This window comes from Apteryx mantelli, chromosome 10, assembly GCF_036417845.1.
Source record: "Apteryx mantelli isolate bAptMan1 chromosome 10, bAptMan1.hap1, whole genome shotgun sequence".
Lineage (NCBI taxonomy): Eukaryota > Metazoa > Chordata > Aves > Apterygiformes > Apterygidae > Apteryx > Apteryx mantelli.
Genome location: NC_089987.1, coordinates 23,496,162 through 23,560,468, shown reverse-complemented (window position 1 = coordinate 23,560,468; position 64,307 = coordinate 23,496,162). Strand labels below are relative to the sequence as shown.

General features: G+C 54.1%; 3 protein-coding genes across 3 annotated transcripts; 1 reads left to right on the top strand and 2 right to left on the bottom strand.

Annotated features, from left to right (window-relative positions):
- Positions 1-12,958: 12,958 nt before the first annotated feature.
- CNGB1 (cyclic nucleotide gated channel subunit beta 1) lies at positions 12,959-46,312 on the bottom strand. Its single transcript, XM_067302840.1, has 32 exons — positions 46,208-46,312; positions 45,835-45,886; positions 45,588-45,651; positions 45,307-45,436; positions 45,008-45,050; positions 44,611-44,692; positions 44,170-44,254; positions 42,477-42,519; positions 41,742-41,895; positions 41,572-41,647; positions 41,006-41,039; positions 36,980-37,154; positions 35,417-35,485; positions 33,438-33,567; positions 31,748-31,991; positions 30,216-30,360; positions 25,099-25,206; positions 23,885-24,042; positions 22,968-23,141; positions 21,996-22,204; positions 20,653-20,703; positions 20,113-20,199; positions 19,656-19,720; positions 18,962-19,084; positions 18,541-18,682; positions 18,047-18,206; positions 17,134-17,231; positions 16,964-17,047; positions 16,238-16,356; positions 15,445-15,591; positions 14,543-14,738; positions 12,959-13,162 (listed from the first exon to the last, which is right to left on the bottom strand). Exons 1-32 carry the CDS (start codon positions 46,310-46,312, stop codon positions 12,959-12,961), a joined length of 3,756 nt encoding a protein of 1,251 aa, XP_067158941.1.
- A 2,908-nt stretch (positions 46,313-49,220) lies between these two features.
- SPMIP8 (sperm microtubule inner protein 8) lies at positions 49,221-51,510 on the top strand. Its single transcript, XM_067302839.1, has 4 exons — positions 49,221-49,431; positions 49,895-49,956; positions 50,731-50,896; positions 51,410-51,510. Exons 1-4 carry the CDS (start codon positions 49,221-49,223, stop codon positions 51,508-51,510), a joined length of 540 nt encoding a protein of 179 aa, XP_067158940.1.
- Positions 51,511-55,043: 3,533 nt separating this feature from the next.
- Positions 55,044-63,476, bottom strand: ZNF319 (zinc finger protein 319). The gene has a single exon (XM_067302734.1). The coding sequence runs from the start codon at positions 63,096-63,098 to the stop codon at positions 61,431-61,433; it is 1,668 nt and encodes a 555-aa protein (XP_067158835.1). The 5' UTR covers positions 63,099-63,476; the 3' UTR covers positions 55,044-61,430.
- Between the last annotated feature and the right edge of the window lie 831 nt (positions 63,477-64,307).

Genomic DNA, 64,307 nt, shown 5'->3' with positions numbered 1-64,307 from the left:
CATCAGCACGAAGGTGACCCGGGCTCACGCAAAAGCGTTAAATTGCGCCTTCGCCTTCCTCCCCGCCGAGCAGAGCTCCGCTCCAAAACGCTGCCGCAGCCCTGCTGCGCTCGTGTGGGGCCGGAGAGCAGGCTGCCAGCGCAGCAGGCAATTTCCCCTGCTTTGCCCCAAAACATGACCTGGAACTGAGTACAGAAGAGCTTAGCAAGAAAAGGTGCAGAGAGAGGCAAAGCGGCTGCTAGTACGCGGGGGGAAAGGGAGCGTGGGGCAGAGTCCAGCACTGCGCAGCCGCTGGGCAAAACGCTTATCTCCACCGTGGTGAAAAATGAGAAGAACGTGGACAAAGCACCCACGCGTGCACGGGGACTCCGCCGCTCGGTAACGAAGCGCTTGGGTTGGGAATTAGCTTGTCAGGAGCAAAAAAATAAATAAATTCCAGCTTCTCTTTTGTCCCTCCCGTCCCTTGTCTCCTTCGCAAGCCGATCAGATGCCCGGTGCTGCCCGCTCACGTATGACCTGGTGGTTTGCCGAGAGCCCCGGGCTCTGGAGATGGGCCTGAGACCCAGATCTCCCAGGGAAAACTATTTCTATCCGGTGGATGTGAAGAAAGCAGCAAAACATGGCCTTGAGACCTCTCAAAAGGCTCTTGTATGTAAGTGAATAGAAAGGCTTTTGTATTCGCGAAGAAAAGGTTCCATTTTAGATATTTATATGCATTTCCAGTGCATGATTTCTATCTATCTGTCTCTATTGCACATCTAATTACGATGCTAATCTCCGATTTGGGAGACGCACGTTACTCATGCTTTGTTAATGGTAATTAACTGGCAATACCGGATATTCCCCACAACAAAATGTGAATCGGCATCTGCGGCTGCAGCAGGCACCCACGTGCTGACAGCTCGCTTCCATATGCCCACGGCTGGCACCGTGCTGCCTACCCGCTGACGCAAAATTGAGGGTTACCACCAAAGCGGGCACCCGAACCTGCCGCGCCAGCGGGCACGTGCCAGCGCCGGCATCCCTCCCCCAGCGAAGGCCTTCGCAGCGACGCGTGGGAACGGGGAGGCCGGGCTTTCGCGGCGAGCCCCCGCGCCGCGGGGCGGGTGCTCGGCTTGGGTGGATGCGGGCATGCGCTTTTTGGGCAGAGCTGGCGCCCATGCCGGCCGGCAGATGGGAAGGGGGGGGGCAGAGCAGGGTGGCGTTTGCCTGCAGGAGCCCCTTGCCGAGGCGGGTGGTGGGGAGCACCCCGTGGCGGCGGCGCGTCTCCGCCTGGCGAGGTATGCGGAGATGCCCGGCTGGACGGTCCCGCCGAAAAATGCCCATTTTAGAACAAAAATCTGGTATTGTCGGAAAGAAAAAAAGCCCTGTCAGTCAGTGGAGAGTAATGAATGTGCTGCCTACATGCGCCAGAGAATTAAGCTAATGCCTCCTTTCACCTCCCACACGGCCGTACTATAAATCACAGATTTTCACAGACTTCTCTTGGATGCTTTAGGGAGCAGGATTCAGCCTTGTTCATTCAGCTCCGGCTCCAGCCCAGCGCTTCCCCCCCGGCTCAGACTGGCTCTAAGAGCAAAACGAGCCCCGGAGCTGCCTTGGGTCCACTCCATCGCCAGCCGCCTCCGCACCCTGCGACCCGGCGCCTCCCTTTTCGCTCCATCGTGGCTTTTCTTCACCTTGCCGGCGCGCTGCCCTCTGGGTGGACGCGTAGGCACACGCGCGTATATACGTATCCGTGTAGGCCCTGAGCAGCAAAGCGCGAAACGTATATCCGCAGGGCGTGATGCAGTCCGAAATCTGCCGGTCCCCCTGCAGTCCCGCGCGGCTCTTAATTTCTTTGCCGGTCCAAGGACAAGAGAATGTGATAGCAATCGGGCGTGCGGCTATTAGGAGGCTCTGGGGGAAGCATGAAAGCAATCTCTCCTGTGTCTCCGCAAGGAGGCAGGGAAAGTCGGGAAAAACCCCTCCTTCAGCGCCGCGGAGGGCAGGCGAAGGAGGGGGAAGCCCCGGCGAGCGGCGGCCGACGGCCCCTCCGCGTTGCGGGGCCGCTGCGGCGAGCGCTGCCTGCCGCCGCTGCCTTTCCCGCGTCGCCTTTTGCGGGACCCTTTCCTTCGGCACCATCAGCTCGACCCGCGCCTCGTCCCAAAGCCCTACGTGGAAACACAGGCTGGGCCAAAGCATAATAAATCTGCTGCCCGCAGACGGGGAGCAACTCCGTGCATCTTACGCAGCGTGCACAGCTCCGGCACGGCTCCCCAGTACGAAGAGACGGGCGACGATTAGTCGCGTAGGATTTGCCTTAACGTCCTCTCATCCGCGCGGTTCATTCGGCTGCATTCGTGATAGCGTGGGCACGTGACGGGTTTCCTTATGGATTCCGATAGCAGCCGCAATGCCGCATTGCTGCTGCCTTAATTTATGAGCTCTCCGGGTAAAATCACGCTCACGCAAATTGCTCTAAGCAGCAGGTAATTTCCTGTCTTTTGAGCGCGCCAGGTTTTTCACGGCGTTGCAATTAGGCAAGGTGCATAAGTTGTATCATTTACGGCAAATAAGTCTAAATTAACAAGGCGGCCGTGCAAATTCCTCGGTTCGGCAAAACCGCTCGGGGACTAAGCGGGGCGCGGAGTTAGATGCACGGGGCGGATTTGTACGCCGGCCGCCGTGCGCGGGGTTTTCGTTCTTGCCTGCTAGACACGCGCTGGGCCTCGGTGCCTCTGGCAGCCCCCTCCTTGCTCGCTCCCCGAGCACGGATGCTTTTTCTCCCCCGTCCATGACCATTTTGCAAATGAAAAAGGAGACGCCGAGGAGCTCGGTGCATCGCCCTAAACACCAGCACAGGAGGATGAAGCTTCCGCAAACGGATCCGGCCACCGATGGGGACACCGAGATGGGCTTCCCACCCCTTGACCCGAGCCCAGCCTGGCCACCCAGCAAGGCTCTGCTCCTCCATCTGTTCGACCTCCAGGGGAGGCGGAAACCCCGGCAAAAATTTAACCCCCCCTCCCCTCCCTAGGAGCCACGTGCTAGCGGCCGTCACCAGGCCAGGAGCCGCAGACAGGCACCTACCTGGTGCCCCAGGGGTATTTGGACACTCCTTGGAGAAAATTCCCACCAGGAGAATGAGACGCAATGAGAATTTATCCCGAGGGAGCAATTAATTGCAACCCAGCTCGTTATTATAATTTGGCTCCTCCTGGAGAGGCCCGAGCGCAGGGATTTCTCACCGTGGCGGGAGGCAGGGTTTGCCAAAGCCCGCGGAAAACGAGGAGCAGAGGGATAACCCCCCCCCCCCCGCCGCCACCGCGTTGCCGCCTCATTATTTCGTGCAAAAGCTATCTGAGCTCTTTAGCGAGTTTTAATTAAGTCGTCGCAAGCTCCGGAGAAATTTGCGCTCGTCTGAAAGTTCGCACACGGAATTAATTAAGCCCAGCGGCTCCCACGCCGCCGTAGGGCCGTTTCGAAGGCGGCGCGGGAACCCGGCCCCGGGGGGCGAGGGGGGGTCGGAGCTTGCGGCCAGCCGCCTGCGCGCACGTCGGCCTCGGGACGGCGGCGATTCGGGCTCGCCGCCGCCCCTCCGAATTGCCCGCGGGCGACGCTAACGGCAGCCGGCGCGTTTGGGTACGTGCCCAGCTCATTAAATACACGGGTCGCGCTTGCAGCTGGCGTAAATTTGTGCAGGGACCCGGGAGCCCGATGCATCGGGATAAATCAGTCGGAGCCGTAGCGGCGAAGGGGAACTATCGCTGCGGCCCCCAAATCAACGCGCCTGCCGAAAATATCGTGGCGGGGCGGGGGGGAATCCGCAAACCGGGCTCAGCTGCTTTCCGTCCCCCCCGGCAGGCTCAGAGCGGCACGAATTGGAAGAGACGAATATTTCGAGGAAGCAGGATGGGCCCTCATGGATTTAAATAGCCTTCCCGCTCCCCGGCTTTGCCTGCTCGGCATTGCTCTGTCTGCAAAAGCTGGCAGCGAGTTCCTCCCAGCGCCCGCCGCCACCGGCTCCTCACCTCGAGCTTTTCGCGGGCCCCCGGGGCGATTTAGCGACCGTCGCCTGTTCCTGCTCCTTCTCCTCCGCGCGGCAGCGGCAGCGTTCGGCAGCTTTTGAACCGCAGAGCTCCCCAGCCGCACGGAAACGTTATCCTCCCATGCATTATTGACGCCTGCTATGGATAATGGATGCGGCAGCGCCTGCGGCCTGTGCCAGCGGCATTCGGGACTGTGTTCTCGCTTCTTCTGAGGTGCAGGTGAGACGTGGAAGGAAACCGTCCGCGATTTATAGGACCGAAGGCCGTGCGCCTTATCTTAAGCGTGATCTCGTGGCAGAAAATGTGCAGCGGGAGATGCAAACCGCTCCTGGCCCAGCACGCGACACGGCCAGGGCTTGGCGCGAGCACCGAGCTCTCCAACGCCAGGCAGAAACCCAAAGCTACGGCCCCACGTCTGGCCCAAAGCTACGGCCCCACGTCCAGCCCAAAGCTACATCCCTATGTCCTACCCAAAGCTACGTCCCCACGTCCCACCCAAAGCTACAGCCCCACGTCCAATCAAAAGCTGCGTCCCCACGTCCAACCCAAAGCTACATCCCCATGTCCAGCCCAAAGCTACGGCCCCACGTCCAACCCAAAGCTACATCCCCATGTCCAGCCCAAAGCTACGGCCCCATGTCCAACCCAAAGCTACGGCCCCATGTCCAGCCCAAAGCTACGGCCCCATGTCCAACCCAAAGCTACATCCCCATGTCCAGCCCAAAGCTACGGCCCCACGTCCAACCCAAAGCTACATCCCCATGTCCAACCCAAAGCTACGGCCCCATGTCCAGCCCAAAGCTACGGCCCCATGTCCAGCCCAAAGCTGCGGCCCCACATCCAGCCCAAAGCTACGTCCCCACATCCAGCCCAAAGCTACAGCCCCATGTCCAACCCAAAGCTATGCCCCACGTTCTGCCCTGGGATGAAGACGAGGATGCCGTCCCTGCCCGCAAGCCGGGGACCCTCGGGTATCGCGAGAGCGCTCCCGAAGCTGAGAAACACATGAAGAGTCGCAGGAGGAATCCACAAACCTGTGTGCACACTTACAGGCAAGAGTATTTTTGCTCTTGAACCAGGAGGAAGACTAACACCCAGATAGGCATGCAACTGCTACCAAAATTCATACAATTTAAAAATAAAAGCCCAGGTTCTCCCTCCTGCACTGGTACTTTGAAGACCACTTTCTGGTGCTGCAGTCTACAGGATTTTCAAATTGCAAATAGAGCGCAGGGTTCTTGCCTCGAACGGGTTTTACACCCAAAGGAGGTCATCTCCTTCTTGGTTACGTTGGGGGAAGTTCAGAGGAGAATCAAATGAAACACCGAATTCACCGCGTTAGCCTCCAAACTGAGGCTTAAAGAAACTGGAGCAACACGAAGGTGTGCAATGATATTTTACAAAAAAAATAACATTTATAGTGTATGCCCAATGAATATTAAACCACCACACATTTGATGGCTCTGCTGCCTGCTAGGGGCACCGCCCCAGCATCGCGTGGGAAGATTTAATTCGTATTTACAGGCAGGAACGGACCCACGCTCATACTTCTTTGCGTGCGTCTCCGAGATCAGTGTGAGAGCAGCAGGATGAGAAAGGTGAATTCAAGTCCTCTGCACCGGGCATTTCCCTTAAGCAATCGCTCAAAACTGGCAGAGCAGGGAAGTGCTAAGGAAAATCCTCCTCTCCCGGCTGCTGTGGCATCACTGGTCTGCTCCCTTAGGCCGGCTGCTTTAGTGGAAGAGAGCAGGCAACAGGTTGGGCTACAATTTGCAAATACTGCAATGCAGCCTCCAACGCAAACCTTCCCTTACGCTGCAAACTGGAACGGAATAGCTGTCGTATTGCTGGGCTTTTTTTTTTTTTCCATGCAAATCTTCCCTTGTTTGAAGATTTAGACCAGGATCCCATAAAGGTGTTTGGTGAAAAACGAAAAAGGAAATCTTAAAAGAGCTACGCGAGCGGTGGTGGCAGGGCGCTCACCACCGGGGCCAGCGTTGGGAGCAGAGCGGATGCGAGAGCAGGAGCCTCCAGGATTAAAAGTGTTTAATTTAGGTATCTCCTTCCAGTGCTTTGATCCTGAAGCAATGCCACCGGAGCAAATGAACCTCGGGGGAAACCGGCACGTTAGAATTAACCGACGGCAAAATACGGAGTGCAAATGGCGTGCAAATATCACCGCATTTTTTGCAAAACCTGCTGAGATCCAAAGGGCGCTTTCAGGTTCGCTCCGGACGCGAGCGTTGCCGGAGCCGTGCCGCGCCGCTCGCTCACCCCCCAGGCCCGCAGCACCGTCCGCACGCCGCCAACTCTCACCTGCGTGTCGGGCCGGGCCGGCTCGGCACCCGGGCAGCTCCGCACGCCGCCGCCAGCCGCCTCCGCCGCCCCCGGCTCGGCCCGTTCCTCCCTCCGCTTCTCGCTGCCGCGGAGCCAGCCGTGCACCGCGAGCCCTAGCAGGGCGCTCAGTGTGTACATGGCCGCGCGGCGGCGGCCGCAGGGCTCGCCGAGGCAGAAGGGCGGCCGAAGCCGGGACACAGCCCGACCGGTGGGTTTTCCCCGCGCTTCGGCCGAGCCGAACTCCCGGGCGGCTCCGACCCACCCACTCCCGGAGACAGAGCAAGCGCCGTCCCCTCCGCTCCCATCTGTCGGTGCATTAAGAAAAGGAAAGCAGCTTAAAGTCCATCCCCGCCGGCACGCCGCCGGTCCCTGGCAAACTGCTGACACCGGCTCTTCCTCGGCATCGACGGGCAGGTGGGGCTGCCACCCGCCTCGGATAACCGGATCGAGGGGAGATTGGCGTTTTTAGGGTCGCTGGCTCTCACTATCGGCTCTAGTCGAAAGACGGGTTTTAATTGCAAAGGAGGAGCATATTAGCTGCTTTATTCCCCTTTTGCCGGTTGAAAAAATCAGTGCCCTTCGCTGCAAACAGGCTCCGCCGTGGTGCCCGCCGGGCCGCGGGAACGCAGGAACGCGGGAACGCGCCGGGGAGCGGGCAGGGGCTCAGCGGGCAGCGCTGGGGAAACGCTTCGGCAGCGCCGCTGCGGGTTTCGGCAGCGGCCGGACGCTCTCCCATTTCGGGAGGCAGGAAACCCGCAAAGCTCCATTTCCCTCCGGCTCATCTCCAGATTTGGGCCCGAAAGGGGCTTTGCAGAAACCGGCCCGGAAGAGCGAAACCGGGGAGCTCTGCAAAGCAAACAGCGATCGGCTGAGAAGCCGCCGGTTACCGCGCCGTGGGGCGTTTGCCAAGACACACAGATCGTATCGGGCTCGTTTACAAAAGAAAAACCGACGTAATTAACGTGCAGGAAAACACTTTAATAAAAGGCGTATTAAGTGCAAAAGGCGATAGCGCCAAGAGGTCAAGCCTTTTTCAAACGCCGGCAAAACAGGAAACGGGTGTATCTGTCAGGCAAATCTAAATTCTTGAGGCGCATAGGACTAATTATACATTGGAGCATGTTTTTGCCACCTTTTTTCGTGGGCTTTCAGGTTGCTAGCGAGGCAGATATAAAATCCAGAGGTTGCCCAGTGGCGGGGTAGCGACATTACACGCAGCTGCCCTAAGCGCCTTAACGTCAGGAGCGCCAAACTCAACCGAGGGAGACTTACGCGACCTTCGCGTCTGTGTCTTCTTCTGCTTGAGGCTCAATAACGATTTTACCACGGGGGTTTCGCGCAGCCGAACGCACGCAGTAACCATGGCAGCCAACACATTTTTTTTCTTTCACGTGATGCTGGTATTTTTGCAGGACAAAAGAACCTCTTATCTGGACTGAGTCACTTGTCCGGCTGGTCTTCGTGCCTCGGGTTGTTGGGAAAAAGGAGCGCTCTGAAGAGCGACGGCCCGCGAGGATGCTTGGCAAATTCGGGGCTGCTCCACGGGGCGACCCGCCGGCCGGAGCGCGGGAGCCGGCGGGTGCAAGAGGATGCAGGCGCGGGTGCCGCGGTGCTGGTCCTGCTGCAGGGAGGCCAGAACGGTCCCCGCTGCTTCTGAACAGCCAGAGGTGTAAAAGAGTCTGTGCACGGCGTGCACACGCTTTAAAAGTCCACTTTATCCCGCTTTTTTCATTTTTTTTTATATTGTCCCCCATTTACCCTTCCAGTTTAACCCAGAAACCTGTTTTTACAGTTTAACTCTTGGACCTCCAGCTCTCCAAGTTCTTCACATGCGTGAAGCGACTTCTAAAAGCAGAGCAAATGTGCAAAGTAAAGCAGGTGGCTTGGCTTCAGATGCCTCAAAACTGACTCACTGCATTTTGTTCAAATTGCCCCCAAAACATGCACCCTCGGGCAGGGACCAAACTTGGAAAGTTTCAGCCCGAAACGGGAACAAGTCAACGAGGAACGGGTAGGAAAAGAGAAAGTGGCATCCAACGTGAGCCAGAACAGCCGCCGTTAACTAGTGCTGGCACCTATAGCCGTGCATTTCTATACTTCTCCATATGACCCCGTCCCAAACGGTGATCTGGCCTTCTCTCAGTGCATTAATTCCGGTGGGAATATTACTACTCCACTTAAAATGAAGCTTTATATCACTAGGTCAAGGCCAGTGAAAACAAGGACTCGTATTAGCTCCATTTTACAGCAAGGTAAAGACGGATTCAGGGGAATTTAATTGCAACCACAACTCTAAGCAGATGTACACGACAGGAAAAAAAACATAGGGAGAGAAAGTGGTTTGCAGACTGTTTGCAGAATTAGGAGCGTGTCCTGCTGCTTGAGATCTCCAGGTTTCGAGATTAAAGTGCTTAATTTTATTTCAAGCTTTATAATTAAACGCCATTTACCTGGGCTTTCCATTCATCTTGCAATTTCTTTGCAGACCCGAGACTAATCCGCAAACCTGCTTATTCCTTTTTACTTTCATTATAACCTTATCGGCGATTAACCTGCAGCTGCTCTTAATCTTTTTAAAAGATTGCTGTGACCATAGACGCGGAGAGGATACCTGCCCTGTTTCTGTCCGTAGGACAACAACTTTCTACGCAGTTAAGTATTTTTGCTGGGTTATATTGTTCCTTTTGTAACTTGATCTTTCTGTCCGTGATATATTTGTTCTCAGACTTTGTACAGACCATTAAATCAGCCTCAGTTTTCTGAAAGATATAACAGCACAGGCCCCAAAGAAAATCTTGCATCTGCCCTATGAATACACAAAACCACCAGCAAAGATACCACTAGTGATTTGGGACAAAAATTAGCACGTTAATAAAGATCTGACAGCAGCATGCTCTACTTTTTCATTCAACTAAGTTACGCATTCCACTTACTACTCAAAAGTAGCAAAGGGTAAAATATTGCTGCAAGAATATCTAATTTCTGTGAATATGGACATCTGAGAAATCAGTTATAAATAAAGGGAACTATAAATCAGTAAACAGGACGGCACTGAAGAATTTGCAGTGTTATGGGTGGTGCCAGATTGGCAATAAGCAACCCACATAAACTATATAAATAATATTCGAGGAACAGAGACACCTAATCAGATCGATCCAGCACTCGAATGACATTGAAATAGAGGAGCAAAAGCTAATAAAGCAATAAAATTATATGGAGCGTTACAAAAGCATTCAGGAATGTTACAAGGGCAGTGGAAACAACGGACTTGTGATAAGCGTATGCTGTAAAAATATTTAATAGAACCCGATAGAAAGGAAACCCATCGCAACTGCAGCAAAACTGGAATGTAGCACAGTGTGGTAAATAAATGGATTTGCAAAAATCAGCAGAAACCCAATTTTATGACAAACCCCAAAACAACAGAGACCCTAAACGGGCCTAGAGCTGCCCATTTGCTCAGCTTACGTAGCGGAGCTGGGATTTCCAAATAGTCCCACACGATGAATGGATCCGGGCTCACGTCTCCAAACCTGCCCCTAAGCCCAGCCCTACCTTGACCTTAATTATTACCCGGGGAACAACCTCGAAAGGACTAAAGCCATAAGCAGATCACAAAGGAGGATAACTTCAAATCTTCATGAGTTTCCAGAATTACCTGTTATGTTTCCATTATCATCTTGAAAAACTGAGATCTTCATGCGGATGTATTTATCAGTTTAAAAAAAAAAAAAGCTTTTTTTCCCTCCTTATGGAGATAAAAAATAATGTATAAAAATCTCAGCTGCTAGAATCGTGTGACCTATGATGCCATCAAAAGTTTACTGGAAAATTTGTGATCCAGTGCAGCTTGACTTTTTTCCCCTGTCTTTGTCTCCGTTTGATTCGGGGAAAAGCCTAGGAGGGCTGGTTTCTCATTCAACTGGAGCAGAAATATTTCCAAAAGAGTTTTTTTTTAACATAGTCTGAGCACTGCATTAATTTTATAGGCCACAATGCTTATTTAAAGATATATACATTTTAGTATCACAGTCTTGAAATTGTTTAGGAATGGTTCTTCCTTACTAATATTCACCATGTTTTTCTGCATGTGAGTGAATTTGAATGACTAGAAACTTCTGATAGATATGTTCAACATATAAACATTGATGGATTCAATAAAAAGCCCCAGACCTTTAATTTGAACTTTAAGAACATATGCCCTATACGCCTGCACATCAATTCTGCTTTCAAAAGAATAAAAAGAAGGAAAACAATTGGAATTTTGAAATAAAGCCGCAGAAAATGAGCTGTAATCTAAGTGGGGTTTATTGTAAATGCATTGGATCATGAAAGCCATTAAAGCATACTAGTTATTTAAACTATTTTTATAAACCATATAAAAATGCAGCATGAAATCAAAATCCTGGGTTGACTTTTACACGTTTTCCAGTTTGATAATTTAAATGTGTGTATATATATATATATATATATATATTTAGTGAAAAAATACTTTATACTCCCCACCAAAACCTTCCACCAAGAAGAGCATCAGGGAACAAATGATTAAGGATAAGAAGTATTGAGAGAGGTTTTGATGCTCTTACCAGAGTTCAAGCTTTCCTCTGCAATCTTAAGGACAGTGGCAGCTTCAGATCCTCGGGTAACATAGTGGAGTTTCCTGAAGTTTTATTTAAAAAACCCCAAGTCATCGCTAATTGACATTAACATATATCCTGGCTTTTTCCTCCACAGGAACCCATGTATTTTCCAAGAGAGGAAAAAAATGTGGGTATTACAGCAAAGCATGAAACTCTGCCATTAGGTAAAGAGCAACGGAAAGGTTCTTTATGAAAAGAGGAATTTTTGCAAATAACTACAGGCGCAGATGACACCTGCACCATGATCCCTTTTATTCAGAGCTCTGCCGTTCCATAGGAGGACTCGCCAAACCTGCAGCACTTGTCTGCGTATTTGCTGAGCAGTCAACGTTTCCCTCGACTGTGTCTCGGGGACTGCTCCATGCAGCAAAATGCAGCTCCTCTTTCCCTCCGAAGGAAGGAAAAATGGCTTCGTTCGACTGAGCAGGCAATGCCGCAGAGACCCGGCAAGCAGAAACCTAGGGGAGAAGATTTGCATCTTCCCCCAGTTAAGCATTGTATGGAGAGCACCCAGCTACCACCGCTCTCCGTCTGAAGGAAGCAAAACTCGTGTTTTTGGATTAGAATAAATAGCAACGGAGGAATCAAAGAGCGGGGCTGCCAGTGGACGCGGGGAGGCTGGACTGGACTTCATCCATCTGGGAAGCCTGACTCCTCCACGCAGTCGTTGCGTCTCAGCTTGTCTTAGAGAAACGACAAGGTTGAGGAAGCTGAAGGACTGGTAACGTTGGAGAAAGAGTGTTAGTCCAGGGCACTTGCCTTCCCTCCCAGCGCCCTGTCCCAGCACAGCACATCTCACCATCAAGCGGGGAACCAAGGCATTGACAAGCTCCCTCGGACAATAATGGATATTGTTCAAAGCGAGAGCGGCTTCCGTGGAGGCAAAGCGGCTGAGATCCAACAAAGTAATGGGAAGGGCTTGTAAATGGGCCATCAGAAAGGTTGATGGGTCTCGGGCGCACAGGGAGGCAGGCGGTGACCAACACGCCATGGGATCAACGGCACATCCGCATGTGGACGGCCAACTCTGGGCTGAATGTGAAATACTGGCTTGGAGAGGATAGCACTTAACTCGCTTTTCTTTCCTGGTCCAGCTAGAAATCAGCAAGGCTTTTCGCCTTCTTAATTCCATTTTCCTCTTCTGCAGCGGCAGAACCATGGAAAACCAAGGCTGGAATGGCTCTGCAGAGGCCATCGCCTGGTCCAAGACAGGCTCGGTTATACTTCTGTCATCCCCGAAAGATGGTTGTCAAAACTGTCCTTAAAAACTGCCAACGATGGAGAGCCTACAACCGCCCTGGCAGTCTGTTCCTGCCAGTCGCTCTTCTTTCCAATGGCAAACTTGAATTACTCTTGACGCAACGTAAGACTTTTTCTCCTGTCCACCTCTTCCTCGTGGATTGCATCTTTTACAGTTTTGCTCATTTTTGCATCCTCTGACAAGGCTACACCTATGTGGAAGCGCATCCTGAGCGGAGCAGAAGGGGATCCTCACGTGCCTTGCCGCCTGTGCATGCCAGGGCGGACTTTGATTTTTTTCACTACAGCACAATTTGATCTCTGTTCAGCTTGTGAGACTAACCCAAATCCTTTCCAGATGAATCACCCGGTAACTGCTCGTGACAACCTTGAGGCCAACAGAGGAGTCTTGGTTTTTTTTTTCCTTTGTGTTTGTCTGGCTAAGCAATGACTCAGATTTCAGAGGAGAATAACTCTCCATCCTTTATCTGAACAGAAACTCATTAACCACTCAGAGTGGTAAAAAGCAATTGCTTAGAGTAATGGGTTCTATCAACAGTGGGTGAAGGTCTAAGTAGAAAAGAAAGGCAGAACCTATCGACATCTATAGTTAGCAAAGCCTATAGCCACTGCATGGAAATTGTTAACGAGTAAAAACATCTATTTGTCTGATTTCTACTCGTGGCACTGGCCCCGGAATTTGCTAGTTTTTCATTTCGCTTCTTCTTTCTCCGAAATCTCAGCAGAGAGTATCTCTTCGCTCTCTTGTGGGGCGGAAACCACACGAATAGCGACTAACTTGTCTGAAGATGTTGTGACAGTTTCTTCTCCCTTCGGAGCGTCTGCTTTGGGGGAGGCCGTGGGCGATCGCTGGTGTACTGGTGATTTTGGTGGAATTGGACTGACACTGGAATCCTGCAATCCAAAAAAGGCAAAACATTAGGAGACCCAGGTCTGTGGCCAGGTCCTTTAGCTGCTACCCCTGAGCTACAGCCATTAGGGCTACGCCAGTTTGTGTGTTTGGCCATCCATCAAAGACAGCAAGGCATTTCGGAGAGTTTTACCATACCAGACCTCATCTTCAGGATTTCACCTTGCTGCAAAAAATTATCATTGAGAGAAGGGAAGCTGGATTATAACCTTGACATCTTGAGATAAGTGCACAGAGATGGGTGCAACAAAGCTTTCTCACACCTTATGGACTTTTTATGCTCCTGAAGCATCTAGAGGATTTGCATGGGTTTGTCTTAGCAATACCTTTGCAAAATTGTTGTCATGATGAAATCAGCCCTGGACTGTCCTGTCTTAAGGCCCAGATGTCTCCCACTAGAGAGAAGTGGCAGCAGGTTCAGAAACCCCTTCTCCAGATGTGCCCCCAGTGCGGGACGAAGGCACAGGTCTGTTTAACAGGGCACTGGCTGGCAGCTGGGGCTCTTAATAAATGCACCCAGTGGTGATGGATTTTGTTGCCGTCACCATGTGCGCAGCTTTTAACTCATGTTTAATTCGGTTAAAGCCTGAGTTGTATGAAGTCTCGCCATGCTTTTGTGAGGGACTGCAGAAATGCATTCATGGTTCTCCACGTCTCCCTAGATGTTTACCCAGCCACCAAGGCCGCAGCACACTTCATCTTGACTGCCGTTTCAGCTCTCTTGTTTTTGCGCCTTCACATGTGACAGTCTGTATAGCTCCACACTGAGAAGATTAGTAACAAGGTCTGCATGGAGATATAATCTTTTTTATGAGACTGGCAGATAGAGTGGAAAAAAACAAGAACCAGTGGGCCATTATTTTTTTCAGTCATTTACGGCACAAAACTAAGGGCAATTTTATTCCACATCATACAGAGCTAGGAGGACAGTGCATCTGCTGGTGTGTGGCTTTGCCCAAACCACGCTGTGAAAGCCTTGCAGATATTGACTGCCCCATCGACACCGGATGCCAGCATCACTGTCCGTTTCCCTTTTGTGTTGCAAAACAAATGGATGAGCACAGGGGATGACGACCCTCTCTCAAGGCCATATATAACCTGGTTGGGTCAGTCCTTCCCGTTTACCCACACTACTTCAGACTCAGCTTGATGGTCTGAGTTCAGTTCTTCAAGGTGCTTTCAGCAGCTTTTTGACTGTCCTAGTTGGAGAAAAGCAAAAGCAAGGACCGAGACGCTAGGCCTGATGTTGTCTAGGCTAGATATAATCTCCGTGAGACCCTTACTCAACCTCTAGAGCCCATGGCGGAGAGCAGCAATTTGGCAATTAATGAAGCAAACACCAAATTCCCATCCTTTCTCCTGACCTGCATGGCTTGCATTGCTTTCAGCTCCTTGAGCTTCCACCGGAGGTGAGCGAGCTTCCCTTTGCCTCCCATCCTCCCTGCGGCAGCCAGGGCGGCCTGGAAGAGTCTCGGCGTGTCGGTTTTCGGGGGAATGATCAGCGAGTTCCCGGCCGCTCCTTTCTCATTTTTGGGTTTACTGTTGTTTTTCAGCATTTTCCTGCAACAAGAAAAACAAGAGATGATTTCTGTCCCGGAATGTATTATATTAGCTTGGTTTTATAATGCCAAAAGATTGTAATTTTATTGTAAAGGGACCTCTAAAGCCTTAGTAAGGACAGACTAGCAAATCTAAGCAATGCTAAAACCAAAGAGGATATTTTAATAACGTTTTAAATGAATATACTTTGGCCAAGTTTGTTCCCAAGTTGTATTCGTTTTGTGGTGAAGCTTTATGGGCTCAAAAATATCATGAAAAATGTCATCTACCCTGACGCTCACCCCTCATTAGCTCTGACACGGTATCATAGGAATAGCCCATTTTTTTGCGGAAAGCTGCAAAACAGCGTGTTTGGGATCCCTCGCTCTTGCACCTTGCGGCAGAGACCCCAGTGCCGGCAGCCCTGGAGGTAGCTAACTGCAAGGGACGGGTGCCCTCTGCTGCCTCACCAGCAGCTCCTTTAAAATCAGGTTTTGTCTTCATCAGTTTTTCCACAGGCTCGAGTATGCTTCATTTCTGGGATCTTTAGCCTGCGGCTAAAGGGAAATGCGTCCATAAGCTTTGGTGGATGCACCCGCATTTTCCCAGCGCTTTGCATGCAGCTTCTGCAGTTGCAGCTGCAGAGAGAGAGATCTTCCCCCTGATTTTGAGACCTCTGCTCCATCTTTTAAAGGATCTGGGGTCTAGAAAGCGGCCTGACACTCACTTAGCTTTTCTGCGCAGCAGCTTTTGAGACTCTGGATAATGCACCAGAATTTCGTTCAAGTCCTTCTTATCCAAAATGAAAAGATTAGCAAATCCGTGAGCTACGACGTTTGCCGTTCGGCGATTTCCCCCTCCTGCTGCCAGCAAGCTGTGGAAAACACCGAGAGATGTTAAAGCTACTGCTAACGGGCTCAGTGCAACATTCGTATTTTGAAATCTCACCTTTCCCATCACGTGCCTCCGTCACTCTATTTCAGAGTAGGCAGAGTTTGATTTTTACCCACAGTGAAGTTTTCCAAGTCTGGTGTTTTAAGAATGCTGTGAAACATTGGCATGAAAAGCTATATAAAAAAATGACTTGTCTGTTTGTAAATTTTAAATATGGCAATTTAAAGTAGGTTAATATGCAGTGGGCTCTAGGGAAGCACGCTCTACCGCTGTGTGACCAATTGGTACAGCACTTCGAGCACCCATGCAAAGGGTATTGAGCTGGGGCTCTTTCTGGCTAACAAACCACCGTCCCTTATTCGTTCTTCTTTCCATCCATTTAACTGTCTTTGAAACTATAACTAGCTCCTTGGTCAGGAGACAGCACGCTGACAGCAATATTTAAAAGCACCGATAAAACGCTGCAGCAGACATCCATGCTCAGTGCCTACGGCTTTTAATTACAAAGATTAGAGTGATGACCTGCCTTCCCAGGCCTCGTTTCCCAAAGCCTGCTGATCCGCGCACCTCCCGCCTCAGCCTCCCCCTGCCCATTCGCTGTATTTCCCCGGCAATGCTTCGCTGACCTTATTTCTCCAAACACGGAGCCGGCTTTCAGCGTTACCAGCACGGTTTTGCCGTCGGGTCCCCCGAGCACCTGCACTTGGCCCGCCTGGATGATGTACATCTCGCGGCCGATTTCTCCCTGCAACACAGACGGGAGCAGGCAGCGCAGGGTGCACGGCTGCGTGCCCGGAAAGAGCCGAACTAAAAACAAGGAGATCTCCTGATGGAGACCCCTTTCCCCCTATTCATATTGCTCTCTCCAAGCATGCAAACTGCTCTATCCGGATCGTATTCCCCCAAGCATCCTCATCTAACCCCAAAGTCTGCTCCAACTCAGTACACTTTTCCCAGCACTCCTGCTGTTCGGGGCTGTGGCAGAAGAGGTCAGTCTTTGCACACGAAGATCAGGAGCAACACTACTAACTGCTCCTGAAGAGGTTTTTGCTCTGAATTTGCTTGCCCTGAAGTGGCTCAGCACCGGCGGTGCTCGGCCAGGCCCAGCTTTCGCCCTTCCTTATGGCACCAGGCGCCTTGCAAAGTGCCACGCAGCACATCAAGCCCTGGAGGATGAAGGAAGCGGCAGCAAAGCTTCAATTCGCCGTCTGCCTCCGTTCGGGTTTCTTTGGCATCTGTGCAGCTCCTTGCACCTCTGTCCCCAGGCCATAGCACACGGCGACAAGTGTCTGCAGCCGGCCACATTGCTGCTGAGACACCGGAGAGAACAGAGGGTTCGAGTGGCTCCTTACCTTCTTACACACGTAGTCGTTAGGTAGGTAGACGACCGATCTGAGCCGCTTCAGCATGTCAAAGATCATCTGCCTGTCGCAGCCCTGAAGCAAAATAAAGCCAACAGCACCCTTAGTGTGCTGCAGCATGCCCCGTTCCCCGTGTCCGGACCTGCAGGCATGAGCGGTACCTGGAAAAGTGCCACTTTGCTCACGATGCTGTAGTTCACATCGATCGCAATATCCAGCCTCATCTTGTCCGGCAGCTGCACCAACAGCTCTGACTCATCTGCAAGAGGCAGAGAACGCAAAACTGGCTATTCGCAGCATTTTATCCGAAGCATCAGAGCGTGTCTTTGATGTCTAAGTGGGAAAGTTGCCCACTTAGTTGTTTTGGCAGCCAAGGGTGAGAACCAGCTTAACCAGGAGGGTCTCCATGAACTTCTGTGGGCCTGGGAACCCACAGGTCTAAAGGCCGATGGGTGGCACTGGGCAATCCTTCCTTTTCCCCTGCCCTGATGGCTCACAGGAGTAAAACAAGCCTGTCTTTCAGGCCACACCTTACAGCAAGCCCAAACCCATATATTTATGACCCTGGAGAGTTGGTCCAGGAGCACATAGGGGACGGGGCAGGGGACCCTACAGAGCTGCCCTGCCACAAAGGCACATCACAGAGGCTGGTCTGCACTCCGCTCTTCCAGCCCAGCTTGGCGCAGGGTATTTCTGCCAGATCTCCTGAGCCAGGAAGGACAAGACGATTTGCTGATAGGATGACTTGGTGGAGCTGTTGCTTGCCACGATTTGGCCAGTGATTTCAAGTCACTGCTCTCTGCCTGTGGACAGAGAGTGGCGATGCTGGGATGGGTGCGTGCTGTGAGTGACGCCAGGTCACCACAACTCTGCATCCCAACAGCAGCCTGACGTGTTATATAAGTCGGCAAACAAGCACATATAGAGAAAAAAGCAAAATAAGCAATGCCCTGAACCTGCAGCGCTAATGTCCTACTGCTGTTTTGACAGTAATATTTCAGCTCTGCCAAACAACTGCAGCTAAACAGTGCAAGCCTTATAAAGACATTAATCCCCAAAGCAATTGGCGCTCACCTAGCATGCCTTGGGAATGCCACGTGTACTCGTACCATGTTTTGACCCGGTTCTGAACAGTTCGGGGGATTTTGTAGAAGTTCATGTATTTAATAGTACTGTCCATGCAGCTCCGATAGTAAGTTTGCCCTGCCGTAGCAGCGCCAACCACGTCTCTCATCTGAATTGGAGGAAGAGTTGGAAGAAATGGTTTATTTGTTGTTACTTATCCATCATGCTGGTTAAGTAATCTAGAGAACATTAATGCAGACATACATTGAACCCTAACGGAGGGTTTTTAGCATCTCCCAATTCTTTTTTGTCTGCTGTTGATGCTGAGCTAAAGAGCCCTTGCATCAGTAAAACAAACCTGGGAATGACTGTGGAATGAACCGACCGGACCAAAATTTTTCCCTGTCTGAGAGTGAGAAGTCCTGCTTGCCATCACACGGCATCACAGCTTTGGGAAGGGCTGGTAAAGTGGCACCTCATGGGAAACGGAGATTCCCACCCACCTGGCCTATCATGACGGAGAAAGCAAAGACGCCCGTGAAATAGTTCAGCAGCTGGAAGACGATCTCAAACAGCGTCTTGGGGTCCGGCAAGCCCCCGATGGTGATGAGGGTTTTGACTGCCCAGTAATAACAGCGGATGTAACTAGGAGGAAAAGGAGAAGCAGTTTTGAATGGGTTTTTGAGCAAGTTGCCTAAGATCTCAATCCAGCCATAGCTTTACGGCACCTTATTTTAACTGCACTGATTTCTCAGTCCAGCCCTCTTGTTCCAGCCATTCTCCCTGTCTCCTCGTCCTTCCTCCCAGGGCACCCACCTTGCCTCAGGGACTTTTAGGAACCCAGCTGCATCCTAACACCTTCTCTTTTGCTCCTGTTCATCACCCTAGGCTGTGCCACATGAGGAACCAAGGCCTCGTTTGTACCTGTTCCCTTCCCCATCATAGACCCAGGTGGTAGAGCCCAGTCCTTCATACGCTGATGCCCAGTAGTAGAGGCAGGAGTTCACATGCAAGCTGTAGAGTAAGTAGGCAGTGGTCCGAATCACTCTGCCAAAAGAAGGAGGTAGCAAGAGGGAAGATGATATGTTATCTGCTGGGAGAAACATGCCTGACGTCTCCCAAATGTCACAAGTAAAAGGAGATAGGAGTTTTAGGGAGACGAGCTGAATTTTGACAGCGTAAGTCCTGCTAACCCAGGAATTGGAGCGCTCCCAAACGTGTGGTGCCCCGCTGTTCCCTCCAGCAATCATGCAGCAAAAACACCATGCAAGTCTCAGAAAACTGAAGAAAAAGCAGCTTAACTGCTGGTTCCACCTGTTCATTGCAAACAGCACTGTCCCCGCTGCTTTGGGGAGAAGGAATCGTATATGTGTGGGCTCCGGGACCCACGTGTCCCTGTGCCGCTGGCACCCACCCCGTGGCATGATGTGCACATCAGCCTCCAGAGAAAAAGGTCAGAATTACTGATGCACATTTTGTCAAATATGGGGAAGCGTAAGAAACTAAGCTGGAAACTCAGAATTGGTGAGCCAACCCAAAGGGAACTTATTTCCCCACTAATAAATAGCAACTCCACGATATCTCCCTGCATAAATAATTCATCTGTAGTTTCTCTCACCTGTAGATGTATGCCTTGCTCAGGATAGCCTCAAGGCGGTTATTGAACTCAAAGAAGGCCAAGTACTGAGAAGAGAAGGAGAGCAGCGTGCTTCAGCTTCTGGCAGCCACAACTAAGAGCTTCTTCCGAGCAACTTCCATGAGAAACCGACTGGGAGCATTACATTTTAGCACTGTATCCCCTTAAAAAAAATCTGATTTCTCCTTCCATTTTGCTCATACAGTCACTCTGCAGTAGGAACTACCAAGGATGGATTTTGATTATGATCTACACATACCCTTTTATTAAAATGTGAGTGTATTTTAGAATTGAAATAAAGTATTTAATCAACAGTTCCTCGAGGCCTTAGTTATGACTTCCCTTCCATGTCTAGCAAGCAATAACTTACCCAAAACAGTGCTGGACTCTGTTAAATCCGCTTAAAATGATCAGAGTTATTTTGTAAGCTCCAACTTACCTTCAGACAGCGAGGGAAACGTAGGAGCGGGTTGACCCCAACTTTGAAGTAGAAGAAATCCAGAGGCAGGAGGCACGCTACATCCATCTGAAATCCCCACAAGAAGAAAAATCACTGTGGTGAACTGCAAGTGTGGCAGGGCTCATTTGCACCCCCTGTTTAATTGGGAAGAGCTAAAAGGGGGCCCTCCCCAGCCTCAAGGGCATTACGCTTCATCAGCCCTTATGTGCTGTAAGCCTTGTGGTCCTGTCTCATATGGGTGGTCTCCATCCAAGTACACACGTGGAGAGAACAGGGCCCTAACATCCTTTCCTCTCATTTCAAATCCAATCAGGTCAGCTCAAGTACCTCCTCTACCACACTGGAAGACCTTTCCCAGCATACCCACCCGTACTTGAAAATGTTTCAGATTAATGGTTCAAATTAGTATTCGAATTGGTTTTGAACACGGGGCAGCACATGTCTTCAAAAACAGAGCTGCATCCCGGGCGTCCTTAAAACACCAAAACGTACAGGACAGGGAAATAAAATGTGTCAGACCTTAAAACGTTGTGATTTCAGGTAGTTCTCTTTCATGGCCTTTTTATCGGTCTGGTTGGGAATAGGAGAGACAAAGACAGATCACCACTTGTAGAAAGGAAAGTAAGCACAAGCACAGTCACACCTTGCTTTGCCCTTATGCCCCTCAAAGGGGAACATGCTCCCTTTGCGCGTGGGAGGGGAACCAGAGTGAAAGGAGCAGAAGAAAGCATGGCCTCATGCCATCTCCCCACCACGCTCAACAGCCACAGCGCCATGGCTTCTCCACCAGGGAAGAGGATTTGGCTTTTTGGAAGCAGGGAGAAGGAGGAAGGTGTCCGGGAGCAGTCGCAAAGAGCCTTTTTTCCAGCCTGAATTAGAGTAATTTTTTCCACTTACACCACATCCTCTCCCACCTTGTGGGGCTGCTGGACCAAGGAGACAATTTGCTGTAGCAGTCCAGACTTGTAGTCTAGGCTGGGACAGGGACAGTGGAAGCACAGTACCTGAAGGCTGTCTTTCCTGTACATGTTTTGAGGTCATTACTTAGGGCCTCCCGTGCTCATTTTACATCCTGGAGGAATGCCGCACAACAGTGGTGGCACCACGAAAGTCAGAGTTTGCAGGAAAAGCCTTTCTGCCTGTGCATTTGCTCAGACAAGGGGAAGGCTGTACCCCCAGGGCTTTGTTTTTCCCCCACTTATTTCATTGGATTTGGAAATGAAATCAAGGGCTTTCACTTCATCCTACATCTCAGATGGGTGATCTATGCATTCAGATTGCAACCCCTTTTTTCCCTGTCACTAATACATATAGCCTAACTGTGCTCCAGGGAATTAAACCCAGGATTGATTGTGCCATTTGTTCTTAGCTAGAGGCGTATAAGCTGCTGGCTGCCCTGGAGCCGAACAGCGTGTGTCTCACTCATCTTTGGCAGAACTGCCCTGCGGAGCTACCCCCACGGAGCAGCAGCCACCTGGGCTGACATCTGAGCATCCTGGATCTGGGAACAAGGGCGCCAGGGATCCTGCATTTTCTAAGTGGGCAGGCATTGATTTTATGGGAAAAATATATATGTTTCAAGGATAAAAAGGCTGTCAGCTTATCAATCGCATAGCAGGAGAGATGTGTGCAATTCTCGCTTCTCACGAAAATAGGCCCAATCCTGATGGCAAATGGTGAAAAGGAGTAAACCACGGCTGTGACGGGAGAGCTGCCTGGTGGCTGGGAGAGCTTGTTTCAAACACTTATGATCAAAGCCTTCCTCACCACTTTGGGTGATGGAGTCGAGAGGTCCCCAACATCAGCCAAGGACCCTTAAGAGGAGTTTCCCTCCATGGGAGGCAATGCGCACCGCCACTCACTATTATGTCTCCCCCTCGGACAAACTGGAGACGGATCTGAAAGACGATGATGTCCAGGAGGTAGATGAAGTCACAGAGATAGTCCACAAGCAGCCAGTAGTGGATGTTTCCTGACGTCTGGTAGGGAAAGGCCCAGCGGACGGGAATCAGCCAGCAGTTCCAGTTCCAGGCCAGAACAACGAAGAACAGCCACAGCACGTACATCAGGTCTGCGCACAGGGAAACATGGGCCAGGATTAACTAGCAACACTTCCTGAAGTCATTTGAATCCACCATACATGGAATTTTTCATCTCCTGTCCTGCCCTAAGCACAGTGATGTCTCCCATGAAACCTGCAGAAGATTTCAGACTTCTCTACAGTATTTGATTGCAAGTGCCAAGCAAGATCCAGCAGAAGGATGGAAGAGCGAGGCTTAAATGCAAAGTTAATACTATTTGTTACAGAGCACATTGCTTTATATCAGGAATCCCTTTCTAACTTTGTTGGTTCAACAAGGTTCGCTTTAGCTTTGCTCCCACAACACTAATTTAGTTTCTTTCCTTTTTTCCCTTGGAGACTATGCTGGGCTAAAAGCTGGCTGCCTGAGACTGGTGGCTTCGAAATGACCAGAAAATAGAAAAGGTTGAGGAAGGAGCTGGGTTCCTGTGGGGTTTGCATGATACAGTGACTGTGTTTGCCCACTGAAAGGACTGAAAAGCAGAAACACGCTGGTCCTTCACTGCCTGGTAATGCTCCTGACAGTCACAGCCATCAGGGAACATTTAGAAAAGCCTACGGATTATAATGGAAGCTATAAGTGACTTTTTGCAGTCGCATCTAAGCATAAATCAGTCCTTTCTTAGCTTTCTTCCCTTCTCCATAACTTCCCATTTCTTGCACTTCCTCGCCTGCTTCCCTTCCATTTCCCTCCCTCCTTCCACCACCAGGTTTCTCACGACCAAGGCAGGCAGAGACGCTCTCCGTCACTCACTGGTGAACGGGTCTATGCTGCTTGGGAACCGGTAGTTTTTCACACGGTCCAGCCAGGGCCGATACTTGAACTTGCAGCACAGCATCTCGCAGTAATGCTCGTCCTCCTTGGCTGCTTCCGACTCCTTTCCCGGGGGAGGCGGCGGTGCTTCCGCAGGGGCTTGCTTGGAAGGGGCTGGGAGAATCCACATAATTATTTTCCACAGCAGAAAACCCTCTTACGGTCATTTGTTTTAAGAGCTTTAAACCATTAATAGAATATCTGTCTTCCTGAAAACACAGTGTGCGTGGGGACCCATGAATTAAATGGTTGCTGTGAAAGCCTGGGACTTTCACAATCCCATGTTCACAAAGCTCCCCCCACCTTGAAGATTTCAAAGCACTGACTGTAAAACTGGAAATATATTTAGCTTCACAGGCTTCCTCCTGAGCTGGGAAAGTATAATGACTCCATGGACACTTAAAGCACAAACCAAGTCACCAGAGCTGCCCAGGAGGAGGGCAAAGAAAGCTCCTGATTCCCAGCCTAGGGCCTTGGCCCATGTGCCCCTAGAAGGAAGAACTGGAGCCCTTTTTTTCAAAACACGAGAAACTTCAGTAAAAGCATCAGTTGTGTCCCTGGAGAGTCTGTGTTGTACATGTTCACTGCTCTGGTTCACCCAGAGCTCCCGAGTCATATTTTATACACAAGAAAGGCAACCTGCTTCTCTTCCTGCATCCCCGAGGGTTTTCTAGGAAGACAGCGAAGCCGTTAAGTTTCCAGCTTATAAAACCAATAACAGTTTCTATTGCTTGAACTTCTCCAAGCCAAAAAATACTATCTGCAGACCTACATTTTCTCCAAGTCAGCAGCTTCTAGTTTTTCCCCCCAACATTCAATGTTATCAGTTTCAAACTCCCAACCCAACTTCAACTCACATGCCACAGGGGTCTCCTCATCAGATGTGACATCAGGGTCTGCTAGCTTCTCTTTCACCTTTTCGGTCCTCTCTTTAAAGAGCTTCACCAGCTCCTGGAGCCGGTCATTGATGACTGCACTGTTCTGGCTTGCGGCTGAACCAATGCGTTCAGGCAGGCTGTGAAGAGACCATCGGACATTTAACTCGTGTAGGAAAGCCCAAGAGTAGGTTCATGACCTATTTTTTAATCTATAGAAGCCTTAACTAGGATTTACCTGTGTTTATATAGTTATTGTATAATTAGAGGAGCATGTGTGACCCGTAATGTGGATTCAGTAAAATACAGTCAACAACATCAGTGTGACCCTCACGTTTGGTCTAAGATGCAAATCACACTTGCAAGTGTTTGGGAAGCCCCAAGGTCCCAGCCTGGATTTCATTTTCTTGGGACTCGGAGAGCATTTTGAGAGAGACTTGTGGGCTGAAAATGTACTGGAAGCCCCTGAATCTATAAACTATATTGTACCTCTTTATTAAAACTAGAGCAGATTCAGTTTAGGATGTTTTACCTAGAATGACTGAAAACTATTACTATCAAGGAGGACAGAAACTAGCCATGCTTAACATCTCAGGGCCTGACTGTTTGTTACTGTAGCTCTAGGCTGGTTTATCGCGATAACTGACATGGCAATTTCTGTTCAAAAAGAAGACAAAATCCTGTATAATGTGGAACTGAAGTCACTCCCCAAGGCTGTGCTTCCTAATGAAGGCAGGTGCCTCCAAGTCTGTCCCATGGGTGTGCAGGGTAGGGAAGCCAGGACCTAGAGTGCATCATGCATAACTTGTTCTCTCTTTCTAAATGGAAGAAAAATGTTATTTCCCAGCAATCAGTGAAAGCTATCACTGTAATGTGTGCGGCTTAAAGGTGCATCATCTCTGTGGTTAAACCTGGTCTTAAGGAGAGTATTTCTATCTGGATAGAGAAAGCAAGAAAATAGTTTCTCCTCTGGGAGTCATAATGCTTGCTGGTTTTGGAGAGGGTCGGTGGGAGAGAGGCACATTATTCACTATACAGCGTTAAACCCTATATGGGCACTGCTTCCTCTCTCTTTGGTATCCCAGTATTTCTAAGATCTTCTGTATTTCTGCCCAAGCACCAGGATATGAAACCCTAAAAGCCAAGCCGATTCCCAGAGAAGCCTTGTGCCTATGCCCCTTGGTCTAGCTGCGCACTTTTCTCTCTCCTCGTCGTCCTGGCCAGGCCATGTTTGCACGGGAGATTGGCCTGTTGAGGCCAGAGGCACCTCGTCCAGGTCGTCTTCTGGGGTCTGCACCTTGCTCCTAAAGAGACAAATGCAACAGTCAAAGCTCAGAGCACAGGAACGAACTGATTCTCCCCTTTCCTCACCCAGTTCCTCATCCTTCCTCTCCTTTTCCCTGCTCTCATCTATTCTCACTTTCCCTTCTCCTACTTGTGTCTGCTTTTCCCCAATTTTTGGCATTGCCTGAGGTCACCGTGTGAAAAATACCCTGCTCCTTTCGCTACTAAAGAGCTATTTCTTTGCATGCACCAAGACCACAGCTAAACAGGCAAGCAGCGGGCTGGTGCATTTTGAATCCCCTTTTAGACAGCCTCGCCAGAGGGCTGGAAGGGAGGCTCTGCTCTCTGCCCTCCCCAGATGCCGCAAAGCCACTGCCCTGGCGTCTCTAGGAGAAAAGCAAGGAAAATCCAACTGCTGGTAGAGTGAAGCAAAGAAGTGAAATTGGGAAGAAAAGGTAACTGCAAAGTACCTGGGATACAACATGGCTCTAAACTGGCTCTGTGGCACCTTAAATTCCTGAGACAAAGAGCAAACTGCAGAGCAGCTGATGAGCATTTAAGACATAATATGGGCCCTCCAGTGGCTGCTGCTACCTGTAAAGCAGAGTGCACGGTGTAACAGCCAAGGACTACTCAAAAGTTGAGAAAAGCCCTATAAACACTGCCCTTGAGATACTAAGTCGCTGTCTTCCTAAAAGATGTGCCCTAACACAGCTGGTGCATCTCCGACACTACCGAAACGTTTCTGGGAGAACTTCCTTAAATATTGTTTGCTAGCCAGCTAAGTGGTGGAGGCAGATCTGACTGTGATGATAATAATGGCAAAAATCCAAACTAGCCAGCAAACCTACAGTAAAGTCCACAGGGAAGTAATTTTAACAGCAACAGAGAAATTGGCTTCTGCCACCACTAACAGTTCCTCTAAATTAATAAGGATTTCAAACAGCAAACAGCAGCAGAGCACAGATCCTTGTGTAAAACATCTCTGTGCAACCTGCAGAGCTCTGCTTCTCTACAGTCCCATTCCCAAGCGTGGGATGTTAGGAACTCAGCAAGACCAAGCAGTTTACTCTGACCACTTCCCCATAAAAGCACCCAGGCAGAAACAGGATGGCCAAGAGAGGTAGCCATGCTATTACAAATCTCCTGAAGAAAACCCAAAGTGGCAGAAAACAGCCATTTCCAGCTTTGCTGGTTCTCAGACGTGCCCCTCTTGAACGTGAGCTTCTGCAGGGTCTGGCAGAGAGCCAGAGAACAAGGTCAACAAAACCTTGGTTACTCAAGTGTGCAGTGTAAAGGCAGAAGAGAAAATAACCCCAATGCTCCCATTAAAGTGCCCTCGTTTCACAGCTTCGTATGCTCAGCTATGGACTGAGAGGTTCCCAAAACCACATCAGTTTGTCTCCAACAGAAATAGTCCTCCCAAGTGTCTTCATGCTGTTAGGACAACTCCATCACCTCTCACCAGTCTACACAGCTTCCCTTCCCCACATTTGCTTTCTTCTGGGGATCGTGTTGCCCTCCTCACCCACAAGCAAGCCAGCTCCATCAAGCGCCTGATGGACTCCAGCTCGAAAATGTGCATTGCTAAAAGGGTATCGCCATCTCCCCTCCTTGCCCACAATGTTTCACCTGATGTCCCTCAAAGCTCACTTGGCTTCCTCTGGATATGCACCAAGTTTTTTGTGTCAGCTGTTGTTTGGGAAAGATTTCTCTAAGCTTTTTGCTTCAAATGAACAGAATGTCCTTGGAAAGATGTAAAAGATGATAAACATCCTCAGGAAGGCTGTACATCTAGAGATTCAGAAAAAAATCCTTTGATATTCTGCAGTGCCTGCAACTCACCTACCTTCCTGACAGATGCTGCTTTCAGAGGGAACAGGAGCTACCCAAAAAGGAATGCAAATTTCAGCTCATTTTGAAAGGTTGTGGGTAAAAGTTCTGAGAGAATCATGGATATTTTGTTAAATCCCATGGAGAAACACATACATGTGCAACCGTAAGTGCAAAACCTTATCAGGTCTCAGTTTTTTGGTCATCTTTGAAAAAATAAAATAAATGAAGCACTGTTTGGTAATCCCCTGGACAAAATTCAGTCCTTTGATATGCTCCAGCTGCACTTCCAGTGAATGTTGTTTGGGATAGGACCTCCAGAGCAGTGGTCAAATTGGCCCTAAAGACCAGATTTTTCCACTGATACATAAAGACTTCAAACTGCATCTCCTACAAAGTGAAGTGAACCAACAGACACACAGCTAACTAACATGAGGAATGCATATATACAAAGTAAAAGCTAAAGGCGAACGATCAGATAAATAATCAACACAAGGAACTAAGGAACAAATTCCAAAGTCTGTTCTGTATAGCCAGGATTTCGCCTTCCACAGTGAATGAGCTTATTAATGTCCTTTGAAGTAACTGAACCATTACAATATGATCACTAGTTGACTAATAAAGATATTTTTTACAGTGTCGTACAAGATGCAAATCAAATCCAACAGAGCATGCAGCCACGAACTTAAAAATAGCAAAGTGAAAAGAGCATTTTTAGAAGTGGAAATGTGCAGCACAGGTAGGAAGAGATGCACAAACTGCGTTACAAAAATATGCAGGAAGATAATTACGAAAGAATTTGAATACAGGCAATAAAAATGTAAATTGCCTCCTCAAGATCCCAGGCAGGGAGTGTAAATGCCTAAATAAAGACATAGCGTGAGACCTACGCAGGATGCACAGAAAGCTACGGCTCAGCAAGAGCTGCTGCACCAACATCTAACCATGCCCAGTGGGACTTCCCATGGGCGCTGCCTTACGATGGCATTATCCCACGTATCCAAAAATTTATCGTCTGCAAGAGTCAGCCTATGTTATTTATCCAGGTGAACTTTGGCAACTGATAAATGAATCAAAGCAAACAATTATCAGCAAATATATCCAGTTCATGCCTGGAGAGCATGAGCTTGTAGAGATTTTTGTGCCACTGTGGCCATAGAGAAGAGGAATGGACAGTGATTCCCGCAGAATCCATTTCCAAGGCACCAATTGCACAAAGATCAACACAGCTTCACAGCCTCAGTTTGAACTCCATCTCTCTATAATGTTTTTTTCCCTGGATATGGTCCATATCCAGTGCAACGCCATGGTTTCCTAGTACTTTCTGTATTAAAATAATGGAATTTTATTTCTCTAAAGAATGAAATACGATTTGCTTGCTTTTAGAAAGCTCTGCCAAGGGACCTCCGATAGTCTGCTTGAGAAACGCTACCTGGATACATGGCAGAAAGATTTATATGCTCATAGATATAACTGCGAATATACAACCTGCTCCTTCAACACATGGCTAAAAAATAGCATGAGAAGACTGAGGTGCTCCAAACAGTGTCCACTTTGGGGAACACTGAGCTGTTTTTCCGGTAATTGCTAATAGGTGGGATGAGTGCTCTGCACTGACCTCTTCTTCCTCTGACTGCTGCTATGTTCTTGAAAATGAGATACCTTGCTACTGTTGAAAGGGGCATTAAGAGGAAAAAAAAAATTGAAGAAGGAACTAGAGTTTGCATGTGATAAAAGATGATTGCAGGAGATGGATTTTTACATAGATCTGATTAAATAAGCTAAGGCTGTGCCTATAGATAGCTGGATCCATAGCTCCAAACATGCCTGAGCTTTGCTGGGAGGCTTAACACGGGCATTATTCTGAATGTTTGTCCATTTTCTACGTCTATTGATGGACAAAAGCAAACTCAGGAGCCCAAGCCTGATTCAGAGATGAATAAGCATCTGCAACGAAGTTGCTCATCTCAACCCTCTGCTTACAACAAGAAGGCTGAATATCATGGGGAAAATAAGGGGTTGGGCAAACACCTAATGTGACTTTTCTCCTTTCCAAATAGGGGGGGGTACACAGATTTAGCTATTTTGCAAGGAGGGAAAGATAAACTTAAGCTTTAATGGTCTTATGATGGGAATTTATCTCAAGGAATAAGGTCATAAACCGTTCTGGGAAGTAGTTATGCCCATGATTTAAAAGAACAAGTAGAGCTCAAATCGGTTACCCAAACACAGGCACCCGGCACCTTTTGGGATACCTCCAAAGCCAAATTACGGATGCTGCTGAAGAGGAAGGTGTAGGAAAGGCTTCCCCAGGGCAGAAGCTGCACTCCACCGGACAGAGCCCAAAGCGATGCACGGCGCCGTGCAGTGGGCAAGGAGGCAACCCCCAAGCTGGCCCACTTGCCAGCCAGGCTGCGAGACACGGGCTTTTCTGTATTGGAAAATAACCTGTGATCTTCATTAACCCGAGAGAGAAAAACTCATCCTGGCCAATAACCGCAAAGGGTCTCAGCTGTGCCCTGCACCTTTTCCACTGCTGCTACCGCCCATATCAGCACCCAGAGAGGAGCCATCTCCGGACCTGGAGCCGTTAATAGCATCACCCGCTGCCCTGAACTTCGTCAAAAACATAAGTTGTCTCATTTCCCGACCTCTTGTTCAAAAACCCAGCTCTTTCACTCGATTTTACTGGGTGTTCAAAGCACGTGCCCAGTTCAGATTGCTGCTACGGGCTCGTCTCTAAGGCAGCTCAGCGGCGGATTAGCTTCGCCGGCTCTCTAGCTGCGATCCGCTCGTCACGGGAAACCTTTCATCGCTGGGTTAATAGAAAAATAAAAGGCAGTGAAGTTCAGTGGGTGCTAAATGCCCGCTGAGCGGCCTGCCTCAAGGCTGCTAGGATTTACGTCACAAGCGTTTCGTAGGACTGCTTTGAAGCTGGCTCTCCCCATCTAAAACCCTATTCAATAGACGGGATTATGGACACCTTTGCTATTTCATTTTTTTCCAGCTGCCGCAGGAGCTTGTTTACTAAAAGATCCAAACCGTTCAGTCAGGATGGATATAACATCTGGTTTGCAGCACTTAAGAAAACACCCCGTTTGCTATTTTCATTGCTCTGCAATAAGAAGCCTCAAAAATCTCCTCTGAAACCAGTATCCCTAAGGTGCAAAGCAGGGAGGAGAGGAGCGAGCCCTACCTGGGGGAGGTCGGCACCGCGCCGGGCACCGCCAGCACATGGTTGGTGCTCTCAGCCGGCACCAGAGAGCACCCGCCTTCGCTCTCCAGAGCATCATCTGGGCCGTCCACGTCCTTGGTGCTTACGGTGAGGTATTGGCTTGGCCCTTAAAGAAGAAGAGCATTGCAAAGTGAATCAGTGTTTTGGGATTATTCCTAGCCACGGCTTTCCCTCAAAGCAAGTACTGGCCTGTTGCTCTTAATTTGTATTTAAGGTTATGTGAGCTGCATCACTCGGATGAAAGTCTCTCAAACAGCCCCAGCTAAGGGCTGTTTTTCAGTGATGGGTCCAGCCTGCAGCTGGGAAAAAATCCCCCAAACCCCATCACCCTCCAGCAAAGCTCTCCTGCTCCTCACTCCGTTCAAAGCTCTTCTTTCACTCCACTTCTTTTCCCATTTCCCTGTCATGCGGCACTCCTTTCTCCTAATATTTTAGAGCGTTTAAATTTTTTTTTCCCCAAAATTTTTTAACAAAGCAAGAAAAACTGCTGGTTGCTCCCCTTCTGCTTTCGTGCCTTGCAGTGATTTAAACTTCTCAGTGCCATCACTCGGCCTCCAATAAGGAAAGTTATGAAGAAATTACCGGGATTACCAGCTGCAAAAGTTGCCTCCTGGGTTATAGAAAATCTCCCGGGTTTTCTGAATATGAAAATGTTTATACAAAATACCCTAGGAGTGGGGCTTCCTGTCTAGCAGTCCCTCAAGGCTGCTGCGGCCTCGTTATGCTGCTACATCTTAATGCTCCGTGGGGGTGATTTAGGCTCCAAATTACAGGATCATTTGGTTTTCATGCAAAACAAGGCGTTAATCAAAGAAGCACGTAAGGCCTCTCTGGTTGGAAGAGGTAATAGCTGCTTCCTGCAGTAAGCAAGGTTGGAGCGGAAAAGTTGGTTGTTAATAGTAGCTAAACACAGATGTCACCTGCCCGGTGGAGAAACAACTTGCCATGGGGGGGACTATTCCAGTTAGATCCCTGCAGCCGGGCTGGCTGCGAAAAATCGCCCTTTTTCTTAGCTGTATCACCAGATGCAAGGAGTCCTTGCAGGTTTTTTTCAAAGGGGGAATCGCAGATGTCTAAAGACCCCGGGCAGCTGTTTTGCATTGCCGTGAGGGGCCATGCGTGACGGGGAATTGCAAAGAGCAAAGCTCCAGCTGACCATCCTCCTAGTCCCAATGAGTTGCACGAACCATATGGCGAAAACGCACGTGGCTATTGAACCTTCCGCCTGCAGGTCTTTTGGGGGACTTTTGAGCAACCTCAGTGAGCCTTTATGGCTTGCAAGCGTTCTTTAGGGGTTGAGTTAGAAGGGGACGTAACTGAGGCAGAAGCAAGAACCATGCTATGCAACCATCAGTTTTGTTCCTCAGCTTCTGTGACGCAACACGAAGCGTGCTTTTATTAAAAGAAAAAAGCAACAAAGACCAGCTACTCCAGGACTAAAAGAAGCCCCCCAAGCTACGCAAGCACACGGCCAAAGCCAACGTGGCTACTACCTAGGGGGTGGACAGGGGACCGCTCCTCATTGGAAAAATTGGGGTTGAGGACCCCAGCCTTTGCCTTTCTGGAGATGAGGACGGGGATGCGGGAGGCAGCGGCGGCTCGGTAGCTGGGGACATTGGGCAGCTGCTCTACGGTGCCGCGGAAGGGAGGGGAGACGCTCCGGCGCTCAAGCGGCTCGTCTTGCACCAGCCGGCGGAGCTCAACGTCTCGGGCGCGCTTGGCCATGCTGCTAGGCGCCTAGGTGCTTCAAGCAAAGGGCAAGGCATCTGAGGCTGCAATAAGAAACACAGAGTCGTCTGAGACGGGACGGTTATCCGGGGCGCGCGGACAAACGCGGGGCCGGCGCGGGGAGCCAAGCGAGCGCTGGGACGCTTGCTGAGCTGCGGCACTACGTTGCGATGCTCGGCCGGGGCTGCGGGAACGCGCTGCTGGCGGCAGAAAGCAAAGAAACCTCCAACCTATATTAGGGCCAGCGTCCAAGTGCCCCTTGTGCAACGCCAGTGAAGTCAACGGAGTTATGCCAGGAATTAGCATCGCTCGCTCAGGCTGTGATAGCAGCTCCGCAGCTAATTTTCATTACTAATCCAGTACTTCCTAAAGCATTATATTAGCATGCACTTTTATGCGACCGGTTATTTCCCAGACCGAACAGAGCAGCAATAAAAATCCTTTTCCCCACGCTGCTTTTCTCCTTCGGCTCTAATTTCACATCGGGGATTATTTAATCAACAAGACTAAGTACTGGGTAAGGACCAGTCCCTCATATCTGGCTCCAGCTGACAACGATATTGCCAGCGTACCCTTCCTGCAGGATGCTTTCAGCTAGGGAAAAACCCAAATTGACCAAGCAGGCCCGTGCGGGCAGAAGTTCAAGGCTCCAGTTTCCCCCTCCCCAGACATCTCATCGCCTGCTTCCGTTCGTCGCTGTTCAGCATCACCCTGCGTTTTCTATTATACCTTCAACATCGGCTTCGGCGGCCTCAGCTGTCGTCTCCTCCACCTTCAAAACCCAAAGAGCCAGTTTAAGGAGAAAAATATCTATTCCAGCCGTAAGCAAAACAGACTTAGCGTTTCTGTACAGTTTGAGGGTGTCTCCAGTATCCTCCGGGCCGGATACCGGCTGCAAGCCTCGCCTCTGGAGCTGCCCTTCAGCAAAAACGAACCTCAGCCGTCCACAGCTTGTCAAAAAAGCGTTGCGTTACATTCCAGGCTGCTTTGGAGACCCAGCGATAACCCGATGCAAGCAGGAGCACGCAGCGTGCCCCAAAAGCCCCGTCTGTCCCCACCGTGCCGTATGCAGCCCTTGCTTTTCGCTGCGCCCCGCTGCCGTAGCCGGCGATGGTGTTGCCAGCACTGCAGAGCCCGTAGCTTTTTTGGGGGGCAATTCATTATTTCAGGCTCCTCTACGCCCTCGCAGCCTGGTTTTTGACTTAAATGTCATAGGGCTCCTTTCAAAAGCTGTCAAAACTCGGGGGACTTCAATAGCATCTCACGTTTCCCGCGGGAAAAAGCTCAGCACCATCGCTGCCGAGATGGGAGCATCCCCGCACCTTTCCGCCCCGCTCCGAACCAGCTCCTGCTGGGATCCCCGAGGGATGAGCCCCGACTTCCAGGTACCCAGTGCACGCCAGACTGCAACTAGCTTATCGCAGCCCGAAATCTAAGCAAAAAGCCTCCCCGTACCTGTAGAAAAGTGCTTTCGGGATCGCTTAACTCGGCGCCTTCGAGGTCTTCAAAATCAGGGGGGTCTTCTACAAAGAAGCCTTCATCCACCCCGTCGTCAGCACTAGGGCCGGGAGGCTGGAGCAGGGGTCTGCGCGACACAGGGAGCAGCGACGTGAGGCCGGGCGCGTTGGGGACAAGGCGTCCTCGCGGCGGCGCGAGCGATGCGCGGGCCCCGCGACGGCAGGCCGTTCGGCCGGCCGCTTTGCAAACCCCGCTTGCCGATAAGTAATAGCGCACGAAGGCGGCAGGCTTAGCTTACAGCATTAATTGCACAGGAAAACTTGCCTCTTGGATCAGTAGGGACTTAAGCGCAACTTTGGAAAAAATTCCAAATGGGTAGTATGGAAAATAATAAATAGCATGGAAAAAAAGCAGGGAGCCCAGGTGGGAGGTATATAAACTCTACAGAGCATTTTCTGGAGATTACATTTCTCTCGCTATGCAAAATAATTTCTCATGTAGTTAAAATTTGCCAAAGAACAACCCAAGAGCCCGATTTCCACACAGGAGTATATCATCCAAATCCCACGTTTGTCTATGTAAGGTATCAGTAGGACCCATAATTCTCATTTTTCCTTTTCTAACTGCCAGTTTCAGCCCCAAGCGCGGGCTCCGGTTCCGCCGTGTTGACAAATGGGGCTCGCAAGATTATTTTTATTGGTTTAATATGACTCTGTAACTGAAAAAAAAATGTGGTCATGCTGTTCTGCGCAATTATTTGCTGCTTTGCTGTTTTTCTGGAGAGGGAAGCAAAGGACCAACTGGGGATGACGAAAAAAATTAGAAGATCACTAAATCTATGAAAACCAAGAAACCTTTCTGCATTTTCAGCTGGTCCCAGGGCACAAGATTTGCCTAACAAGCAATGGCTGACTTTTTTTTAAGCTCCATCTCTTGAAAAACTGTTATTTCACAAGTTTAGGGGATTTTTTTTCTCCATTTTATGTGTTTAACCCCCCTTCAAAACGCAATCGCAACCCTTTTCATCCTAGAAAACCTGTTGACGTCTCTCTTTTCCTATAAACACATGAGCACACCGAGGACTGGAGCAACAGCTCGTCCACCCCCCAACCGAAACGCAAATCTCTCGCAGGAACGTGCAAACTGCAGTTCTTGCAAAACAGGCCTCGGTTAGATGAAAAGGTATTTCCACTTTTAATGCTGAAAAACCGTGCAATGGCAGCGTCTTGCTGAAAAATCCGGCTGTTTTCAAACAGCAGGCAGAGAGTAGAACTGCAGTGCTAGTTCTAGGTGTTAAACCCCCAGATGTTTACAGCACGGGAAATCGGAGCAACCCACTAAAGCGCGCAGATTTTCTGAATATTATTTGGTCTGCAGTTACCACCTATAAGAGCTGACAATAACGGCTATTTCTGACAGCAGGAAAAGGCATAAAAATGTACCTACGTGCATTACGTAGCATTTGCAGGTACGACGGCTAATCCCGTCCTTAAATCCGGCTCCATGACATCCGTAATAATCCCCGCTGCACTCAATTAACATATAGGGGCTTGAATAACCCGGAGCCGCTTGCAGGCCACGGATTTCTCGCCCCGGTCTTGCCGTCGCTGGACGGAGCTGCAAAGGCGCTTTGCTGCCGATGGGGCCAGGCGGCCGGGGCAGGATTGGGGGCCCCGCGGGCTGCCGTTGCTCCGGGGAGCCGGGCGGCTCCGGAGCTGGGGACCGCGTCGCTAGGAGACGCTTGCTGGTTACTAGGTGCCGCGCGGCAGCGGATAAGCCCGGCTTGCGAAAGCATCCTTTAGAACCGGCATCTTGCACGCAGCCCCCTTGCCGCTCCACTAAACCCGCGAACGCCTCGGACTTTGCGGCTCGTAAATGCATTTGCAACGACGGCAGCGTTTGAATTTGTTTCCAAGGAAATCATAAATGCGACGGCAACGGCTCTGGCAGTGCTTGCAGCCCCGAGCGACACTCACCTCGCGCCCTCCGTCTCCTCCTCCTCCTCCTCCTCCTCGGCACCATCCGGGGAGCAGCACACCTCCAACCTTGGAGAGAGAGAAGCTCGGTGGGTTAAATACGAAAAACACGTCCGACCCTTAAAAGCGCAAAGCGATCGCTGGCACAAATGCTGCTGGCTTTATCCGCGGAGCTTTGCAATAACCTTCCCATCCCGTACCCCAAACCAACATCCGGAGCATGCGGACAGGGGGAAGGAAGGCAAGATATCAACGGAGGGAAAAAGGTTGGAAGCACAAGACCAGAGTCCTGGAGACCTCGCGCTCCCCTTGCGGCGCAGGGAGAGGGTAGGCGGAGGGGTTACGTGCTGCTGGTTTTGAGCAAAACCACACCATTAACGAAATCCCCTCCCGCAGGACAGGGAGGCGCTTGCTGCCCGTATGTGCTGCCAGTGTCTCAGATCCATATACCAAGGGCAAAAATCTCGAAAATGCTTTTATAACATGCCCATTTGGTTTCGGCACAGCGGAAGGGAGCCCCGCTAAGCGGCAAGTCGGCGAAGGGGACGCCGGGGATCGCTTGCCGTTAGCGCAGTCGCTTATTCTTAGGCCAACTAATCGGTGCGAACAAATGGGATTTACGGCTCCCACGCTAAAAATCTCTCAAATGCAGCCAGGAGCGTTCAGCTCCGATCCCGCTCCACGGAAAGCGCTGACAAAACTTCCTTTGACTGCAGTGGTGTGCGAACGGGACCTTGGATATGAATGGCTCCTTTCAGGAAGTGCGGTGATTTTGGAGGACTTCTCTATAGCGTGAAATAGGAATATTAAAAGTACCGAACAATGCGGCATATTTTAGATTCTGCACACCACGCAAGCGTGGCACAGCACCCCTTTCAGCCTGGACATGACTTGCATCGGAGTATCTTGCACAACGATGTCTTTGCTATCAAGCCACTATAACAACTTTTGCCTAGAAGAATCCCAGACTGCTTGGGAGCGTATATACAAAACCTCGCATCTCTCTGCTGAAACGCGGGCCACTTCTGGCACCAAACGCATTACCCTGTCCTTGGGAGGAACTCAGCAGGAGCTTCTTTCGGAAGAAACAGGATGAATTATATAGAGAAGGCTACAGTGTCCAAATTTCATGGCAAATGGATGTGACATTGATATGAAAGAGGTCAAAACTTTCTTGCTTTAGGGCCCAAGTCTACTTATTGGACGCTCAGGAGGAGCCACCCTTTAGTTGTCTTCTGCAGGGTTCGTTGCAGCTGCAGCGTGAAGTAGCCAGTGCACTGGACTTCATGGCTCTGCTACACTCTGCTGTTGCTCCTGAGACCCGAATCTCAAGGGAAGCAGGAGGAAAGGCAGTTTGCTTGTGCACCTTTCAGGTCCTTCTGGTGCCCACTGCTTTGGAAAGGGGCATCTCGGCCAGCTCAGCCATGCACCACATCGAACGCACACAAGAGGGCTGCACGGGAGGGCATTGGTCCCCCCATCCTGCAGCCCCAGGATGACCTCTGCGTTCCTAGCGGAGGAGCGTGCAGGGACCACCCTTCAAACTGAGCGCACGTCTCCTACCTGTATTCTTCTTCCTGAAGTTCCTCTTCTATGGGGGGAAGACGATGAGCATCTGCCACTGGCTTGGCCTCATGATCCCAGGTCATTGTCACATCCGTGACCTCGTTACTCCATTCGACATCCATCTCTTCCACAACAAGATCTGTCTCCACGGGATTCTCCAGGGGGATGTGAACTGGAATGGGAAAAGAGGTGAAGAAGTCAAAGTAGCACGTTTTGGAGGGGCCTGTCTACACCAGAATATATCCCACATTTTAGTTGTGCATTACAACCACTACTAAATGCCGAGGTGCCGCTGGATGCTGGACTTCAAGTGCTGCTCAGCCTTGCACAGATTTGTACGAGTGCTGGTCTCTTCTGGAGCTGTGCCAGACGATGGCTGGGGTATGTTTTATGGAAGGAGGAAGAAAGTTCACCACTTCGCACTGAGCATGTCAAAAGTCCCGTGAAAAACGTAGCCCTTTGCATAGAGACGCCTGTTAACTTCCCTAAGGGTGCACCCGCCTCCACCAACGGAGGATTTAGCCCGTCTATGAACAGGCCACATTTTAGTTCTTCTTGCAAGCACGGGGAGATGCAAGCACAAGCAACCATGGGGAGATGCTCAAAGCCCTCCTCCTAGCGCGAGAGTATGAAGGGCTGGGATTCCCCCTTGATCCCCAAAGCGAAACGCTGGGCACAGGAGACGTGGGCCTCAGTTTGCCACCCCAAGACACCATGTCCCATGCAACGTCTCCCGTGCTTCCAGAGTCAGCACTTGCTCCCTGCGAGCGAAGCACCACCAGGAACTGCTCCACTGGGAAGCCACCACCAAAGATGCTGCATTGGCTCCCAAAGCTATCCCAGATACTGACTGAGCACTCGGCTCTGGAGATATCCCTCATCCACCAGCTACTTCCCAGAACTGTGGGGAGAAGTACATGACTGTTATTCAAGAGGTCATCACACCAGCTTTCTGCAGAACGAGGAGCACAGGTCCAACCCACAGCCCCGTTGCCTGTAAAGGGCACTTTCCCTTGCCCTCGGTCTGTACTGGCCCAGGTCCCACCGTCCCTACACAGCTCCTATAGCGCTAGTCATGTGCCAGAAAAACAGGAGGAGGAAGTACATCCGCATACTGTAAAAACAGTTTATTGGGAGGTCTCACTGACAACAAAACTCAGGGGAACTTAGATGCCCACGATGAAATTAATAGGAAACACGTGCAAGTTTAAGTACAGAAACGTAGAAAAAAACCCACTTTACATGCTGTTTGTTCTGTGTTATATTTATCATATCACACTCTCGCCCGGTAGTGGGCCACGCAACATTGGGCCGCTACCACACTGTTTCCTTTGCTTTTATTCCGCTTTCTCTAGATCTGCATTCCTCAAAACACAGCACAAGGATATGTTTGGGAACATGCTGCAACATTTTGATACATTACATGGAAATAGGGCAAATGCTAAAACTGCAGCCTGCTACCAGCTGGGCTCAGTACAAACATGGAGATAGGATCTGCTGGTCTGGTCGTTTGGATAATAACTCATCGTTAAGGCTGCCTATCTTGTCCTAAAGGGATGCAAAGAGCGGGGGGGTGTTAAACAGTGTTACTTAGGGGCTCTTGTCCAGCTCAGCACGGGGGGCCTGTGCTTCCTATGGCTGCCTGCGCGCATCCCTGTGGGAGATGTCCCCACGGGAGGTGTTTTCCCTGCTGGGAAGCTCCCGTCTCCGTGTTTCAGCACTACATCTAAAAAGCTACATTGCATCAGGGGAGAGCAGCAACAGTCCAGGATGTATTAAACACACTCCTTCCCGTAAGGAAAGCCAGGCAGAGGCTTTTAGCCATTAACTCCTACCTATTTGTCTCGGGATTAATCTCGCCCTCTGGCATTTGCTGGTGCAAAGCAGACACCTTTCCCCTTGCTGGAAGAAAATACTCAATGAATGGAAGAAAAACAACATGAAGCTGCTGAAAGCCCAAGGAGCTTTGCAATGTGACCTCTCTGCAAGGCAGAAGCAGATTAAACAAAGTCTGTGGGCTTCAGCTGAAGGTCTCAGTGGTGAGTATCGGTATGCTACGGGGGTTTTGAGAGGCTCGTGAGCAACTGGAGCAGGAAGCTTTTTTGCCTAAGAGGTGTCCTGACTGATGTTTTTCTATCCTCCCATAAATTACAACTTTTGTCTCACACACATTAGTCCCGGCCCTGTTCCGCACAACCAAAACCTCTGGTTCATGGAGACATCAAAGCGAGCAGAGGAAAAGACGCTGCTGGCTGCAAGAGCATGAAAGCCAAGTCCTCTCCAGCAGCTGGGAAAAGGTCTTGGCTGACATTCCCTGCAGAGGACGCATCAATCCCGACACGGCTACATCCTACTGCTGCCGTCAGCCGCGGGGGTCCTGGGCCACGTGGCCAGCATCCCTGCGGCGAAGGCAGGCGCCAGCCTCGGGGCACCTCTAGCAGGCACCCAGGGCTGGGAAGCAACTAGAAACCTTCTGCAGGCTCCGCTTTGCTTTTCCACCCCCAACTGCGCTCTCTGTCTTCAGGTTGGGTTCGTTTTACTGGGGGGAAAAGCTGGCTCTCCACCGTCTTCGTTTTCCATTTGTTTCAGAGGCGCTAAGCCCCTTTGCCCCCTGAAACAAAAGGAGAAGGAAACCGTTAATGAGCCTGTCGGCGGCGTGGCGCACGAGCCCACGTCTCGCTCGGTCCAAGCGCTTCCTTCATTTGTCACATAAAATTACTGGAGAGGCCACAACACACCGAATCGGGGCTTTGAAGTAAGCAGTTATGCGTGAAGGGTGAAATTGCATCCTGCACGGCAACAGCCTCCTGCTGATTCCCCGCCTAAATCCTTCTTATTGCCCCCAGAAAGGGTCGGGGCCGCAGGCGGCAGGGAGCACGCCGTTCCCCGGAGGATTTGGGGGCCTTTCCTCTCTCGGCAAGGTTCACGGCAATAGCCAGCTGGCCGCTTCTGCATGAGCCCGCGGAGAAATGCCTTCCCGCAGGATTTCCTGCACGGAAATCCCACGGGGCCGCTCGCTCGCCTGCTCGCAGAGAGCGGCTCCGCGTCCGCGCTCCCAGCCGGGGCGCCGGCACCCGCGTTCCCATAGGAAGATCTCACGCCCCGGCTGACAACCCCGACTTCTGCCTCCGGAAACAGCGCCGCGCGCTGCGCGAGGATCATTTGAAACCGGCCCTGCGACAGCAACGACAACCGCAAAATCACCGCTTTGCTTCCAACGAGGCCGCGCGGCACACGCGGTGGCGGGCAGGCTCTCCTGCCCTAGGAGGGCCATCCATACGGATCATTTTTGCACGAGTTATTCCTTTGGGGCATGCCACGCTTCCACGGGCACGGGCGAGCAGCAAGGCAGAGCCCTAGGTGCTTCCCCACCAAAGCTCAGACCCGCAGATAACATATTTAAACCTACTAGCGATAGTTATTTTTGTTTTTCCAAGGTACCTCTTGGACCCTTTGCACCAGGCTCTGAAAACGCCCTCAAGTTCAGCAGCAAACACGTGAAACAGGTTAACTAGTGCGGCCGCTTTGGATTTCACCGCTAGCGCGCACCTCGGTCAGATCCCAACAGCTTGGAAAGCATCCCTTTGGCATAGCTCGAGGAGAGACCTTGATGCCAGCACTCATCTCAAAAATTCAGATTTAAGGGCTTCACGCCCCAAGGCTCTCCTGCCTCCGCTGCATTCGGTGCCGAAATCCCCAGGGGTGAATCTGTGCGCGGGAGCTCCGGGCTCCAAAAATCCCTAGAGCTTTCCAAATTGGTGCTCCGGCTTTCCCAGGATCACGGGGGCTTTTTGCAAGCCCCTTCCTCCAAGCTGGGATCTGTCCCCTGTTCTCCGGCAGCGATGGCTGCCGATGGCCTCACCCAGCTTGTCCGGGTGTTTTTGGGAGCTCCCAAAACAGCACCGGCAGCGGGTTAGCATGTAAAACGGGTGACTAGCAGCAGTCCCTCTTCCTCAGCCACCTCATTAAACGTGTCCAACCTCTGCAAGTTAAGCGACGTGGTGGGAATGAACAAGCACTTACTTTCTTCCACAGGAGTCAAGGTTGCTGCTCCTTCCTACCAAAAGGAAAAGGAAAGCGTGAGACGCCGTCGGCAGCTCCTGGCCACACGGCGAGGGCGCGCGTGCCACCGACTTGGGCCACCCGGGGACCGACACGGGGCGTCTCTCGCTCCTGACCCACGATGAGACTGGTGCCCCAGCCCAAAGCCCTGTTACTAAGAGCTTCGGGGATGGAAAGCGCATCCTCGGTCTTGAGGACCTTTTAAAGGTCCCCCTTTAAAATATCACTGCCCTTTCTCGTACAGCAAGCAGAATTATTGCCCCTTTTACCCTAAATGCCCCACGCGATTTCTACCCGACACCCTTTCCCTGCCGGGCTTCCACCTACTGCTGCGTTGCATTAAATGGACTCTTTCCCTGCTGAAATACGACTTTTTTTCAGCTAAACTGGAAGACTAATACGGTGCCAAGGTGCCGGGGATTTCTCCCGGGAAGGAGCCGGTGGGGAGGGAGCGAGGCACAGCACCGGGCACCCATGAGCCCGCCGCGACCCGCGGCGCAGCGTCGCTTCCCGAGCCGCCTACGCACCTGAGCGTCCCGCGGCGCTCTGCTCACGGGCTGCGGCATCACCTTCTCCAGCTCCTGGACGAACCAGCCGAAGAGCCTGCGCGGCAGAACCCCTCGTCGGACTCGGCTCCGGGAGCCTGCTCGGCTCCCGCCGCCGCCGTCCCTCCCCGGCCCCGCGCCGCCGCCGTTACCCGCTGCCGCTGTCGGCGGGCAGTGACTGCGGGAGCAGGGCGGCTCCGGGTTCCGGCTGCGGGGCGGCCGCTGGCTGCTCCGCCGCTCCCGGCAGGCTCTGGCTGGTGGAGCTGCTGCCTTGGGGCTTCTCCTGGTCTTTGCTCCCTTTTGCATCTGCTCGGGTTTATGCAGAGAGAAGGGAAAAAAAGGCAACGCCGAAATACTTATTTAATTGGGCAACGAGGAGGAGCGAGGGAGGAAGATTCACCGCTGCGCACAGGGACCGGGGGACTTCCCCATCAGCTCGGCCCCAGGAAGACCCAGCCCGGGATGAGGACAAGGACTGTTTGGGGGCACACATGGGGTTCGGATACCTCCATCCCACCCGCCCTTTACCAGCATCCTCATCGTGCAGGGCAGCTTCACAGTACCGGGGCAGAGGGACGATGGCAATTCCCAGCGGCAGGAGCGGAGCCGCTGCCTGCACCAAGCCTGGGCTCCCGAAAACCCCGCCGGGCTGCAGCCCGGGGTCCGGCCCCAGCCCGCGCGGGGGGACGCACGGGGAGCGCCGCTGCGCATCCGCCGGCTCTGCCTGCCCACGCCGGGAGCGACGCTCGGCGCTCAGCAGCACGCGGGCGCAGGCAGCATGGAAAGAGAAATTAAGGGTTTAAAGGGCGCTCCGAAAACAAAACGCAAAGGGGGTCTCGCGGAGCAGGGCGGGAGCAGCTCCTCCTTCCCGGCGGGAAGTTGCTCACCTGGCGCCGCGGCCGCTTCTGCGGGCTTTTCCTCTTTCAGCTCCTGCGGCAGAAGGACAGGCGGAGAGGGACGGACGCGGCAACACCCCGCCGCCCCCAGCCCTGCCCGAGCCAGGGGCCGCGGCAGGCTCCGGCTCGCCGTCATCCTGCCCGGCATCGTCCCTCTCCCCGAACCAAACCAAACACTTTAATAAGCAACCGCGGGCCAGAGACCCTAAACCATAATTTTAGCCCCATTTGCTTTATATGAGCCTTTAAGTCCCGTGCCGGTCCCAAACGGAGATAGGGATAAGGATGCTTGCGCGTAGAAATCTGTTTGTTTTTAATCCTAAAGCGGTTTGCACGTTGAATTCTCCCTCCCCACTGCTTTTTTCAGGCAAGGCAATGTTTGGCCCAAATAGGAAGATGCGTCTGGGTGGCTCCGGCAAGGCTTGGAGAGAGCGGAGAGGCCCCTTGGATCCCTCCCCAGCCGTCTTCCCCTGAGCTGCAGCTCTGCCCAGGAGGAACCGGGCCGGTTTCGCGGCGCGGAGGCGACTGCTTTACGTCTGGAGCAAAGACTTGCTTCTCGGCCAGCGACCGAGCCCCGAGTTGGTGGCAGCCTACATCGTTCCCGGGGCAGCGGGAGGGAAAAGGCGGCTTCGCCTGCGTCAAGGCACGTGTCGGAAACCCAGCAAGCTCCCACGAGCTTTAAGAGCCGGGTTCACGGCCCTCATTCACCCACAGCTTGGTTTTCCTAGCGGCCGGGATGAGCCCGGCACTAGGACATGGGTGGCCGCATCCTGCTCCGTCCCAGCTAAGCCTTGGAGCCCTGCTCAGGCTGCCCGCTCCAACAGCTTTGCATGGTTTTTGGACCAAACTGTCCTGACCGTGCAAGCTTTTAGGCCCAAAAAAGCCGGGAAGTGCTGAGGAAGACACGGTTTGGTCATGGAAAACCCACTATTTTAAGTGTTGCTTCTGCTGGAAATGCAGGCTGGGGGCTGCCACCGCTGGGGCTGCAGGGCAGCGCGTGGCCTCCTAGACCAAGCGTCCTCAGCTTGCTCCGGGCGAAGCAGCCGCATCCCAACCTCGCACAGCGGGTGGCTGCCTGGCATCCTCCGAACGCAGCGTTCGCGCCTTAAGTGACCGAGAAAAAGCCATCCAAAATGGGAAAAGCAGCTGCCCTCCGTGAGGACGGCCCTCCTCCGCCGCACGCCGCGCGGGGCTGAGCGCTCCGGTTTCTCCAAACCGGAGAGCTGCGCTTGCAGGGCTGATTCGCGGTGGGAAACGCGGGGGTGGATCCCGGCTGCGGCCACGGGACGACCAGGGCTCCAAAAAAAATCAGTGCCCCGCACGCACGTGGGCCTGCGCTTTTAGACCAAGCTCTGAACACGCCGTTTTTTGAGCGCGGCGTTGGCCGACGCTGCGACAGAGGAGGCATCTGCTGCTGCGAGGCGCTTGGCACCCCGAGCCCGGGCGCCCCTCTGCTTGGCGGCGAGCGTGGGAAAAGCAGCAGGCAAATTCCCGCCTCCGCATGGAGGCTTGAGGCGGATGGATGTCTCGGGGAAAGGAGGGATGTAGCAACGCGAGCAGCTCCGGCTCTGCCCGTACCTCCGTGCTCGCGGAGAAGCCCACCCCGGCCCCGGTGCGCGCGCGGTCGCGGGCGCGTGCCGATGCTCACGGCACACCACGGTGCCTCCGGCCGGGCTGCGCTCACCTGGGGCTTTTTCACCGCCTCCGGCTGCGGCACCATCCGCTCGAAGCCCTGCAGCAGCCAGTCGAAGACTCTCGCGGCGGCCGCCCTGCGGAGGGAGCGCGCCGCGTTCGTGGGCTCGTCCCGCGGCCCCCTCCGCTCCCGCCCCGAGCTCCTCCGCGGACGGCGTTTCTCCCGGCTCCCGCCTCCGAGCCCCGCGGACGGACCGAGGCGCCTTCCCCTCCGGGCAACGAGGGCAACCTGCTCCGAGCTTTCCATCCGGGGCCTCTCGCCGACACGGAGGCACCGCGGGAATGCGTCTCTCCAGCGGCTTCACTATCGCCGCGGGGGAACATCCCGGCGGAGACGCCAGCGGGGCAAAACCCCGCTCGGATGGCGGCCGGGAAGGGCTGGAGCCGCACGGAGCACGTGCCGTCGGCTCTGCAAAGGCGCCGCGACACCTACCAGTTCTCTGCAGCGCTGTCCGAACCGGCCTCACCCTTGCAGGCTTCCGGCTTGTCCTTCTCCGGATTGGAGGAGGTTATCCCTGCGAGCGGAAAAGGATGAGGAGAGGACGAAGGGGAGAGAGCAGGGGCTGAGGGGAGAGCGCCCGGCGCGGAGGGGTAACCCGCACCGCTCGGGGCTCCCGGCTCCTCTCCCAGCCGCCCAAGGCCCTGCGTTGGCCAACCGGGAGGATGGGAACGCTCCCAGGACACGCACCCAGGGCTGCCCCGGCACGCGAGACGGGACGTTTAATTCAGCTTTCGGGCTACGCCGACGTTCGGCCTCGGCACGGGGGACGGTTCGAGCGGTGCGCGGCAGGGGCTGGGCACCCGCACAGGGCTCCGAGCTGCCGCCTTACCTGGAGCATCCTTTACTTCTTCCTTGAGGATCTGGACTTCGGTCTGCAAAGTCAAGCGCAGGCTGTTACCGACCCACCGGCCGGGGGGCTTCCCGCGGCCGGTGCCGGGCAGGAGACAGGCTGCCCAAGAGCGGCTGGGAAGGGAATTTGCCCTTTCCCCGGAGATGCACAAAGGCAGGGACCTGAGCGGGGCAGCATTTATGCCTGGAGAAAGGGGCCGCGCTCCGGATTAGCACTGGGAGAAAATGAGAAATGGAGAAGGAGGAAAAAAAATAAATAAAAATTCAGGGGTCCCCTACCTGACTGGCAACATCGACGCGCGTCTCGCAGCTCTTCCCGAGCGCCTGCGGCGCCCCCGGGGCCTGCGCTGGCTGGGGAATCATCTTCTCCAGCCCCTGGGACAGCCAGGAAAGCACGCTGCCTCCCACGCTGCGAGGAAGAGGAAGGAACGAGGGGCTGGGAGCGGCGCTGAGCCGGCCGCTGCGGCAGGGACCCGGCCGGCAAGGCGCCCTGGCTCCGACGGCGGGGCACCCACGTCCGTGCAGAGCCCCCACCCCAGGCGCGCGCGCAAGAGAAATACCTCTTGGACACGGACGTCGGCGCTGGGACCTCGGGGACTGCAACTTCCACCTTCTTCTCCGGCCCTTCGATGGCGGCAGCGAAGAAAAGACAACGGGCATCAGCGCTTTGGCCGCCCACAAGCACCAGCTGTGCGGAGACCGGTCCGGCAGGCATGGCTCCGCGTGCACGGCGGGACAGGCAGCGATGGAGAAGCGGATGCTGACGATCCGCCTGAATCACTGCGCATCGCCACCGCGGGAACTTACCCTCCGGGCGGTCAGGAGCAGCCTTGGGGTCACTGGCGTTTTCTTTCGGCAGCTTTAGGGCGAAACAGCGAAAAGACGGTTTCGGAGGAAGAGTTGGGCACGTTAACATCCCTAGTTGCGTTATTCCTGACCTTAGCTGGAAGGAGGCTGCAAATCTCAGGGATTTTTCACCTTTTCCGCAGCTTGGACAAGGAGACCGTGCCTCGGCCCACGTGCCCCTGGGGACGCGGGGGCGCCGTGGATGCTGGCGCTCACCCGGGGGCTCTGCCGCGCTGCGCCCAGCCTGGCACGCTCACGGACCCTAGCGGGAGCCTGCCAAACCACCCGGAGCATCCCCCATCCAGCTCTTCTTCCCGGCTCGCTCCCCGCTCACCTGCGCCGGCTCCACCTCTTGGGCCTTGGGTGCCGGGCTCTCATCCTTCCCGGCGGGAGCGGGCTCCGGAGGCTGTGGCACCACCCTCTCGATCCAGGCGAGCATCCCGCCGCCTGCGGGCGGCAAAGCCGGGTCACCTCTGCCCTCCGGGAAGAGGAGCGGCGGCAGCATCCGGCCCCTTCGATGGGGACGTGGGGTGAATTTCCCCCTACCTTATCCCCGGGGCAGATACGGCGTATTAACGAGGCAGGAGCCCTTTAGAGCAGGTTTCGGGCTTCCTTCCCTCTCCCGCATCATGCACGCCCGGACCAGGTCCTACTCGCCACCAACCCCCTCGCCGTCACCACGAGCAAATGACACCCTCTATTTTGAGCTCGGACACTGTTAACCCGCCTCTTCCCAAATGCAATCGCCCGTTTAATTTTTTCCGCCTTGCACCTTGTTCCGGCAGCACAACTCTCCGTTCCTGGAGCTAGGAAGGGAGAAGGGCACAACTGCAGCAGAGAGCGCGCCGAAACGGTGACGCTCTGTCCAGGGTCTTCTGCGTTTCCCCAAAGTGCTAAAGTCATTTCCTCCGAGGGATGTTAAATTAGGGCAGCTCGAGCGGAACGTGTTTATGGGCAAATCCGCGCGCCGACGTACGCCCCTCTTCGTTTCGCTTCTAGGGAACGGCTTCGCTCGACTGGCACGCAGCCGTTTGCCGGGCGTTGGACAAATTTCCAAGGCGTCAACTTTCCTTGGACCTTGCCCCCTCTCTTCCCGCGTCGCCTTGCCCAAAGGCCTGCTTCCCAAAGGCTGCAGCCTCCGCGCGGCCCCGGCCACCCCCCTCCCCGCGCCTGTGCCCCCACACCTTTGCTGGATATAAAGCTTGCGCAGGTGTAAAATCCTGGAGCTTAAGCCTGTCCTTGGCACGGGAAGGACAGTGCCAGAGCTGAGGCCATGCATCAGAGCAAGGGAAGCGCGGAAAGATTTGCGCGTCCCTGAAGAAGCTATTTGCTCGAAGAAATACGAATAAGCAGCCGGAGATTTGTCCGCGAAGGCGCCGCAGACCGGGCAGCTACACAGGCAGGCGGTCCGGGCCATCGCCGCTGCACGGCGGGCGCCGTCGGGAGCGAAGGTGCCCCGGCTCGGCCTCCAAAAGCGGGAGCAGGGTGCGGAGCCCAGCGTCCCCGTTCAGGCCAGGCAGCGCCGGCTTTTTGTGCCGCGCTCGCTCAGGCCCCCTCGTGCCTTTGGGGGCTGCGTCTCGCCTTGAACCCGCTTCCGTCCTTCCTATCCGGGGGCTGCAGCCGGCAAGAAGCGCTCCCAAAAAATCCAGCCAGCTCGGTCGCCGCCCCGGGGAGCAGAGCCGAGCCGCCCTCGGTCCCGCTCTCCAGCCGCAGTCCCGCGCCTGGGACACTTTGGAGGATCAACCCCCCCCTCCATCACGGCCGCCTCCGTCGCCCACCTGCCGCCGCGGGCCGAATCCCCGGGGAGCCCCCGGAAAAGCGCCGCCGGGACGGAGCGGGCTGCCCTGGCGCCCGCAGCCCAGCCCGGTCGGGATTAGCTCCCCGCCGGGGGGATTACCAGCGCCCAGCTGTCCCGTGTCCCCGCGGGCCGGCGCGCAAGGAGGCCGGGCTGTTTGAGCCCCGCTTCGGTGCGGGACGGCACGGACAGACCCCCCCCACACACCAAACCGGGTGCTAAGAGCCCCTCGGAGCCCTCCGGAGCGGCTTACGGCGTGGGCGCGGGCCCCGCTGGGTGCCGGCAGCGCAGGCAGCGAAGGTCGTCCTCTAGCCCGGGCGCAGGCAGGCGCGGGGACGTAAACCCGCGGCGGCGGGGCCGTCCGAACCCCCCCGGTGCCCTGGGAGGAGAAACCCCCCCGGGGGCTGCGGGCCGAGGTGCCCGGCGCAGCGGCAGCGCGGCGATCTGGGGCGGGAGGCGGCGAGGCCGCGCGGCGCCGGAGCGGCTCAGCGCTGAGCTAATCCTGCCCGCGCTGAGCCCGCCGATCGCCGCTTGAGCCGTTTAGCGGCCCCCCGCCGCCCCCGACCCGTCCCGCGGGCGAGCGCCCCGCGGGCAGTAGCGCCCCGAGCCCCTCGCCGGCCCGGCTGCGCCCCGAAACGGAGCGTTTCACCCCGCCGAGCCCTCGGGTGCCCCCCTGCACCGGCCGCTTGCATGGGGCAGGGTCGGGTGCAAGGCGTCACCCCGGGGGCGAAGCATCGCCCTGCTCCAGCCGCCCTCGGCGGGGGAGCAAAGTGCCTTTTGGGGGGCCGTTCCCGCGGCAGGCGGGGGGTCTGGGGGTGCAAAACGCTGCTTTTCGGGCAGCCCGGATGGGAGCGGGGAACGCTGCCCCGGCGCCCCGGCAACCCGGCACCCAGCACCCAGGTCCGGAGCGGCCGCTGGTTGCCGCAGGGAGGAAGAGGGCGGCAAACGGAACGGCAGCGGCTTGAGCCGGCCCCGGGGAGATGCTGGCGCCCGGCAAGGAAAGCTGAGAAAAAGCGGCCTCACTGCAGCTTTCGGCATTTCCCATCTTCTTATCCACTCTGCAGCAACGTCATCCTAAGGAATTAAGATGCAGCCGGCCTGAAAGCTTGATCTGGAGATCTGGATTTGGGGTGGCCCGGAGGTGGCCGAGGGGGACGCTGCCTTGCAGGGAGCTGGTGGCAACCGAAGCTTCGGCTCCAGCGGGACCGAGCTCAAAACCCACCAGGAGAGAGGAAGGGCCGAGCTAGAACTGACCTGAACAAGCCAAGGACGTGTAAGACCTTGCTTCCCCGGGCTTTTTGCTCCTGGGGTTAGTCGAAATTAGTATTTTCCACTCCGACAAGCTTTCCCCTGCCTGCGCTGGCTACTTTTCCCCTCGAGGGTTCCCCTACAAGCAGCCTCCATGTCCCCGTTGCATCCGGTGTCTCCTGCTTCGGGAGGTCGGACGCGGCCCCCAGCCCTGCACCCGCATCCCGGGGAGAGGGCGGGCACCCGTGCCAGGGCCCGCGGTGCCGTGCTCACTCGCCGCTCCAGCCCCCCCGCGCGTCCCGCGATGGCCGAGAGCTGCGCAGCGCCGCCGTGGCCGGGGGACGGCTGCCGGGGCTGGCCGGGCCCTGCTGCCCCACCAAGGCCACCGAGGAGCATGTTGGCAGGCGTGAAGGAGGACCTGTACCACCCCAGGCTGCCGACCATCCGCCACATGGACATGGCCGCGTCCAAGCTCCCGGATGGACACGCCAGAACCAGCACGCTCTGCACCCGAGGTAACGCCGCTGAGCAGCGGCCGGGGGCCACCCATGGGTGGCAGCTCACCGAAGCCTGCAGAACCCCTACAGGCATGGCTGGAGACTGGTGTCCTGGTCTCCAGCAGAGCCCAAGCTGCTCTGGCAGCTCCTAGCTGGATCAGAGTTGTCCCTTCGCCCATCCCACCTCGCTCCCTTGGGCAATCAGCACCCAGGCATGGCTTATTGCCTCCCTCCTCCCCGTCGTCACCCGTATCTTCCAGCCTCCCCCAACCAAAGCTGCTCCCCAATTAGCAGGAGAGAGGTGTCGTTAGCACGTGGAAGAGCTTTGGTTTCTGCCAGGGCTTGGGGACACTCGGGTGGCCCGGCTGCGCTGCAGGGGCTGGGGTGGCACAGCCAGCCGGGCACCCTGGGGTGCCGGGAGCTGTGCCGGAGGCCCCGGTTCCTCCTTGAGCATCGCGGCCCGTCTCTCCGTTCTCTGCAGAGGACTTCGACAGAGCCTCCTTCGCCCTGCCGGGGCCACCCTGCCCACGTCCCCCCGGCCTGGTGAGCAGAGAACGGCCCCCGGCCACCAGCCCCCCGCGACGGGCACCCGGCGGGACCCCGTCTCCTTAGCTTGTCCCACCGCAGCGCTCGGGGATCAGCCCCAATGTTGAATAAAGCTGCGGTTTTAATAAAACACCCCGTTGCAACAGGCCTTGCGGCAGCACCTTCCCAGCAGGGTTTCCCGGGACTTCCCAGGCCGCAGCAAGGCGAGCCGTAGCGCAGCACTGGCAGCGGGATTAGCTCCATTCCCGGGGCCGCTGATGGATTTGCTGGCTCCCATCTGCATCCTAACACTCCAATCTGTCCCTCCTCCTCCTCCTCCTCCTCCCCTGCTTTAATCGGTTACTACTGAGGAGCGTGTTGCCAAATCTGGAGCGTTTTCACTGCGATTTCTCCGTGATTTTCCCCAGGCAGGAGCATGGAGCCGGCTCCGTGCAGGAGGGAACGGGGCAAAGCTGCTGGCTGCTGCTGGGCGAAGGTCCCCAAAAGAGCGGACAGCCGGCCTGGGGGGTGCCAACGTCGCTATTCCAGCGGCCGGCACCTCCGTAGCGCTCCCCATCCCTGGGGCGCCCCACGTGCGACGAAGAGGGTCGAATCATCAGCTCTGCTCTGCACCTGGGGAAACTGAGGCACGGAGCTGGGAAGCAGCTTGCCGGGCTGCTCCAGGAGGGCAGAGCGGGGCGGATGAGCCGGATCTCCCAAATCGCACCCCGGCTCTCCACCTACTCGGCTACCTGGGAGAAGCCGATGGAAACGCATCCTCTCTCGGCGCAGGGATTGCCGGAACGGGGCCCGCTGCTTGCCGTGAGGGATGGGGTCGGCAGCGTGGCACCGGGGGCACCCGGCCGCAAGGGGGAAGAGTGGCCCAGCTACACGCAGGCGGTGGACGACTGGTCCCGCTTCGTCTCGCCGTCTGCAGAATTCGGGCTGCCCGGCGCGGGTATGAACGGTCGGCCGGGGTGCGGGGGCAGCCGCGTGGGGAAGGGGGAGCCGCAGGGCCCGGCCGCCGGTCACGCGCTGGCCTGCTACACCAGTCGCTCACCTTCGCTTTATTAAAATTCAAAGCCGTCACGGCCAACAGACAGCAAGGTGGCAGGCACAGAGTGAACCTAACCAATGCGAGCCTGAAGATGGCTCAGACAGCATGAAATCCCCCGTGCGTCTGAGACTGTTCACTCTGAAGCGGAGTGATGACTGTTTCCGTTAGCCACTGATTGTAATGGCAGAGATATGGCTCAGCAGGGCTTGCTGCGCTGTCCCAAGCCCTGCTCCCCCTGGCTCCCATTGCCCAGCCTCAGCTCTCCCCTCCTTCCCATCCCTGGCATTCCGGCTAGTGAAGCTGCTCCCTGCCTGAGCAGGAATCGGCAGCAAACGGATCCCTGCGGGTCCTGAGGACGGAGCGAAACGTGGGCATCGTGGTGGGTGCCGACGCTCTCCCGCTCCCTCCCGGCAGGCCCCAGGTGCAGCCGCTACGCAGACCAGTCCCGTTGCCTCTGGCAAGACGCCGGCCTGCGCGGATACGGCCAGAAGCCTCTCCTGAAGAGCAGCTTGTAGGTGGCCCCAGGCGGCCGTCGCGGCCCCGCTGGCCCCGTCCCCATGCCGCCGCCGCCGCCGCCGCTCAGGCTTTTTCCCCCCCTCTTGCTTTGCAGCGACGTGTTCAGGAGCTTCGGGACGGCATACAGGTGAGCACGGCGGCGCCCGGGCGGCACGGGGCGGGCGGCGGACACGGAGGGCCGCGCCGGATGGGAAGCGCGTGGGATTCGCCACGGGGGAGACGGCAAGAGAAAAGCTTCTGCCCAAGCCACCCTCGCGCCAGCGCTGCAGCTGCCGCCAGCACGGCGCCGTCACCGTCACCGCCTGGGGAAGGGGAACAGGGACACGGCGATCTGCCCCGGGGCAGCCATGTGTGGCTTCCTCCAGAGCTCCTGCCTGGTGGGACCGGCCTGACGGTCCGAGATGCTCCAGGAAATGACCAGCTTGGTCCCCAAAACCTCGGCAAAAGAGCTCGCGAGAGAGCGACGCCGAGCCTGGCGTCAGCCCGCGAAACGCCACTCCAAGCCCCTCGGCACCCGGCCCGGCCGCATCCCACACCTCCGCACGGCAGCCAGCGGGATGACGGGCTCCGGTGGGAGCTGCCGAGCAGCCGTGCCGACCCAGAGCCGGTGGCACCACCGTCCCGAACCCGCTCTTGCCCTCCCCGTGGGCAGCGCCGGGCAGCCGGTGGTGGAGGAGTTTGCAGCAGGGAAGTCGCTCCTCGGGATGAATCCAAGCCCGTCGGGGGGTTTCCGGGCCCTTTGCCAAGCGGCAAGGAGCCCCCGGGCTGGGGGAGCAGCGGGAAGGGGAAACGCCGGACGCTGACGCTTTCCGGCCTCGCGGCGGGGAGGGGGGCTGCGCCGCGGCGGTAGGGCTCCGGCGCGGCAGAGGCACCTCCGGACTCCCCGTTTCCACCCTCCTCGGGATTGGCCGGGCCCCGCAACCGCCCCGTCCGCTTGCCTCCGCAGCCGCTCGCGCTACCTCCGGCCCTGGCGCTAGGCACCAGCAAGGGCCATCGTGCCGGGGGGCCACCCGAGGGCCCGGCGGCAGCGACGCGCGGCCCTTCCTCGCCGGCAATAAAAGCAAAACCTCCTTGCAAAAAGACGAGCGAGCCTAACGCGGCTCGTGCCCGGGAAAGCCCGGAAAGCAGGGCACAGGGGGGCTGTAGCATAATGCCTCGAAAACCCTGGATTGCCAGGAGAAACACCCCGCTGAGGGATGAAAGCCGTCACGGGCCAGATCGGAGCGGCAGCCGGACAACCCGTGCGCTAGCTCCTCGGCAGCTTCGCTCCTGAGATGGGAGCTGCGTTAAATTGGCTTATCGCACCCGGCGCAATATTAATCGACGCCGGCCTCTTAATCTGGCCTAACGCCCGCTGCTCTCAGAGGCCCGGCCTGGCCCCCCACGCGCGGGGCATTACCGCATGCAAGGGGGCTCTGCAGCTCCCCAGGGAGCGGGGTCCGGCACCCAGCCCAGGTCCTGCTGCCCGTCTGCAAGGCAAGTTGAGCGAAGGGGGGGCCCTGAGAAGCAATACTCACCCGAGACAGGCGGGCGAGGGTGCTTCTTCTCCTTCAACAACACAGATTGCCCCAGACAGCGTAGGTCCCGAGTGGCGGCCAGCGCGCTGCAGCCACAGGAGGGGTGCAGGGAGAAGCCCGGTGCCACCTGTGGCCCTTCTCCGCTCTTCCCTTCCAAGCGGCGTGGCCAGAAGAAGCCTGGTCCACGCTCTGGATGCTGCCCACGTCCTACCTAAAAAGGCAATTCTGCTTGAAAGGTCAAGTGACAATGGCACAAAAGACAAGGGACCCTCGTCCTTGGAGACAGTTTTACATGGACGTTTGCAGGCTCAGGCTCGTGAAACCCTTTAACAACGGGTTCAACAGAAACAGCATCTGTTGATAGCTAAACCTACATCTCCTCCGAGTGCTTTCACACCAGGTACACCCCATCTTCGAGCCAGACCTGCCTACAAAGGTCTTTGGCTTATTTCTGCAAGCAATGTCCAGGGAGCCCCCCAGGGAGGAGGCGAGGGGAGGAAGGAGAAGGCCTGGCTCCTCAGATGGGCGATGCTACCAGCACTTTGGGCACATTTGCTGGAGCCTCACTGCATGGGGCAGGCAGCAGAGCTACTTTCCATCCACTTGTGCTTTCTTTCCATTTGCATCCCTAGGTTTTAAGTTCATGGGATAAGGGAGGAGGGACTATCCATGATGCCCACACAGAAAACACTGTTAAGTCTCCATATCAAACCTCAAGCAGTTGCTAGGCTAGGAAAGGTCTTTTGGAAGGGCAACCAGTTGTTAAGTGGCTCTTAAGTGTAAGAGGAGGCATTTCTGTGGTAGGCTTCACCCAGGGTCCTGAACTCCAAAGCTTTCCCAGCCAGTGACACAGCCAGGTTTTCCACCTTCAAAGCAACCAGCCGAGGAGGACACGCACCACTGATGGGGAAAGCGGGGCCCAGACCTGCAAATGGGCAATGCCAGTGTCACAGATAGAGTCCTCCGTCAATGCCTGCTGTGGGGCGAGAGCAACAGTGATAGGAGCAGTGCTCCTGGGGCAGAGGTGAGCTCAACTTCATCATCAGCTGGGGCAAAGCTGCTTCTCCTCCGACCTTTCCTAATCCTCCCCCCAGTTAGACTCTAACCGAGGCTTAACACTTTGGTGCATGCCCAGATTCTACAGCTTTACCATGATTTAGTGAAATCAAAGACAAGCAAGTAAAAGCCTGTGCAAAGCACCAGTGGTTTCCACGAATTTTGGTTGCCTGCCCTGAAGATACAGAATATTTCCTGAACGCTGAACCCACAAAGTTCAAACAGTGATGCCATTGAGGACTATTAAATGCAGTTTAAATGCTCATCTTCCCATGGAAATCATCTAGCAGAGAATAAGGAAGTAGGATAGCTGGGAAAAGCATTGCCCTTCAGCCACCGGGCACGATCCCAAACACTGCCTGGGGCGGCCCAAATGTCTTCCTTGGAGATACAGCACAGCTAGGAGGAGAGGAGTCCTGTCCCAGTGACGGATCCAGCTGCCCACTATCAACTCTGATCTGACGTGGGTGGGGGTTGGAGAAGTTCACTTTATCTGGAGGTCTCCAACCAACCCAGTGCATCAGGCTACTCTGCTGCGCTCATGGGATGGGGGTCTGCAGAAACACTCCTGCAAAGCAGTAGCAGCCAGGAATGTAATCGGGGTCCTTGGAGCGCAACATGCATCAGCTTCTATCACTGAACCACGCAGCCGTTTCTGGCCAGAAGCCTTTGGCACTAAGCTTCCCTCCAGAAAAAGAGCTGTCCCATCTTTAGCAAGGGGCAAACCACATCTCCGGCTCTTCCTGCTGTTGGTTTCTGCTGCTGGATGCCTGCCCACTCCCCGTGTCTGGACTCTCAGGCACCAGACAGGTGAGCCATCATTTCTCCACTGAAACAGTTCAGAGGAAAAAAAAAAAAGAAAAATCAAGCAGAGCCAGACGGAGTCACAAAAACAGCCAGGGCAGGCAATGCCCTGCACGCTGCCTCCACTCTAGAAATCTTACACACCCACAGGAAGGTATAAATAACTATAAATTTATTAGTAAAGCAAAACCATTTGACACTCACACAGAAGAGCGGGATGTGTTAATACAATATATATACACACATACATGGAGTATCGTCTTAGAAACACACGGAGAGCAGTGTTAAAGGCACTGCAAGCCACACGAACCTCATCATCCTTGGCTACAACTTCCCACGGCCCCGGGAACTCGGCCAGAGCCACAACCACAGGTTACGAGGAGCCCCTGGGAACCTCACTGGGGCTGCAGCAAGGTCTCCATCTCAACAAGGCTCCCCAGCCCCGGTAATCACTCAGGTCCACCACTCAGCGACATTGAGAGACAAGACCGCAGTGCCTCAGGGTACAACTCCAACCTGAGGTCCTGCTCTCTCGCCGAGTGCCCCAGGGACACTGTGAGAGCAGCTTCTTCATGTCCAGAAAGCGCTCGGAGATGGCTGCCAAAGAAGTGCTGCAGAAGAAGCACAGTGCCTCGCAGCTTGCAAGAGAAGCTGTGCTTGCCAAAGTCCCGACGTAGAGCCGTAGCCCCCCAAATCTTGCTTGCCTGTCATTATTGCATCTCAGTGTTATGTATGCGTGTGCAGGAACCTTCCCGCAGGGTAACTCACCACCCAGCAGAGAGAGTCACGCTCTGAAGAACAATGACGTACAGGTTTTTTGCTTCGTTAGTTAACACCCAGGCTCTGGTTGCAGCCCGGACTTGACGGTAAATACCCAAAGAAAGTGTAGAAAGTGCTCTCCTCCCTCCTAACAGTGCAAGGCCAGACTTGAGTGCCAGGAGACAGTCCCAAACCACTGTCAGAGGATGCTTTCCCCCTCACCCCCCACTCCAATACATGGACCCCAAGATGACAGCACATGCATCTTTCCACCCCAATTGCAGGGGTCACATTTGCTCTCCAGAGTGCTCCTGGGGCAGCCAGGGCATACCTGCAGTCCCAGGGGTTTCCACACCATGGTTAAAATCAGTTTAGCCATCTGCGTGATCTGCTGAGCAGCTCCGCAGGCATTCCCAGGGGGATCCAAGAGTCAAACTGCAGCCCAGGCAGCTCCATGACTTCTCCCCAGGAACACCTGACAGCCCTACACTGACTTAATCCCTCATCTTGGGGATGTGGCAATGGAAATGGCAACTCCAGCCCTGGTGCCTGTTTCGTACTGCTCTGCTCTGACTCCTACTCCAAAGCGATGGGACACTTGCTCAGACTAACTTGCCAGGACTAGCTGTACTACAGACACAACCCAATAAAGCCAAGACTGCCAGGCCACAGGGGCGTTCCTAGCACCACACAAGCCCAACAAGACGGGGGGGCCTCATGGGGGGATGGACCCAAAACACCCACTGGATTCCAGTGAGATTCACAGTCCCAAACACCCAACTTCATTATCAGCGGTTCCCGCATCACCTGGGACCAGCCTCAGCCTGAGAGAGGAATCCGAGGGGAAGGAGAGGGGGAAAAGATCTCACAGAGACAAGCAATCAGAATGGAAAAGGGATGAAAACAAAGCATTGCTTACAAAGAAGAATCCAACAAAGGGCAAAGAAGCCTAGAAGCTCTTACAAAAGTATAATCAAAATAACTGTGGAGGGGAAGGAGTCAAGACACAGATAAAGGCATCCTGCAGGTAGGGTAAGGGGAGGAGAAGGTTGATGAAAATCCCCAAGTATCCCCCTTCTTCCTGGGAGCAAGCACAGAGCAGCCAGAGGGCAGGATGCATCTCCTGAACAGTCTCTAAACAGCCTTTGGCCAACCTAACCCACTCCCCTCTTGCCTTCCTAAAGGTGTCTTATGTTCAAACTGCCTGCTTCCCGTGTGCGAAAGCCAGAAGAGAAGAGCCCATCAGAAGGGACTATTCCCTACTCCAGCCCTAGAGGGCATCTCCAAACAGCTTGGCAACCAGGTCTTGAAGACACCCATGGGCACAGAGTTCCTCAGCACTCGCTAAGGGCTGATACAATACAAGCTCCAACGTGGTGACTCTGTTAGGTACTACGGGTCGATGAGTAACACGTGAAGCCACGTAGAGGCAGCATAAAGAAGCCTGCAAGTCTCTTGAAAGAAACATCAGAAGTGAAGTGCAACGCAGGTACAGATTAGAAACACGTTTTACTCCAAAGAGGCTTTGGCCACAACTGCTCTTTGGTTTGAAAAGGAAATACAAACAGTTAACAGGGAGCCCTTTGCAGTGTGACACCCAGGGGACGTCTGTCCCCCCAAGCCGGCCCCTGCCTCCCCACCCAGAGCTGCTCTCCTGACGCTCGCATGCCTCATGCTATTTTCATCACTTCTCCCCCCACATTAAAAGAACAAACGAGTCCCAAAGGCACAGCAACGGAGACCAACCTGCTCCCCCAGCCCAACCGTACGAAATGGAGCTGCTTATAACTAAACAATCTCCTTATAAAAATATAATCAAGGCTATCAGTGGCCGTTCAGTAAGGCCTGCTCCACACAGGCCAGGTTCATAACCCGCCAGCAAAAGACGCAGGAACATTCACCTGCTAACACTGAGGTCTAACGGCAAAAGCCATCCCCTGTTCCACCACAGACTTTCACTGGATTCAGGCTCTTGTAGGGCAGCAAAAAAACCAAGGAGACCAAGTCACCATGGGCCCGCAGCCAGTCCTACCCAAAGCAGATTTAACATGGCATGAAGGTGCTTTCAAACATCAAGGCTTAAAAAGAAATGAAGGAGATATGCAGGAAGCACCTAGATAAAGGTGACCAGGTCTTCCGATGAGATGGCAGGAGAGGCCCAGCTGCATGAAGCATAATGAGGTCTGCGAGTGCTTGGTGCCCCTACACAGCCTGGTCTTTACCTAGGTGCCTACTCACAGGCACCAGGTTTGAAAACATGGATCTGCAGACTTGTCCCCTCAGAGCTCTCTACAGCATCTCCTCTCGCCCGAGCACAGCCCCTCACGTGCGCAGACCTGACCGCATTCTCCGCTTGGCGTACTACACCGTTTCCACGTGCTGAACAGGGAGCCGGGGCTCCTTTCTGTCCCTCTAAGGGCTTTCCATGCTCATGCAGCAGCTGAGCAACCCAGAGCAAAGCACATCGCAGAGCTGCGTCCGGGACCCACCACTAGCCTCAGATCGCAGCAGAGAGGCCAGAGCAGCCCCGTTCCCTCCTCCGCCCTGAACACCAGACTGCCAAAATCAGAAAGTGAGGCTCCTTTTTCCAATGACTTTGCCAAGCCACCGAGGCAGAGAGAAACTGCAGAATCACTCAGGTCCCCAGGGAGAGGAGACAGTAGGGTACAGCCATTCGGTGTCCGCGTTAGTGATTTCTCCAAACCTCTCCTCTAGCCAGCAGCTGACTCGGAAGGAAGCACAGCCACAGAGCCTCTCAGGCCAGCAGGCTCCGTTTCACCTTCTCCTACCACGAAAGTGAGCCTCCCCTCTCTGCCTCCTCCCAGCTCTGGGTCCTGAACCCGCGACTAACCCTGCAGCCGGGCAGAAAGCTGCCAGCGCCATGCTCAAGCAGTCAGCCTGAACGCCTCGCTCGGCAGGACCTGTCTCCAGCCAAGCACAACACTTGCGTCGGGCTGCTTTGGGCAAGAGCAGAGAGTTAACCGCAGCTCGAGGAAGCGCTGACGCCAGACGGGAACAGAACAAGGGTTCACGTGGGTGCTGCATTTCTAAACTGGCTGCGAAACCATGGAGATGACAGATCGTGTGCTCCCAGCTAATGAGCGGACACCTAAGCAAACAAACCTCCGCTGGGAAGGCAGGAGGAAGGACCCGTTTCTCGGGCAAGGTAGTCCCCTGTCTTGCCTATCTCCCCACTTGAGAAGGGCTAGATCACTGGAAGTACACAGGTATATCTGCCTGCACAGCCGCCTTCCTTATCTCGAGGGTGTGGTGTTTACTACACAACAGCCTGTTGTTTGCCATTTGACCACTTTAAGGAGTCTAAAGCATAACACTCAGCCAGCACACCCGCACCTACCAGGCAGCGCTTCCACTACCAGCATGAGCCCGGAGAGGACTCAGAGAGAGATCTTCACCTTCATATAATTTTAAAGATGCGTTTGTTAACTCACGAGCCAGTTCAGAAGTGCTGGTTATTCCCAGCAAATCTCCAAGGAACGAGCACAGACCAGCAGACGGAGGGGTTTTAGAGCTGAAGAGAGGCCAGCTGCACAAGGTGACTGCACTTTGACAGCATGGGCTTTAGTTCCCCAGCTCTGAACCTAAACTTCAACCAGGGAGGCCTCCAGCACCACCAAGCCCAGCCCTTCTGCAAAGACAGTATTAGCTTTTCTCGTTTTCAATTCATTTTTACTCCTATAGTTAAGCATACACCAAACTCACTATATATTAAACATCAAAAGCCAGCTACCTAGAACTGGAGGGGTCTTTAAAAATCCAGGTTATCACATCTCTCTTTTCTTTTTTAAAAGATCCAGTATGACATCAAAGTTAAACTATACAGGATTTTTTTAATGAATATTAACAAAATGCTTTTAAAAAAAGCAAAAAATGGAAAAAGAAATGCAGACAGAAAAACTTGGTAGGAAGTTCTACATCTTTGAGGCAGCATGAAGTAAGATGAGCATCAGTCCCTCCTCCTTGGGCAGCAGAGAGCAAGGTTTATTTTAAACTCCTTAAAGCCGCACATGAAGAAGCCTCAGCCCCGGGGTCAGACTTGTCACTGAACTGTCCCAGCCCGCTGCGGAAATGCACTGTTCCTCCTGACAGTGCTGGAAATGGAGACAAAAAGCCTTCCTCTGTCTTTCAGATTAGCGTCTGCTACAAGCAAAGCGGGCACAGGCCAACGCTCTGCAAGGTTAATCTGTCTATATTTGCTGGGGACATTTATTAAACTTGTCCTCATCGCCTGGGCAGCACACGGGCAGTTTATTAGCTACTGCTCAGTAAAACAGCTAGCCAGAACACTCCTAACTCAAACGAGGGCCAGTGAAGATGGAGAAGGGAAGGACGGTGGGCAACCTAGTAAGTGCTCCTTCAACCTTGAAGGCACCTAACTGGCACACAAAAGGCTCTTGGTCATGAGAAGACAGCAAAACCCTGCAGAGGAAAACACCTGAGGCTGCATCAATCTTGCTAAGGGGAAATTTATTTTTAAGTGATGTTTACAGGAACTGTGCAAAACCTGAAAAATACAGAAGAGATAAAGAAAGAATAGAGGGGTAAAAAAGGGACTCCCATTAGAGGGGGAAAAATACGTTCCTCCTTTACCTCCTGCTAACCTTCCCCTTTCCATGGAGCTGACCCCATAGGCCAGGAAGGATTCTTCCCTACTCACTCTGGACAGAACTATTTTGCTCCCAGCAAGTCAGACATCAAGCCCCAGGCACACAGCGTGGGTTACAGTTGAAGATGGCCAAGCTCATTTCTGAAGCTGTAGGTTATTAGTAGTGTTTGCCTCACCCGTTAGTGTTCAGCTGCTAAGATGTCCCTTTGCTTGACCCCAGCCCTTGGAGGTACACTAATGGCCCAAGCAGTACAAGGAGGGAAGGGGCTTGGAGGTAAGTCTTCAGAGAGCTAGGTCCCTCAAGGAGCAGACTGCAAACCCCAGGCTCTTGGCCAGAAGTACAGCGCGGAGACTCCCCTCGCCACACTCTCAGGGAGCGCGCAGTGCTTGTTACTCTTCCCCGTGCTGCTGAGCAGGGACGGGCAGGCTTGCTCGAAACCCTCGCAGAGTGTTACAGCCAGTGACCGCAAAAGCAGCAATGCCAAAGTGCATTTTGGACCTGTGCAGCCCCATGGCTTTTCCCTTCCTACACTCTAGAAAGAGGGAGAGCAGGGGAGGTCAGGGCAGTCAATCAATGCTACCGATCTGAAACAGTCCTCTTGAGTCACTCAATTGAACTTGGACTAACCAAGCCGGGAGATCCCAGCCGTGGAAACTTTCTACTCTGTCGCTGAGCAGCACACCCAGGGAGAAGGACGGGCTGGCTCTCCCTTGTTCCCAAGCACTCTCCAAGAGGAGAGTTACCCAGCTCTCTCCACTGACCTTACTGGACAGGACAGGGGAAAGAAGCTGCACGTGAAGGACTGCCATCCACAGAGGACAGCTGAGCAGAGACCTGACAGCTCCTGGCACTGGAACTGCAGATACAGTGTGAACTACAGCTCAGGAGACACCAGGCAACTACAGGCATCATTTCCTCTCCCCACAGCCCTCCTTTCCTCTCCACCCCCGTCAAGCTTTTCACATCATCCATCACCCTTGGAATATAGGTGGCACATCAACCACAGAGGCCAGAGGAAAGTTCACCCGACTGCCTGCCCTACCTCCCCTTTCCCCCACGATTCCCTGGAGGCCATCTACAACCGAGGAGAGGGAAGGGGAGGCCGAGGCTCAGGAGCGTCACATGCAAGCTGAAAGCCGCCGAGGGGCGGGAGGCTCACGGCAAGCAGGCAGCCACCTGGTAGGCGCCCTCGGCCGTGTGCTGGACGCTGTGCTCCTGCAGCAGGCCCAAGTCCAGGAACCGTTCTCCACACCACATGCACTTGTACTGCTGCTCCCGGGCGTGCACGCTGTGGTGCTTGTTGAGGTGCTCGCGCTGCTTGAAGGCCTTCTCACACGAGGGGCACTTGTAGGGCTTCTCGCCCGTATGCACGCGCCGGTGGCGCTGCAGGTCCGAGGCATACTTGAACCGCTTTTCACAGTCGGGGCACTTGAGGGGCTTCTCACGGGCTGGGTCGCAGCGGTGCTGCACAAACTCGGAGGAGGAGAAGAAACGTCTCTCACAAAGCGTGCACTTGAGCGGCTTCTCGGCGCAGTGGGCCAGCTGGTGCTTCTGCAGGGCCGAGGCCCGCTTGTAGGACTTGTTGCACACTGCGCACTTGAAGGGCCGCTCTGCGTTCTGCACGCACTTGTGCCGCAGCAGCTCCGAGGACTGGTTGAAGCCCTTCTGGCACACGTTGCACTTGAAGAGGTTTTCTATGCCGTGCACGTGCTGGTGGTACACCAAGTGCGAGGGCTGCACAAAGCCCTTCTCGCACAGGTTGCACTTGAAGGGCTCCTCGGCCTTGTGTGTGCGGCGATGGCGCATGAGCGCATATTGCTGCTTGAAGCTCATCTGGCAGAGGTCACACTTGAAGGGCCGCTCCTCGCTGTGCGTGCGCTCGTGCTGCCGCAGGTCCGAGGGGCGCTTGAAGGCCTTCTGGCACTCGCCGCAGCGGAAGGGCCGTTCCCCGCTGGGCGTGCAGGGGTGCTGCAGCAGCTCCGACGACTCCTTGAAGTGCAGCTCGCAGACATTGCACTTGAAGAGGTGCTCCCCCGAGTGCGCGTACATGTGGCGCACCAGGTGCGAGCGGTGCTTGAAGGTCTTCTCGCACACCGTGCACTTGTAGGGCCGCTCCGAGCTGTGCGTCCGCTTATGGTGCACCAGGTGGGATGACTGGCTGAAGCTCTTGTCGCACAGCGTGCACTTGTACGGCTTCTCTCCCGTGTGGATGCGCTCATGGCGGGAGAGCTCTGAGAGGTGCTTGAAGGTCTTCTGACAGATGGAGCAGCTGTAGGGCTTCTCTGAGGGGTCAAGAGGCTGCGAGTGCTCTGCCTCGGGAGGCTTGTAGGTCTTCTCGCAGATAGAGCACTTCATGGCATTGCCATTGTGGACGTTGTGGTGCTGCGCCAGCGAAGTGAGGAGAGAAAAGCCCATCTTGCACACGCCGCACACAAAAGGCTTCTGCTCCACCTGGATGCACTGGTGTTCAAGGAGGTCAGTGGCCTGGTGGAAGATCTTCAGACACTGGGTGCACTGGAAAGAGCGGTCATGGCCTGGCAAGCACTGGTGCTCATGGGGGTTGGACAAGTGAGCGAGGTCATGGCCACACACCCCGCATTTGTGGGAGGGCTCTCCAGCCTGGATCGGAGCGTGCTGGTGGTGCTGCAGACTGGGGTCCGGCTGGAGCAGGATGCCGTAGACAGCGCAGCCCAAGGGGTTCTCAGCAGTGCTCGGCGGGATGGAGTGCTCTGGAAGGGTGGCAGCCCCAGTATGGTGCTGCTGCGGTGGTGGCGGCGGCGGCTGCTGTGGTTGCTGCTGTTGCTGCTGCCAGCTTTCTGACATGCTTGGGAAAAAAAAACGGGGTTTTAGCAGTGACAGCTTCAGCTTCTTGGTTGAAAAGGTTCTAGTAAAAATAAAAATCAAAAGTATCCAAGATCCTGATTCTCTGTAGCTGATCCGGAAATCGAGGATAGGAAATCCAGCCCGCAGCCAGGATCTTGGGAGGCAAGGAGGAGACAGAGATGCCACAGGCTCTTCCTTAGATCAGAGAAGTTCTTTGTGGACCAGGTATTGGGTTTGGCTTTTTTTTTTTCTTCTTTTTTTTGGACAAGGGAAAAGGAAGGCAGGAACAAGTGTCTTGAAGACAAGAGGAGGCCCTTCTCCGTACTGGCTGTGACGGGCTCACACCTGGGAAGGGCGAGGAACGCAGTCCAAGGGACAGCTCTCTCTGCAAGGAAGAAGACAGCTCACGTCAATTCTCAGAGGAAAGCCAGGCAGCTCCCTAGTGCATCCCCTACCCCATGGCTCACTTTGAAAACTCTCCTACACTCCTGTAAAGTTACCCCAAAGCCCAGCGTGGGGGAGCTAACCAGAACTGGCGCACCACATGCTGCTGCCGGAACAACCTGGGAAAAGCTGTGCCCAGCAGCAGAAAGGCACAGGAGACTCCCCAAGCTCCCGGTCAGGCCTGGAGTGCAGGGAACCGTATGTATCCTGTAGCTGTTGGCCACTAGCCCCTCAACCCTGCTCGGGGCACAGGCTGAGAACCATCGACAGCTCCTCCTTGAGCACTCAGAGAGGCACAGACCAGACTTATTAAAGCAAGATTCAGTTCTTGGTCAAGAAGGATTTCTATTAGAGCAGCCTGGCTTAGGGATAGCAGCAGGAGCAGGTTAGTTACAAGATGCACTCAGCCTTTTAGATTCTTTCATGTAAGCCTTTTCCAAAAAGCACGCAAGGTATGGTCTAACTAAAAGGCTTCCCTCTGGAAGCTCCCAATCATCTGCCAGAGCAACTTGAACAGGATAAACACATTTACTAGAGTCTCTGCAGCACGGGCTAAAGCATGCTAAATGCTGCACACTCAAAAAACTACTAAGTGGAATTTTACAGATCTCAGAGTAAATTCCAACCTGACCTGATCACAGCTCAAACGCCCCGGTGAAGTCCCAAACCTCTTTCTCAAGCGCTAATACTGGGCATATTAACAATTTACAGCATCAGAGAAGGGAGGTACTTAGGAGATTTCTCCTCTCCCCATAGTATTTGCAT

What these genes read in the sequence shown, in the direction of transcription:
- CNGB1 (XM_067302840.1), bottom strand. Translation starts at nt 46,312, where the DNA reads ATGCTCGCCTGGATCGAGAGGGTGGTGCCACAGCCTCCGGAGCCCGCT. An exon ending in AGGCGGTGAAAAAGCCCCAG is followed by an intron (nt 42,520 to 44,169) that starts GTGAGCGCAGCC and finishes CTTCTGCCGCAG; the next exon opens with GAGCTGAAAGAGGAAAAGCC. An exon ending in CTGCTGCGCAGAAAAGCTAA is followed by an intron (nt 14,739 to 15,444) that starts GTGAGTGTCAGG and finishes TTCTTGTTGCAG; the next exon opens with GAAAATGCTGAAAAACAACA.
- SPMIP8 (XM_067302839.1), top strand. Translation starts at nt 49,221, where the DNA reads ATGGCCGAGAGCTGCGCAGCGCCGCCGTGGCCGGGGGACGGCTGCCGG. An exon ending in CAGCACGCTCTGCACCCGAG is followed by an intron (nt 49,432 to 49,894) that starts GTAACGCCGCTG and finishes CGTTCTCTGCAG; the next exon opens with AGGACTTCGACAGAGCCTCC. An exon ending in GCCCACGTCCCCCCGGCCTG is followed by an intron (nt 49,957 to 50,730) that starts GTGAGCAGAGAA and finishes CTCTCGGCGCAG; the next exon opens with GGATTGCCGGAACGGGGCCC.
- ZNF319 (XM_067302734.1), bottom strand. Translation starts at nt 63,098, where the DNA reads ATGTCAGAAAGCTGGCAGCAGCAACAGCAGCAACCACAGCAGCCGCCG.